General features: G+C 50.9%; 1 protein-coding gene across 1 annotated transcript; it reads left to right on the top strand.

Annotated features, from left to right (window-relative positions):
* Positions 1-8012: 8012 nt before the first annotated feature.
* On the top strand, positions 8013-39431 carry KIAA1755 (KIAA1755 ortholog). The gene is made up of 15 exons (XM_021689299.1): positions 8013-8021; positions 8813-8908; positions 10769-10966; positions 14523-15846; positions 16601-16789; positions 22173-22296; positions 24768-24861; positions 25717-25803; positions 27077-27193; positions 28939-29037; positions 29974-30122; positions 32183-32321; positions 33743-33865; positions 34528-34737; positions 38730-39431. The coding sequence occupies exons 1-15, from the start codon at positions 8013-8015 to the stop codon at positions 39429-39431; spliced, it is 3660 nt and encodes a 1219-aa protein (XP_021544974.1).
* Positions 39432-67650: the final 28219 nt, after the last annotated feature.

The following is a 67650-nucleotide window of genomic DNA, read 5'->3' as shown; positions in this document are numbered from 1 at the left end:
CCCGCCACAAAGGGGCCGCCGTCGCGCCGCCCCGTCCCGCGCGGGGAGCAGCGCTCCGACCCGCCCCTGCGGCCGCCCGCGGCCCCCCGCTCGCCTCGCCCTGCCTCCAGTCTCGTCTCGCCGGCTCTGTAGGGCTCTCTGCCTGTGTCGCCGGCCTCCCCTCCCCAGCCAGCCCGCTCTGCTCGCTCCAGTGCTTGGAGGGGGCCGCGCCCCACAGACCGACCTGCGGACAGACTGATCCCGAGCCCCGGAGAGGAGCAGCCCGTCACCATGGTAATGCCTGCCAAGGCCTGGACCACCTGGCTCTGTCCCCTTTTGGTGGGGGTGTCCAGGGCGGACACCGACCTTTTATGCTATGACCCTCAGTACCTCACCACGGGTCTGTGTTAAGTGCCTCCCACCAGGATGGGGTGGGTATGCGGGTCCGGGTGCCTGGATCCCCCTCTGGCCATGTCCTTTCTCCTCTCTGGGCGTGAAGTGGATGGATAAGATTGGATGACTTGTGAACTTTGATGTCGCCCCATCCCGGGCACAGATCAGAGCTGGAACCCTAGCCCTTGGGCCTTAGACAAAACGCGGGGTGGTGTTGCATTTTGGACTCGGGGCTGAGGGTCAGGTATGTCCACTGGCCCCACGCAGGGTGTGGATGGAGATGGGGGGGTTCAAGGCCCCTCCCAGTGCCCAGTGGAGAGGAGGGAGTTGCTCACCAAAACTTGGGGTGTTTTTGCCACTTTAGACTCAGGGCAGAAAAGTCAGATGTGCACCTAGTCCTGACATGAGGTGGTCTCGTGGAAACGGGGTAGGGGGAGGTAGGCCTAGGAGAGGGGGAAGAAGGAGGGTGATACCTCCACACTGTGGCTTCCTTGGCTGGCCCCTTGATAAGGTTGAGATGCTCTGGGAGAGGTGTGTGTGTGTACATGCCAGTATCTGGGAACAGGGAATGAAAGGAAAGTCTGTTTTCAGTGAATCGCAGCCCAGCTCCCAACAGGCCCAGGAGACCCAGGCAGATTCCCGGGAGCAGTGGGGATTTGGAAAAGTGCTGTGAAGACAGGCCAAGGCTTTCACCCTTGACTGATGGGCCATGTTGAATTTGTGTGGGTTTTCACTCGGTGCAGAAGAATTCTATTTAGATGGGTATACACCCCTGCAGAGCACACCAAAGCGTGTTCCCATTGACTCACACGGCTGAACACACGTGCCCTCTGACACACACACGGCTTACCCACCTGCTGTCCCTACTGCTAAAATGTGGGCATCCACACCACAGACATACTGCAAAACCAGGCTGCTAGATCCATACACCAGCAGGACACGTATACAGCACACATTGCTGTCCAAGCTGTTTGACAGAAATCTTCGTAAGGTCGTGGTTCTTCAGCTCTCAGTCACAGGCAAGGCTCTGTGCCCGGCCATTTACATGCAGGAGCTCGTGTAACTCACACCAGCCCTAAAAACAGACCTGCTGGTATCTCCACCCCACAGATGGGGACCTGAGGCTCTGGGAGCTTCAGTGGCTGCCCAAGGTCACCCGACCAGGAAGTGGGAAATAGGACAGCCTGAATTCTGAATAGCTTTCAGCTGTCCTGGCCACCCCAGAACCACACCTGCACCAAGTAGTGTTTGCTAAACCTTCACCAGTTTTGGACCTAACTCAGTTATTACTTTCAGAATCCAGAAACTCCTTGCTGAACGCCAGACCCTCAGATCAAGAGTCAGGCCCTGAGTGGCTCCCGAAAAGGTTGAGCAACTCTTTCCTAAATAGGCATGATGGACAGGTTTTCTCCCACTTTTGTCACCTGCCCACCTCTCTGGCCCCACCTCGGTACTTGAGCCACTCTGACCTTGGTTCAGAACGTCTTATCTTTCACGTTCCCTCCTGCCACAGGGCCTTTGCATATGCTGTTCCTGCTGGGTGGTACCCCTTCACCTGAAGAATTCCTATCCATCCTGTAAATCTCCACCCAAGTATCACGTCCTCAGGAAAGCCTTTCCCAGTTTCCCTGGCTCCCACTCTAGCCATGTATCTTTCCTTCATGGCTCCATCACAGTTGTTCTTTTCCCGGGATGATTTGATTTAAGGCTACCTCGTGCTCTGGGACAGCCCAGTGTCAGAGCGTCTTATGACAAAGGGGCTTTGGGCTTATCCGGTTTCACATTCCCGAACTTTTAGTTCTATCATAACAATCTTTGCATATTCACTTACTGGATAAGGCATTATGAAGAAAGAACAAAATCAAAATTACTATTTGCTTAATATTTTTCTTTTAATCAACTTACCTTATACACTTAAACATACATTTAAATAAGACAGTTTATATCACCACCATGAAAAATCAGTATCCATTGTCGTAAACACAAGGTAACTGTAAAAATGTATACAATGAAGGCAAATTTGTGTTAGTAAATTCTGGCTCCATGAGGTTGGCTCTGGATGATTCCAAGACGGAGGACTGCTTTCTTTTTGTTAAAAGGAGTAATCACTGAGTGTCTGAGAGGTGTTTTAAGATATCCTGGCACTGAACTGAGACTTTCTCTTTGGTGTTCTCAGGAGGACCAAATGAGTTGGGGTAACTTTCTGTGATCTCACATCGAGTTCATGTCCTCCCCAACTCATCTTGTGGGTCATCCAAGCTTTGAGAAAAGCTGGTTGAATCCAATTTATTCAACATTGCCAAAGTACCTACTTTGTGGTACTCCCCCAAGGCACCCACTATGTGCCCGGCCCCGTGTAAGGACCTGAGTGTGAGAAGAGTAAGCCCTGGTCCCTGTGCTGGGGGCTTCCAGTGCCTACTCGCTGCATTTCCAGGCTGGGTGATGGGCAATGGGAGTCCCTCTTTCTGCCTGGAAGCATATGTGTTGTGAAAAGCGAAGAGATGTGGGTTGAGCGGGGCTCTGAAGGGTGGAAAGGAGCTCGCCAGTCCAGGGAGGGGGCACAACATGAGCTCAGGCAGTGCTTCTCAAAGTGGGGCACCCGCCGTGGATCCTGGGTAAGGAGACTTTAGATGAATATTTTTATTTACAGTTTTTCATCTTAATGAGCGGTAGGAAGTGATTTAGGCAGCACAAGCACATGATGATAAATAAAAATCCATGGATTTAAGTTGGAAATGAATTGACAAATGAATTGACAAGAAGACAAATGTGAAGTAAATAATAATCAATATCGAGTAAAATAAATTAGGAGGTATGAACAGCAAGAAAAACTCATGCGTGTGGCACATGGGTGATCGGGAAGTCCTGGGCTAAAGTGTCAAGTGTGTTAGAGGATGCAGGACAGGTACGCTGCTGTGGACTGATGGCCACTAGGGGCAGGCTGAGGTGCTAAGGCAGTGGAGAGCCACTCAAGGTTGTTGAGCAGTGGAGGGTCACAGTCGCGTCTGCGTGTTAAAAGGCCATTGTAGTGGCCAGAGGAGAGCCAGGCCTGGGGAAAGGGGCAGAAGAGCTGGTGGTGATGGGCCATGTTCATACCACAGCCCTACCATTTACTGGTGATAGATCCTTGGGCTCAGTTTCTTAACCTGTAAAATGGGAATAAAAATACCCATCCCATAGAATTGTTGGGAAGACGAAATAAAATAACGTTAATAAAATAATGAAAAGCACTTAAGATAAAGCCTGATACAGAAGCTTGCTCAATAAGAAGCTCTAGTTACAATTGCTATTATTATCATTATGTGTTTTGGGTGGGTGATGGTGAGCCCCAGGGCAAAAGAGGCAGGGAGAGGAAAGAACAAACACAAAACTAAGCCCCAGACAGGTGAAGTGACTTGCTCAATGTCACACAGATGACACATGACTGAGCTGGACTTGAATGTGGGTCTTCTAACACCCACTTGCTTTTCAATTCACTGCATCTGGGCTGTTTTTCCAGTTTCGGAAAGGTTCTTTTTTCTTTCTCTCTTTTTTTTTATAAGGAGCCAATTCTCACTCATGCTTCCACCCACACAAAAATAAAAAGGATTTAAAGCAGAAGAAGTTTTAGTTGGACACGAGCAACAACTTCCTGGCAGCCAGGGCAACAGAATACTGCTTTTAGAATTTCCAGCCTGGAGAAGTTCAAGAGGAAGTTCCCAGGTAGCTGAACCTGGCGGTCCCAAGCTGATATCCACTGGGCTATATCTGGCTCTCAGATGTGTTTGGTTTGGCTAACCTTTAGAACATGGGGAGGCTTTACTAAAATATCAGCAAATCCAGCAATGTTGGGCGAAGGCAACACTGGGCTGGAGCTGATGAGGTGGGACATGTGCCCCAGGCCCCACTACTCCCTATTGCTTCCCCGACACTGAGGCTGATTGTTAGGGGCCACTCACCAAGGGGCTAGAGGGGTTATTTTCTCACACTTCTGTATTCCATGTCACCTTTCAGTCCCCTGTGGGCACTTGTGTCTGTGGCTGGTGGTGTAGATTTTTCCTGGGCTGAGTTTCAGCGTGGATGAAACAGATCTTTTTAAACTTTCCCTTCAATTGAGGATTAACTGATCCCATTTAGAAACCATGTCCCAGCTCCACACCTTCCTGCACCTGATTATACCTTGAATTCTAGAATGGCCCTGCTGGAAGGACCCTTAGAGATAGATCGATAAGCCCAACACCCCCATTTTACAGATGGGGAAATTGAGGCCACGGTCACCCTGTGAGTCAAGGGTGGAATCTCACCTTCCCTAAGCGTCCCTACCACGGAGGAGAGCAGGGGATGACGGCAGCCCCGGGACACTGCCTACCTCAGTTTCTCGCAGCCCTCTCTCTTCCCAAGCTAGGAGGCACTGATGCTAAGTGATGCTCAAAGCTTTGTCTGGTGGAGCAAATGGATAAATCTGGGCCTTTAAGAAGAGTTCGGCACACATCTCAGAAAGCCCAGCTAACAACATCTGGTGAGCCCATTTAAAAAAGGGAACAGGCCTTAAAAACACACACAATCGCACTTTATTTTCCCCCTTGATTATAAAAGCTACACAGGCTGGTTACAGAATGGTCGGAAAATCCAGCAAACTATGAAGAAAAGGAAAACGGTGACTTATGAGTCCCCTGCCCCTCACGGCGCTCGGGGGGTGAGGGCAGTTAACACTTTCTTCCAAGACCTCTTAGCTTACGCACATTTTTGCACAGTGGAGATCACACTGTCTGGGAGTTTTTTCTTTTAGAAACTTCCAATAGTCAGAAGAGTTGTTCCCTTTGGGGTGAGGGAGTTGCCTGGCGGGGAGCCTCTTTCCGGGGTGGTGGAAATCTTGTATGTTGATCTGGGCAGTGGTCACGGGGGTAGGCACATAGGTAAAAACCCATCAACCTTGTGTATTTCACTTCATAAAATAATAATGGAAGCTCAGTGCAAAACGTTGACACAGAAGTGCAGAAACCTCCCGCCCCCACCCCTTCCCACTCCCGTGCCCAGAGGGAACTGCTGGGGACAGACACTTTTCTGTCAGCACCATAGCAGTTTCCTCGGGTCCATCCAGAAGGCCCATGAGCATCGTCCAGGCTCCAGCCCGGCAGTGGGGTCTGCGGGGGTCCCCCCTGGGGGCTCCTTCTCTGCTGCTGGAGAGGAGCTGGAGGGCTGCAGACCGGCTTTGGCTGGTCTTGCCTTCTCCCTTTGCAGCTTCACGCTGGCTCTTGCAAGGAACGGTTAAAGACCCAGCCTGGCTGTGCTCACTGGGGAGGAATGGAAACACGTCGATTAAGTTTCACGGAAATCATTTTGAGGGGCCCGTGTCTGGCCAGCGGTGTTTGGGTTCCTGAGGGCCCAGGCTGGGCTGCCCGATTGGTTTTGAGTGGAGAGGGGCCAGCTTTCCTTCCTGCAGGCTCCTGGGCTCCCACACTGTGTGCTAACCCCCATACTTGGACAGCTTATGAACCCCTGGGGTTCAGGCTCGTAGCAGGTAATGCTCCGGCTAAGAGCTTGGAGTCCCATTAACTTGGAACATTCTTGTTTTTTACTGGCTGCCCCTTAAATCGTTATAGTGTGCAGCCAGTGAGCCCATTTGTGAAAGCCAAAGGCATCCCATCTGTGAGCTTTAGTCTGCGAGAAGTAAACAGCTTGAAACGCTACAGGCCAGGCGGCTGGGAAGGCCACCCTGAAGGCTGGTGGCTGCTGCTGGCCCCAAGGCGGGCAAGGCACCAGGGGGCAGGGGAAGACGGCGGGCCTGACTGGCCAAGACTGGGTTGGATCGTGGCTCCGTCTTTCTCCTCCTCTCAGCAATCTTGGACAAGATGAGCTTCAGCTTCTTTATCTGTAGGGCGGGATGTTTCTTCTCTGCCCCAGGACCATTGTGTGGCTAAGCAAGAGAATGTGAGTGAGCACAGGGCCTGGTGCACAGCAGGTGCCTGGAAGCTGTTGTTATTCTTGGGGTGACAGCAGTGGGTTCAGGAAGGGGGGTCAGGAGGGGCACATGGCTTCACACAGAGGTGCGGACTCTAGCTTTGTCGGACAGGAGGAGTAAAAACAGAAACAAAAAAATCATAAAAAAGGCAGCAGAAACTTACCCTTTTCTCAGGACCCCCGCATGCATCATCTCCCTGCATCTGCAGAAGAATCATCTGAGCAAGATAGGATAGGCTCTAGATTCCCCGTTTACAGATGGGTAAACTGAGGCACATCAAGGCAGAGATGCCCCGAGGTTGGCATGCAGACCACAGTCAGGACACAGGCTGTCACAGGCTAGAGCTAAATAACACAGAGTCGTGTGGTGGGCGACTCAGGCCCTTTGCACTTCCCTCTGATATTCTGGGGACCCCCAGAGAAAACCCCCCTCTCACGATAAGATGTCTTCACCACCTTTCTAATGCATGGCAAGCTTGCTTTGGAAGACAGAAAGAGAAACTTGATGAGCCTTTAGGAGGTGACCAGATGTCCTAGAACTTATGTGTTTGTTCTCATTGCTTACTTACAGAACTAAAACAGTAAGAATGAAATATATTTTATATAATAAGTGTGTATTTAACATATAGTTATATATTGCATTATTTATAGAAATATGTACTAATGTAAGGTCTATCCTATAGCTATAATAATAAATGTATATGATAAATATAAATATATTTATATAAATAAAATAATACAAAAACCGCCCAATGCATCATTGGTTTATCTTTGAAGTTCCATTCCATTTGTGCCAGTTGATGCTGATTTTCCCCATAAAGTGATGACATAATAATAACCATAGTAATGGCCACGAGCATAGCAGTGATAGCTGTTGCTGAATTGAGCACCTACTAAGTGCTAGTCCTGTGCAGAGACCCTCCGTGTCTTATCTCATTCCGTCTCGCTCAACTGTTTAAGGCACGTGCAACCACAAATTCCAGTTTTCCCAGTAAGGAAATTGAAGCAGAGAGAGCTAAGCAACTTGCCAGGTCACATAAGCACTTACCATTTGGTAAGAGCAGGGATTTGAACTCAGGCAGTCTGGCTGCATTCTCATAACCAGTATGGTGGCATAGTCTCCGTTTAAAATGCAATTATATAAGTATTTTTGGTGAGTGATTTGGGGGGGGGGAAGCAGTACAAATGGTATTGGATATGCTAAAATTCATGAAGATGCCAGCGAATGATTAAATTTCCAAAAAACAGGGCGCCTGGGTGGCTCAGTTGGTTAAGCGACTGCCTTCGGCTCAGGTCATGATCCTGGAGTCCCGGGATCGAGTCCCGCATCGGGCTCCCTGCTCGGCGGGGAGTCTGCTTCTCCCTCTGACCCTCCTCCCTCTCATGCTCTCTGTCTCTCATTCTCTCTGTCTCAAATAAATAAACAAAATCTTTAAAAAAAAAAATTTCCAAAAAACAAAACGAAACAAACCTAGCCCAACTCAACGTGCACACAAGGAAAGGCCCAGAGAGGGAAGGCACCTACTCGAGGTGGCACAGTGATGTGGAACCCGGGAAAGCAAGCATCCCAGGAGAGGCTGGGTGGAGTGGGGAAGGCTGGGAAGGGGTGCTGGCTTCATTGATTTAGTGTGTCTGCGTGTTCACAGGTGTCAGTCAGGGTCCTCTAACTCTGGGTTTCCATTCCCACTGCTGTCCTCACGATGGCGTGGGTAGGGGAAAACTCTCAGGGTTTGGCCTTGTTTTGGAGGGGAAGAGCATTAGAAGAGGCGGCCAGGCCAGATGAGCCTTTCCCTGTTCTGCCAACTTGAAGACGCCCCTCTCCCTGTCCCTGACCTTGCCTGGCACCTCAATGTGAAAGTAGCCCTTCCTGGGCATGCACACTTTTGACATCAAGAACTTGCGGTACATCATCCCTACCACGTTTACGTTATGACAGTGGTGGGACCCTCCTTCCTTCAGAATGGGGGTTGTAGACATACATTCCTTCCACGACTAGTGATGGGGGCCCTCCCCTGTGCCCAGGGCTGTGTGGGTGCGGGGGCAGAGTGGTGACCCTGACATTGGTCCAGTGACCATTGGTCACAAGTCCCCTGTGTTACAGCTTCCTGGCACTGGAGTCTTGCTGGGATGGAGAAGTACCATATCCCTCCTCCTCAAAGCCCGTGTTTTATCTCCCTGTCTGAAGGGACCTCATTTGTAAAAATGATTTTTCTGCCCCAAATAAGCTCCGTTTACTCTGGATTCTAGTTTATTCTCATCTTGCTTTACATCCCTCAGTGACAGATGGACCCAGAGCTTGCAAGCAGTCTGGGCCAACCAGAATGGCTTCCATTAGGCATTTTAAGAGTTGAAAATCATAACCCATGGGTTCTATTACTACACCAGACTGGAAACCTCTGGTCTTGTCCAAAATGTTTTACAGATGGAAAAACCTGTGGTTCAGAGAGGGACGTTTTGTTCATCCTTCCTCGGCATTTACTGAACACCTGTTTTGGCCCAGGCCCCGTGCCAGGAACAGGAGACCCCGGAGGAAGAGGAGCTGATGCCCCCCGCTGTGGCAGTTCCCGTGCTGCTGAAACACATGGTCCCAGGCTTCGTAGCTTAATGCAGCATCCAGTTACTATCTTGCAGTTCTATAGATTGGAAGTCCAACACGGGTCTCACTGGGCTCAAACCAAGGTGTTGGCAGGCTGCACTCTTTTCGGGAGACTCTAGGGGAGAATCTGCTTGCCTTTTCTAGCAGCTAGGAGCAGCCCGCGTTCCTGGGCTCTTCCTCCATTTTCACAGCCAGCAACATGGCATCTCTCTGATCCTTCTTCCAACGTCACATTTCCCGCCCCCAATTCTCGCCTCTTCAGCACCCTCTTGAACTTTGGAGACCCCTTGTGATTGCCTGGGGCCCACTGGATAATCCAGGATACTCTCCCTATCTTAAGGCCGGCTGATTCTCCATGCTTATTCCATCTTTGCCTTGTGGGGAAACAGACTGACAGGTTCCGGAGATTAGGACACGGGCATCTTTGGGGGCCACTATTCTGCTTACCAGCCCTGTCCTCAAGGAGCCCAGAGTCTTCAAGGGAGACGGCAATCAGCATGGGAACCTCTATGATGGGGCCCAGGAGAGGGGACACCTGGCCTGGGAGTGTGGGGGAGGGAAGTCAGGGGAAATCCCATGGAACAAATGAGGGCTGACTCAACTCTTGAAGAATGAGAAGGAGTTAGCCAGGTGAAGAGGGAGTGGAAGTGGAAGGTATCCTGGGAGGAAGGAACGGCATGTGCAGAGGCCTGGAGGTAAGCAATAGAATGCAGGTGGCCCTGTGGCTGATGCATTAGAGAGGCAGACGGGCTTGGGGGTGGGGGGGGGAAGTGAGGCCAATGCCAAAGTCACAGGGGACCTGAATACCCAGAGCCTGTTACTTTCCTGAAGGCAGTGGGGATACTTCCGTGGTCAGGTTTGCATTTGAGAAAGATCACTGTGGGTGCCTGGTCCAGAATAGTTGGAAGTGAGGCTGCCTAAAGTTGCGTGGCAATGGGGAGGGGAGTCAGTGGAAGAGACAGGGGTCAGGCCTGGGTCAGCGCAGGGACAGGGGAGCAGAGCAGAACTGGTGGGTGAGCTGCTGGCTGTGGGAAGAGTAGAGGACGTGGCTGAGGGTTGTGTGTGAGCAGAGGAGGCAAGAGGAAGGGCAGGATGATGAGCAGATTTCTGGCCTGGGAGTCTGACTGGACTGTGGGGCCATCACTGAGGTAGGGACATGGGGGAGGGGTGGGTTTAGGGACATATTGAGTTGGGTTTGACGTGTTGATGATCTGTGCCTGGTGGACATCTAGGGAAGGTCTCCAAGAGGCAGCTCGTTATGTGAGTCTGGATCTGTGAGCTCATGTATCAATTATATTAATTTATATCAATCAGTTATTGCTGTGTAACCACTCCAAAACTTGGTGTTAAAAAACAGCAATTATTTATTATCGTTCACGCACCTGCATGTTGATGCACCTGCACGTTGACTACAGGTTGGGCTTCACTGATGGCTCAGCTTCAACCTGCAGGTCCGCAGGTCTGTCAGATGGTGGGATTTGGGGATGCTGACCTCCCCGTTCCCTCTGGCCCTGACCTGAATGCCCCCATCATCCCTCCACTCCACCTTGGACCAGTGGATGACACTGAGCAAAGACTGCCAGAGGTGAGGGAATGAGGATGTCTTGAGGAAGCGTATTCTAGACAGAGGGAAATGCCAGTGCAAAGGCCCTGAGGTGGGATGGTGCCCAGTGTGTTTGAGGAACAGGAAAGAAGTCCACTATGGCTGGAGGGGCTGAAGGAGGGGTAGGGGTAGCAGAGGAGGTCAGCAAGTTAGCAGTAGCCTCAGTCATATGGGGCCTGGGAAGTCATGGGAAGTGGCCACTACCCTTATTATTACTCCTACGATCACTTTTCCTACTCTTCTCCTATCCCCCACAGGACCCCCCATCCCTGGACGCAGCCATCCAGCATGCCCTGGCAGGCCTCTACCCCCCTTTTGAGGCGACGGCGCCCACCATCCTGGGGCAGGTGTTCCGTCTCCTGGATTCTGACTTCCAGGGGGATGGGCTGAGCTTCCTCCTGGATTTCCTAATTCCTGCCAAGCGCCTGTGTGAGCAAGTGCGTGAAGCAGCCTGTGTAAGTTGGAAGGGACGGCGGGGCCGGGGAACAAGCACTCCCAGAACCAGGGGGCTGGAGGTGAGCAGAGAAGGAAGCGGGCTTGTGCATGTCTTGTCTCAGAGCAAGTACTGAGGACGTGGGATGGTTCTCCCGGTACCGTTGCTTTGCCCAAATGGAGATGTCAGCCCCCCAGTGGAGCAGGAAGCTCGCTTGGCCCTTTGCGCTCTGGTATCTAGGAGTCAATCACGTTTATCCTTTCACTAGCAGGGAGTAAATCCTGGATAAAAGGCATCCTTGTGGGGTGGCCCCTGGGAGCCTGCCCTGGGGCTGGCACTGTAGGCATCACCAGGCTGCCTTGGCTGAAGTAGGTCAGCTACAGTGGAAATAGCAGAGAACGTTCCAGATCTTTCCTGGAGCCCTTGAGGCCTCAGGACTCACTTTTGTCCCAGGAGACCTCTTTGAAGCCAGATCTCAGGGAGACCTCTCTAAGGCAAAGGGGAAAGAAAAGTGTTTTAGGTAGGTCTCAGTGGCTGCAAATGACAGATCTTTACTCAAGGTTGATCTGGCCTCAGCCCCGAGTTGATACACCAATCAAACCCCTAGGGATTTCTGTCTGTTGTCTCTGCTTCCCGTTGCTTGCCAACGTCATTCTTACAGGCTAGATGTCCCCCCAAGACTGGGATCAACTCCCATCCTGGAGAGGAGAAAGAACTCTTCCCCATCAGCTGCAGATAGTAAAGTTGCCAGGAAGGATCCTGATTGGCCAGGCTTGGGTTGGATGTCCGCCCCTGGACCAATCACTGCAGCCAGAGAAATGGGATAGCGGGGTTGGCCAGGCTTGCATCATACGCCTACGTCTCTGGTCAGAGGTGATGACTGTTTTAAGGGTGGGGACAGGCCTTTGGAGACCAAACCCTCAGACGCCCGTTGCAGGAACTTGCCCACACCCTTCACGGGGTTGCCAGCTGTGCCCTGCTCTGCTGTTAATGCCCATCCCCCCGCTGCCCCAGCCTCGAGCATCACTAATAGGTTCATCGGTCCCGCTGGCTCCCGTGTATCAGGGACATGATACACCAGGGGCAAAAAATAAGAGTGGGGACTATGCACATCATTTCAGTGGTAGCAAGGAATTGAATATGGCAGCTAGAAGCTCAGGTTTGGGAGCCGGAACTAGAGATGGTTGGAACTGGAAGGAGACTGAGATGCTCCATTTCCTGTGCTCGGGGCGGTTCCTGGCACACAGAAACAGTGGCATGCACAGTCATTGTTATTGCAAGAGAAGGAAGATTCTCACTGAACACCTGCTGCCAACCCCCACTTATCCACCCTGACACTATTTTATGCATATCCTGCGCCTCCCCACTCGTTCCCCGTGACAAGCTCTACAACTCCGCACTTCCCTTTTCTGGCCGTTAAAACTGCATTTGCATGGTCTCCTTCCCCATTTCTTCCAGGAACGAGGGTCACAACCTTTTAATTTCTCTATTTTTAATTATGGGCGATTTTAATTATAATTATAGGTGAATTCATATCACCTCCAAGCCGGGGGCGGGATTACTAATATGGCAGCAGGAGTAAGGTGCCCCAGGTTCAAAACCAGTCTCTGTCACTGTGGAGCTGGAGAATCACCCTCTGAGCTTCAGTTTCCTTAATGGGAAAGTGGGAATGTTGATAACACGGTACCTACGTCCCAGAGATGATACACAGCCTGGCACAGAGCCTGGCATGCAGTAGGTGCTTAGTAGCCGTTGACTGTCACTGTCCCACTTCCTCCTTTCTCCCCTGGAAATAAGAATGTGCCAGCCTCAAAGTCGGCCCTGGTAAAGGCCAGCACCCGGGGGCAGCCAGCACCCTCAGATGGAGTCCAGTGGGGGATCAGGGACAGACAAAGATGACTCCTAATGTGAAGGCCTAGGCACAAGTCCTGTTTATGCTGCTCTCAGCTGTGTGACCATGAGCCGGTTCTTTCACCCCCCTGAGCCTCAGTTGTCCTCATCTGTACAGTGGGGACAACGAAGCCTAAACACCCTGCCCCACCGAGTGACTGTGAGGTTCAAATAAGTGGATCATAACCACCACCTCTAGGGTGCGTTGCTGTTTCTCAATACTGCTGGGTTGTTCAATACTGCCTTGTTCAATGAGAAGGTGAGGGAAAGCAGGTTGTAAACCGCAGAGAGCTCCGTGGAAGTAGTGGAGAAACTCGCAGACTCGAGGGGTTTATGGATAGGAAGGTTCCCTGCGGCAGCCAAATCTACAGTGTCACTGACGGGAGGGAACTGGTTTACCCACTCGGGGTACAAGGGTGGTCAGTTCTTGCCCCAGTTAATCAACCCAGGAAGCACCTGCTTCATTAATGGGAACTGCGGTGTCATTCTCTGGAGCTCTCCCACATACACATCCAAATTATGTAAGATTATCCCGGTGTTACTCAATCCACAGGACTCTTTTCCGAAAGCCAGGTAGAGAGAGAGAGACCTGTTTGTCAGACCAGTGAGGCTGTTGCTTGCTGAGGCTGTTGTTGCCACATGGTGTCGCTGTGGGGCGCAGGTCCCACACAGCCCGGCGGAGCGGCTCCATCAAGAGAGATCAGTGTCCAACCCGCTCCAGGATGCCCTGCTGTGTCCACCTACATGGAGAATTGCTGGCACCTCCTGTTTAAAAAAAATTTTTTAAGTTTTGCCTCACCTGCCATGTCGTTACTCAGTAAAGGAAAATAAATAAATAAATAAGTCATAAACAAATAAATAATAAACATTCAAGCCCAGAATAGTGGAATGATTTTTTTTTTTCAAGGTCATCCAGCAAGGTAGTGGTGGGGTCATATTTCCTGGCTTTTCACTCAGTATTGTTTCGACTTCATTCTGTAATCTCTCTGCTTAAAAATTATAGAATGGTGTAAATGCAGTAACTGACCCTCTTATTTTTTAATGGAAAATTCCATTTTTTCAAAGGGTAAATGTCAAAGGGAGAGGAAATTATTATTTATTGAACACCCACTTAGTGTATGCCAGGCATTGTTTTGTGGGGTTTTTTTTACACATATATAAAATCTCACTTAATCCGCGTACCAACCCAATCGGATTATAAATATGGTCATTCCTATTTGCAGATAGGAAAATTGAGGCTTAGAGCGGTTATGTAATCTGCACAAATCAGTGATTCAGACCTTGGGATCCACCTCTTCCTGGCTCTAAAATGAAGGGCTCAGACTTGATCTGGGTTGAGAGAAGTTTCGGATGGATGGGGAGAAGGGACCGTGACCCGAGCAATACGATCCTCGTGGGAAAGGCTCCTGTTAATTAGCATCTGCCACTCAGAGCTTTTCTCCCTTGCCAGTAGGCTAGCAAGCATTTTTAAGGTCAGGTTCAGGACTAGGGTGAGGCAGGAGAGGCATTTGCTCTAGGGGTCGTGCGTCCCCCCTGAGATGGGGGGTCCCTATTGCTGCATCTTAGGCACCTCTCTTGCCTCCCTGCCCCGCTCCTGATTCCATCTGGGAGAGGGAAGGAAGCAGACCGATGGGCAGGGCCTTTCAGGGCAGGATTCTCTGACGTCACCCTCACCCTTCTGTCCCCAGGCCCCGTACTCACACTGCCTCTTCCTGCATGAGGGCTGGCCTCTGTGTCTGCGGGGTGAGGTCGTGGTGCACCTGGCCCCCCTCAACCCCCTCTTACTGCGCCAAGGGGACTTCTATCTCCAAGTCGAGCCCCAGGAGGAACAGTCTGTCTGCATCATGATCAAGTGCCTCTCCTTGGACCTCCGCACAGTGGACACAAAACCTGTTCCCGTGTCATCCTACCCTATACTTTTCACCCAGACGTGGCTGGAGGCCATCAACAGTGACTTTGAGGGAAGTCCCCTACACAACTGCCTGGTCGCTTCAGAAGATGGAGTTGCCCCTGTGCCCTGGACCAAGATAACCAGCCCGGAGTTTGTGGATGACAGACCCCAAGCAGTGAATGTCGTCTCCCCAGCCTGGGGGTCCCTTCAGTTAGAGGCCCTCGATTTGAGCAGCCCTCTGGAGCTGCACCAGCCCAGGTCCCCAGGCAGCCAGGTGTTGCTTGCCCAGAGCTTGGCCAAGGGCAAGGGCGGGACATATGGAAACAAGTACCCAGGACTCATCAAGGTGGAGCCAGCCAGGCCTGGGGAGGTGGCCTTTAGGATGGACCATGTGGCCAGCCAGGAGTTGGAGGGAGACTATGTGGTCCTCCTGGAGAGCAGAGGAGGGTCTCCCAGTAGGGAAGTGGAGACATCCAGTGAATGTCCTTTGGGGGCACTGGAGGAACTCTCCAAAACTAAGGAAATCCCTTTCTCTCAAAGAATGCCATCTCTCTCAGGGACCAATGGGGGACCTTCCTTGAAAAAATGGGCTTGTGAGAAGCCAGCAAGCTCAGGAAAGGAGCCCTGCATTTTGGGCTTGAGGAGAAAGGTCAACCATAAAGTTGACTTACCCACCCACGACTCAGAACACCAGCCCCAGGAGCCCTACCTCAACGTCCTTGAGAAGCCACTGCCCTGTGCCTCTGGCCTCGAGGCAGGTAGTTCATCTTCCTCCAAGATGCAGGGACCTCTGGGAAACCCAGAAGATACAGTGCAGCCCATGCCTGAACCAAAGCAAGCATCCTCCCTGCACGTGTGCCCAGCTTCCCCTCCTGCTGAAGCCAAGAAGGAAGAGAGGGCCAAACAGGGCCATGGGAGACCTCCCAAACCTGGCACTGGCCCCAGTCAGAATACCTCCTCTTCCAGATCCCCCACTCCTGGGCTCAGATTCTCCTTCTTGAAAGGGCAAAGGCAAGCCCCGGGGCCTCCAGAGAAAGCCTCACTCCAGCAGGACGGGCCCTGGAAAGCCTTGTGTTCACTCTACTCTCCCAAACCCCACCGAGCCAAGTGCTTGGGGAAAGGTAAGTCGCCCACTCGCTCAGCTGGACAGGGGACTGTTCTCTGGACATGACCAGGTGACAAGGAGGCGCGGGTTGCCAGGGACAGAGACACCCTCCCCCCCGAACTGGCTCAGTGCACAGATGGCATTCAAGAGGCTGGAAGTCTCGGGGATCTGGAACGGAGCTGTAATGAGCCGGCCCGAGTCCACACCCAGCTCGGCCCCACACCGCCTGGCAGACCTTGGTCAAGGACTCCTTCTCGGTGCGTGTAGGTCCCACCTGCCTCACACAGTTGTTTTGAGGTTCAAAGACACACCAGAGGACGCCGGGGTGGCTCAGACGGTTAAGCGTCTGCCTTCGGCTCAGGTCATGATCTCAGGGTCCTGGGATCGAGTCCCGCATCGGGCTCCCTGCTCCTTGGGAGCCTGCTTCTCCCTCTGCCTCTCTCTCATGAATAAATAAATAAAAAATCTTAAAAAAAAAAAAAAGACACACCAGAAGTAAAGAGCTTAGGGGCGCCTGGCTGGCTCAGTTGGAAGAGCGTGTGACTCTTGATCTCAGGGTTGTGAGTTTGAGCCCCACGTTGGGTGTAGAGATTACCAAACAAATAAACTTAAAAAAAAAAAAAGTAAGGAGCTTAGCAAAACACCTGCCACATGGTAGGAGATCAATAGCTGTAAACTGTTCTTATCAGTCAGAAGGTGCCAGAGAATGCATTTCCTCTGGGGAAACCCATATTCTCCTTAATACCCTTTTCTTTGTTGCTCTTCCCCAGCTGGAACAACTCAGACCAAAACATCTGGCCCAGCCGCTGACTCAGGCCCACTGACCAGGGAAAAGCCTGGCTTCCCAGAAGGCCTTCCAGAAAGAAGCCCCACTCTGGATGAGGAGTCCCCAGGGCCTGAGCCCAGGATTGGGGCTCTGAATGTGGAGATCTTCCAGTCAAGGATAGCATGCCTGCCAGGTCCTCGGGGATCACAGGGCAGCTGGAGGTGGAGGGGAGGGTGTTGGGGTGGGGGCGGGGGTGGGGGGAGGGTCTCTGAGCATCCTGATGCTGGTGGGTGTGGAGACAGGGAAGGTCCTGGAGGCTTGTATTCTGGACCAAGCCTCACTGGGACTCAGGCTCTTCATCTTTCCAGTGAAGAAGTTGGATAATATGAAAGCAATTTCTAGATAGCCATCCATCCATCCATCCATCCATCCATGCATCCATCCATCCTACTTTCAGTGAGGATCCAAGGTGGGTGTTTTAGGTGAGTCCCCTAGAAGCAGCGCCCAAGACAGGGATCCTTGGGGAAGTGATTTGTTGAAGGTTGCTCTCAGGAGAAGGGGAGCGAGGGAAGCAGGACAGGGCGGGGGAGGAGTTGAGCAAGGACATGGCCTGACCCCATGAGGGTCTGGAGCATGAATTACACCACAGAGCTCGTTCCATTTTAAGGTGTAAGGGGCTGGTCTTTTGTATGCTTGGGTCTGTTGGTCATCAACCTAAGGATGGGAATCCTGGGACGGGGATGCAGGGTGAGCCCGTGATCTGGTTCAGTTGAGGGCAATTCTCCAGAGAAAGGGACATCTGGGAGCCAATACAGCCAACAGTCAATGGCCTCCGGGGGATGGGTATTCTAGCCCAAAGCGATCTGAGTGGGGTGTTACCAGCATCCGATAGAGAGGGTGTTACGTCTTCTGTTGAGTATTTATTCATCTTTGCAATAAATATTTCTTTAATACCGGCTTCGTACAGCCAGCCCTTGGGCTTAGCACTGAGGATTCAGGGGGGAACAAGTCTGATGTGTGCTCTGCTCTCAAAAAGTCTATATTCTCGTGGAAGAGAAAATTCAACAGGTTATTACAATCCAGTGTAAGCAAATTGCAGCCATGGAGGACAGGCGAGCACCCTGGCCCAGGCTTGGGCTGGAGGACAGGTCACGGAGGAAGGAGGAAGCAATAGAAAGCTCAGTCCTAGAGCATGACTAAGGTGTTATCCAGGTGAAGGGGGTGGGGAACAGTGTTCCAGACAGAGGGAACAGGATGTGCAAATGTCTAGAGGCAAGAGAGACCACAGGGCTTTCTGCGACCTACTGTCTTGAAATTCTATTTTACTTCACAGACTTTGGCATCTCTGCAGGGCCCTGGACAGTGCTCTGTCTTTTTGAAACTCCAAGGGGGCATTGTCCGTCCTCTTCTGGGTCATCTTTGTTCAAACTCATGCTGTTTTTGCCCATATTAATTGTACACAAAGGGCTTCACAATCCTTTCAGGGCTGTCATGTTCCAAGAGCTCAGATTTTGTCCATCAAAGGGCCCTGTTCTGGGAGGCAGGAGATCATTCTAATTTCAGTTTTGTTGGCTTCCTCTGTGACCTCAGGGGAGTCACTTGCCCTCTCTGAGCCCTGTGTAAGAGGAAAGGAAGCAGGTAGGACTTGGCTCACTGTCACTCTTTCCACAATACTCTTGTTGTGATTTTTGGACTTGCAACATACGCTGGTGGGTCCCGGGTGCCTGGAGCAGTGTGTCTGGTGCATAGTGGGTGCTCAAAAAGCATTTTTTGAATGAATGAATATTCTCCACGTAGAGGTTCCTTCCATTTCCTCCCTTGACCGCCTCGTCTTCAGTGATCTCGTCCTCATCTCCCACAGCTTCTCTCACCACAGCCACCCCCAGGATTATATTACCCTGCCCCTCTTCCCTGCTCACCCACCAGCCCAATCTTAATAATCTTTCGGTCCCCCAAGCCCTGAACCTATTGGTCCAACCACCTTCTCTTCATCCCTCCCCACCCTTCATCATGTCCTCACTTCTTCCCAGCTCCGCTCCTGCTCACCTATTCAGAGACATCCCTCCAGCAAGATTCTCCTCTCTCTTGGACCATTCCCACCAGCCTAAGACATGCTGGCATCTTGCCCATCTGTCTTCACACCTTTTTCTGACTGCCTGAACCTAGGAAAGGTGTTCGGCTTTTAAGGATCACACGATTAGATTAGATTAGATTAGGCCACCTGCATAATCCAGGCTAATCTTCCAACTAGAGGTCCTGCTTTAATCACATGGGCAAAGTCCCTTTGCCAAGTAAGCCAGCATCTGCAAAGGCTCTCAATTAGGATGTGGGCATCTTTGGAGCCATAACTCTGCTTACTGCAGGCGCCAAGCCTTCAGAGAGGGCTTCGCAGGCTTTGCATGGAGAAATCCCAAACTCAGAAGAAAATGAACAGGGCCCCAGGGGTTGAGACCTCACCCCGAGCTCTCGGTTGCTCTGCACATATCTTTGAAATGCTTTTTGTCTTTAAAATTTCTATCCATTTTGTATTCTCCCTAAGAATACATTCATATTTGTTTCAATATAAAAAAGAATGCTCTCAATGCCTTGCCAGTTACATCACTTACCTCCCCCCCCCCCCCCATACTGGGAGTGAATAATGCTGCAGAAAGGTGCGACAGGTTTTTGGTGGTTTTCGGTACTCACGACCTCCTGACTCGCTCTCCCTATTTCCACCGGAGACTCAGAACCCAGTGCGCACAGCGCAGCTCTGAGCCAGGGCTCTGAGGCACTAACGTATTTCTGGCTCCAGCTGTCAGACGAGGGGGGCAGAAGGGCCTCCCAGCTGAAGGCACATCAGGTGGACAGCTGCCCATCGCTCCAGTGGATTCAGCCAGGTAGCTCTGGTTGTGTGCAAGCCCTGTTCCAGGCGGTGCTGGGTGGGGAACCAGACACACGAACCCATAGCCATGTTCCACCATGGAATGTTCTGAGTACCGGGACCCTCTGCTACTCAGAGTGTGGTCTGGGGACCAACTCTCCTGGTATCACCTTGGAGCTATGGAGAGATGCAGATTCTCAGGCCTGATTAGCATCAGAATCTGCATTCCAGCAGGATCCTCAGGAGCATGGAAGTTTGAGAGGCACGACTGTAATAATCCATGCATTCATCAGTCAAGACATTGATTACCTGTTCCAATTCTGCGCTGAGAGCTGGGATACAATGAGTTTGAGCCTGTGTACCCTCAGTCTTGCAGGATCGAACAAAGGCCTACATTTGCTGTAGGGGGCTGGGGTGGGAGAAGGGCTTCTAAGGAGGGCAGGGAAGAGGTCTTCTTGGAGGAGGTGGCATCCAAACTGGGCTTGGAAAGATGAGGAGGGTTTCACCAGACAAAGACAGGAGGGGAGGGAATCCCTGGCAGGAGAAGCAGCGTGAACAAAGGTGGGAAGGTGAGGAAGGATCAGGCTAGTTTAGGCAACGACAGATGACCCATTCTGGCTGGGCCATAGGTGACAAAGGGTGACATAGTATATTAGTTGTAGATGGTCATCTGATCTTCACGTGGTCTTCTCTCTGTGTGTGTCCACATTTCCTTTTCTCACAGGGACACACGTCGTATTGGATTAGGGTCCACCTGAGTGACCTCATTTTAATCAAATCACCTCTTTGAAGACCCTATCTCTAAATACAGTTACAATCTGAGTTCCCGGGGATTAGGACTTCAACAAATGGAAGGGGGGTGGAAGGTGTGGAGGGGACAAAATATAGCTCATGGCACAAAGTGAATGAAATGAGCCCGGAAGAGTGTGCAGCCTCTGGGGAGACCTGAGTGCCAAGTCGAGAAGCTTGCACTTTTTCCTGGAGGCCACGGGGAGCCATGGAGTATTTAGAGTAGGGGAGTAGCGCCCCCAGAGCCTCTGCTGAGCTCCAGTCATGGGTCTACAGGGACGGGAGCTCATCTTTCCCTATGTCAAGGGCCAGATCAAGCACTGCCCCCTCCGTGGCTGGCAAGTTAGGGACCTGGCGCTGTGCAAGACTGGGAAGCCGCTTCCCCTCGCTGGGCCTCAGTTTCCTTATCAATAAAATGGGCCCGGGGACATGATGCAGCATTGCCCAACCTGATGGCCCCAGTGGCTGTGAGAGGATTTCAGGGGGACATGGACAGACATCTCCGACTTTGCAGGTTATGTCATTTTCTCACGTTTAATCATTTCACGTTTTTTGACTTTCTCTTATAAAAAAATTCTAACATACAAAAAAGCAGGGACTGTAGTATAGTGAACACTCACATACCCATTATTCAGATTTAATAAGTCTTAACATTCTGGCATAAATGAAGGATCTTCATATTTTGCCCTTAAATACTTCAGCATGCCTCTCTCAGCTGTAAGGATATTTTCCCTAATAACTGCAATACCATTAGCCCATCTAACAAAACTAAATATAATTTCTAATACCATTCAACACCCAGTTCATATTCAAGTTTTCCCATATTGTCCCCAACAAAATGCTTTTCCTTTTGAAATTTATAAATGAGTATCAAGGAAAAAAATCAAACCCATGATATCAAGAGGATATAGAGTTAGATACACACATACACGGATGGACATCTTTTTAAATTTTTAAATTATGTCAAATTTGCAAAGCTGTGTGAAAGAAAGAATGGTCCAGAGGTCTGCACCCCTGTGTAAGACAGCCCCTGCGAAGGTAGTTAAGTTTGTCTCCAAGACTTCCTGAGCCATAAAGGGTCTTCCGCACTTACACACTGTAGAGGGTCATGCCCCACCTAGAGTGGGCAGTGACCACTGCAGGATGGTAACTCTGGAGGGCAGGGCTCTGAGCCCAGGGTGTGAGACAGGCCCAGTTTCCAGAGGCCTGAGCCTCTTTCCCCCGTGCTGTCCTCTCCCCTCGACACAGTGCAGCCGGGCTGTGCTGAATCCCTGGGCCTCGGATTCTCAACCTCTGTGGGGACAGTGGGCCACACCGCCCTGATTCCTGGAACAGGAAACAGTTTGTGGAGAACCCACGGGTAAAAGTCGGCAAGAATTAAGCGTGAGTTGGCGGCCCTGGGCCGAGGGCAGAACCAAGGACAGAGCCGAGGACAGAGGTGATGATCCGTGTTAACAATGGCTGTCACCGAGCCCGTGGCTCAGTGTGTTTCTCAGGAGCTTCTCATTTAGTCCTCGAAATGACCTAAGAAGCTCTGCATTTTATTCTCCCCGTTTAACAGATGAGGAAGCAGGCTCAGAGGCACGCTGACTAGCCCAAGGACACACAGTGAGTCGGTGACGAGCCGACACCTGAACCCATCTCCGTGCCTGGGAGTCTAGTCCCTGAGCTGTGCCTCCCAGAGTGTCCTGTGCAGAGGGGAGTCCGGAGGGAGGTGAGGATGCCTCTCCATGGAGGACGGATTCACGGACGGCTTTCTGGGGAAGTGGCTTTTGAGCTGGGTCTTCAGGGCTGACTCAGTTCAGAGTTCACGGGGAAGGAGAGAAAAGGCATCGGAGGTGGAGGGACCTGGAGGCCACAGAGGAGGTTCCCGGAGAGAGGGCTCCACCGAAGTTCTCACTGCTCACATGTGTCCTCTCTCCTCCAGGGGGTCGGGACAGGGCAGGGAGGCCCCTGCTCCTGGTGTCAACCACCGAGGGGGCCTGGGAGGCACTGTGGTGCACAGCGTCAGAGGTCACCAAGCTGCTGTCCTACCTGTGCACTGTCCCCAGGTAAGGGGCTGAGCCAGCTGGCCACTCTGTCCCCCTTTGACTTCTTGGCCCGGAGCCCAGGTCCAGGCGCTGAATGGAGAGACACCGCGTCCTTCCACCCAGTCATCTGTTCCCAGAGCCAGTCCGAAGCCAGATGCTGGGGGGAAAGCAGGACAGACTTAGTCCCTGCCATCAGGGGGTTCCCAGATTGGGGGGGGTGATGGATGGTGTGTAAGGAGCAAAGCACGCACAAGCAACTCTCAGGAGCATCAGTGTGGTGAAGAAAACAGGGGGATGATGTAGATCAGTGGTTCGCAACTCGAGCGTACATCAGAATCACCTGGAGAGCTGTTAAAGCAGATCGCTGGGCCCCACTGCAAGTTTCTCATTCGGTAGATCTTGGGCCTAAGAATTTACATTTCTCACAAGTGTTCTGGTGACACTGATGCTGCTGGGCTAGGGACACATTATGAGAACCACTGTTGTGGAGTGGGAAGGGTGGGGGACTGATTTCAATTGGGAAATCTGGGAAGGCATCCCAGAGGAGGTGATAATTGAGCTGGCATTTGAATTATAAATATTTGTTGAACAAATGAAGGGCGAATGAGTGAATGAATGAATGAATGCATGAGTAAGAGAGTGAAAGAAAGAATTAGTATGTGAGTAATGGGTGATCCAGGATGATTTCTAACACCTCCACTCCCCCACCTGTGTGACATCATGTTGGGCTGGCTGGGGAAAGGTACCTTTCCTCAGAGTTCTGGCCCCCAGCCAGGAGGGTCTCAGAGATGGTATCTGCTCAGGACTGTGCCTATAGACCCCAGCCCATCCTAGAGGTTGTGTGGCTAGGGGTAGGGAGTGGAGGAACTGATGGAACCCTTTGGAACCTTCCCCATGTGCTCTGCCCCGTGGGAGCCATCACTGCCACTTGGGGCCATTGAGATTTTTCTTCCTCTTCTCCAAGGTGGTGTGGCTTTTCTGGCCTGAGGGGGAGATGGGACCCCCTTTTCTGTGCTGAGAAGTGGCCAGTGTGGTAGACTGAGTCCTGGAATCCCACCAACTTGCTGTGTGATGTCAGGGCAGTAACCTCCCCCTCTGAGTCTCACTTGACAAAAAGGGACGACCAAGTGGACTCTGATGACCACTGTAAACTGTGGAGTCCTGGCCCCAGCTTCACACTAGGCCACGTTAGAGACTCAGATGCTCCTCACATCGGGGCCTGCCCTCCAGGGGCCTCCAGGCTGGCGGCCAGGCCGGTGTGGAAGCAAACCGCTGTCCCAGCATGAAGAGCCAGAGGCTGGTGAGGTGCAGGTCATGAAGTCTGAGACATGGCATCACCTCCAAGAGCCTCTTCTCACTGTCTGCCATGTCGGGGCCCTGTGCCTCAGTTTCCCCTTCTAGGGTCATTACAAAAGCAGACATTTACATTCCTCTTACCCTGCAGTCACTGAGTGCCTTACACTAATGACTTCATCAGTCCTCACCACAGCCAGTCCCGTGGGGCCAGCACTGTTATTATCCCCATTTACAGATGCAAGAGGAAACAACTTGCCCAGGTACCCAGATACTGTAATACCACAACTCCACCTCCACACTGGCCGCCTCCGTTTTCTCTATGAACTGGCTGGGCTTAAGGCTTGAAGGCCTGGTGGGGGGGCGGGGGCGGCGGCTATTTTCCCAACCTGCCCGATCATCAGGATGGCCAAGGGCACTTGGAACCTCACAGACTCCCTGCCCGACCCTGTACCCGCTCAGGGGATGGGGCAGGGCTGGGGGTGAGGAACCGATTATTTTAGCAAGTCCTGACAATTGGGCCAGTTTGGGAAATCCTAAGGTAATCATTGAAAAGTACAGTACGAACCAGTGAGGGTGTTCCGGCTGCGGGTAACAAATTCCAGTTCAAAATGTCTTAACTGATAAGGAAATTCATCTTTCTTGGTCTCTGCTTTCCAGCTCTGAGGAAGAACCTCGTACAGGAGAGCCTGTCTTACCCAGAAGTCCCCCAGCACACGCCCCCTCACTTCTCATTGGACAGAAATATGTCACGTGACCCCACTTAAAGCAACCATTGGCCAGAGGAATTGGCTCGCTGCTGTTGGCCTCAGCCAATCAGAAACCAGCCCCTGGGGGCCTGTTACACGGAGGGCGTGGGATTCCTGAAAACACGAGAGCGTTCTGCCCACAGGGAAGGGATGGGTTGAATGCTGGACGACTCACCCACTGCAGCTGGGACAGTGGCTTTTAGGGTGTGAGAGAGGGCTGTGTGAGGTACCGTGGGAACACCAAAGAGGAAGCAATGGACTCTGCCTGGAGAGAGATCATGGAGGGCTTCCTGGAGTGGGGTGGGCATTGGCAGTTGGTCTTGTAGGATGAAGAGTTCACCAATAAATCAAGGCTTCTGGCAGCCAGTTTCCCTCCCCTTTCCCTAGGTCCTTCCTCCTAGAAAGCCTGGTCCATCCAGCAAGACTGCCAACTCTGTTTACAACCCACAGGCCTGAAGATAAAACCAAGGGACTGGCGGTTGTGATTGATGCCAGGAAACAGCCCCCACACCCTGGTCTGGTCAGTGCCCTGCAGGCCACCCAGGTGAGTGGGAGGTGGACAGCCTCAGCCTAGCAAGTCTTGGAGCTCCCAGGGGACTTGTGATGTTCATGGAGCCCTGGGGGGCTCAGAGCTGGGACCAGGAACCCCAGGCAGGCACACTGTTAATTACAGGTACAGAAATCCCAGCCCAAAGAGACCTGAAGAGAGAGGGAGTTCATTGGTTCATTTGACTTGACAATTTGGAAATTAAATCCAACTTCAAGTACGGCTTGATTCAGGGCTCAAATATTATCACCAAGACCTGGTTCCTGTCTCTCCATTTCTGGCCGGGTTCTCCTGGGAGGGTGCTATTTTCAGCCAGGCTCCCTGCCTTGGTGGCTGTCTGGCTCCCAACAGCTCTCACTTCCCATGATCTTTCATTTAAGTCCAGTAGGAAAGAGTGAGAGATTCTCTTCCCAGAGATCCCAGCGAGTCTCCTTTTGTCTCCTTAGCTCAGGTGTCCATCCCCCAACCAATTCTGTGGCCAGGGGAATGCGGCACACTGATCGGCTTAGACTTGGATCCCCTGAACCTCATGAGCCCAGAATGTCAGAGGAAGAGGTGCCTAAGTAGCTGGGTTAGGCAGCACAGGAAGTGGAAAGTTGGCGTATGCTTACTTATGGTCTGATCTCCTCCTCCTCCTCCTCCTCCTCACTTTATAATGGGGAAACTGAGGCCCAGTGGGGACGGGTCATCTAGGAAGTTTGGACCTGCTGCTCTATTGACTCTCGATTCACCCTCCAAACATACCACCTACGTGTCCCCAGCCGTGCCCCCCCCCCCCCAGTTTGCCTGAATCTTTCAGGGGGCTCGGTGAAGGTCTAGGCAGAGCACCTCTGAAGTGGTTCTCTCTGACAGGCTCTGGCCCCAGCCTCCATCCGTGCTGTGCTCTACCTGGGGGACAAGGAGGCCGCTCTCCAGCTGGAGACACTACCTGACATCCAGGTGAGGGGGAGGCTGAGCTGAGCTGAGAATCCAGCAGCTAGGGGCCACCCTGAAATAACGTAGTGGAGGTCAACAAGTTCAAGGCTGGGTGTTGCAACTCCACGGCCCTGCCTCTGTGGCAGGTGCTCCCAAACAGTACAGTTCTCTATCTCTGGTGATGCTCCTGGCACATGACTGAGAGTTGCAATGGCCTGAAACCTATTTTAAAAGCTTCATCTCCCTCCCTCTTTTAGATGGGGAAACTGAGGCCCAAGGCCACATGGCAAGCTAGAGACATACTGTGGCCTCGATCTTCCTGCCTTCCCCTCCCTTGGGTCTCTCAGCATCTTGGGCTCAGATACCCAGATGACTTGGGGTTTTGCAGGAAAGAGCCCTGCCGTTTTCTTTAATTCGTGCCATGTATTACAATCAGGAGCATGGGCACCCTGCCCTCTGCCCTGCTTCAGGAAGTGATTTTAAAGGACTCCTTCCTCCTCCTCCTCGTTGGTAAAGGGGCACATTGTGAGCCAGAGATGTGCATTTCATGCTTTTATGTACCAGTGAATCCCTTGAGGACCTTGTCAAAGTGCGGGTTCTAATGAAGCAGTTCTGGATGGGGCCTGGGATTTGGCATCTCTAAAAAGCTCCTAGGTGGTGCTGAGGCTGCTGGTCCATGGACCACACTTTGAGTACCAAGGAGAACAGATACATCCAAAAAAATTGAATCCACCCCGATCCCAAGCTTAGGTATCTGGAGCTGGGCCTGGCATAAACTTCCAACTTCACCACCCAGGAGAAGCAGCCACTTCATCCCTCCTCCATGTCTTAGAAGATACTGTCAGGATTGGGTGACTTTTTTCATCAGCCCCAAGAAGGAGACAGCACCTTGGGGGGTCCTCAGAGGACAGTACAAAGATTACAAAGAAGTTACAGGAAAAGGGTGGGCTTCACTCAGTTTGTGTGATTGCCTGGAGAGTTGTGCCGGGAAAGAGCCTGGCTTAGAGGGAGCCAGTGCTGGGATTGATTAGTGATGTCTGCCTTGGGCAAAGGCTAAAACAGGGGCATGATGAGTGCTGTTATTTGCCATTCCTTAGCCAGGGTCTCATTCTGAATGTTGATTTGTCAGACTTTCCAGAGAAGATCCTCGGCCCAGAAAGCAACTCTTAAAGCCAGGGCCAGCCTTCCGTGCGGTGGATGGAGTGGTGGTGGGGCAGGGATCTGGCAAGGCCCTTCTCAAACATGTGTCCCCACCCCGAGTCCCCTGGTCCTCCTGACTGGCTTCTTTCTTCTGCAGGTAGAGGTGGTGACCTCATTGAAGGCTCTCAGCCACCACGTGGACCCCGGCCAGCTGCCCCCGGCCCTGGAAGGCCCCCTCCCCTACTGCCACAGCGAGTGGGTGCAATTCTTTCAGGTGCCCACCGTCACAGCCTCTACCCCCCACCCCGACTCCTTCTCTTCCTCCCTTCACGCTCCTGCCTCAGGGATCCAGCGACCCTGTCATGTTCAAAAGCAGACACTCAACAAGCATTTATAATGAGGGTGCAGGGTACGGTTATTAAGAGCTCAGGCTGTGGGCCCAGACTGCCTGGGTTCCACTCCCCGCTCTGCTGTGTGACCTTGGGTAAGTTACCTATCTTCTCTGAGCCCTTTTCCTTGAATACAAAATGGAGGGGGGGGTAATGATAGTACTTCCCGAGGGGACAGTTGTGAGGATTAATTGAGTTAATGTGGGCGAAGAGCTTAGAAGAGTGGCTGGCGCATGCCAAGAGCTGTGTCTGGGTTAACTGAAAAGAAATGGACCGACATTTGTTCTGTGGGCCTGCACAACTCAGGAGCTCGGGGGCTGGCGGGGCAGGCAGACACGCTCCCTCCTGAGAGAGGGAGGAGATCAGGAAACAGCCCTTGCTGGGCTCCTTCCCCGCGTGATCTCAGCCTCTCCTCAGCACGACCCCAGAGGGGGCATTTCATGCCCAGTTTAACATATGAGGACACAGGACGGCGGGGGCCGGGGGTACTTGCACAACAGCACACAGAAGATTCCAGATTAAATGGCACAGAAACCAGTGCCCATAAATGCTGCCCTCGACTTTCCCTAGACCAGGGCTGCTCATCCTCGGCACTGTTCACCTTTGGGACTGGATAATTCTTTTGGGGTGGGGGGGCCTCTCTTGTACATTGTAGCATGATTAGCACCATCCCCGGCCACTACCCACTCTGACAGGAGCACCTCACCAATTATAACAACCGAAAACATCTCCAGACATTGCTTAATGTCCTCTGGGGGACGGAATCACCCCTCAGTGAGTACCACTGGTCTCCACCAACAGTCTAATGCAGTGGGTGGTTTGCTTATTTGTTTGGTGACTGGGTGCTCTCCTATTGAACCTGTGCCTGTTTTTGAAGAGGCAGTGTGTTAAAAAATTAAAAGGCTACTAAAGGGTATATATATATTGAGCGATCTCCTTTCCTATTCATCCCACAGGCCCCCAATTCCTCTCTGATGAATCCTGTGGCCTTTGAACTGTATTTTCACTTTAAAACCATCCCTTGAAATGAAATCTAACCTATAGACCCAGAATATAAAACTAATGATGATGGTGGCTAATACACTAAGTGCCTCGTGCACGTGAACCCATTTCATCCTCCTGCAAGCCTATAAGGTAGGAACTACTGTGATCCCATTTTATGGAGGAGGAAGCAGAGGCACAGAGAGGTTAGGCAACTTGCCCAAGGTCTCACAGCTAGTCAGTGGTGGAGTTAGGCTGAAGTGGGACCCAGCAGAGGATGTCCCCTAGCTCTGGCCTCCCACATCTGCTCCTTCCCCTTCCCCAGGGGATATCTTGGGTCTTCTTTTCTCTCCTTGTCTCATTCCCAGCATCAGTGGTTCTCAAAGTGTGGTGCCTGGACCAGCAGCATCAGCAACACCTGGGAACTTGTTAGAGACGCACATTCTCAGGCCCCACCCCAAAAGAATTAAATCAGGAATTCAGGAGTGGGGCTCAGCAGTCTGGGTTTTAACCAGCCCTCTAGGTGATTCTGATGCAGCTCAAGTTTGAGAACCACTGCCTGCTGCCCGCCCTGGGTCCTCTTGGCGTGGGCAGGCACCCTCCTCGCTGGCCCAGGCTGACACCCCCACTCTGGTCTTCCATCATGCAGAAGTTGGACCCTTTCCTTGCTGACCTCCGCCGGGCCTCCTCCTTTCTAAAGGCTTCCATCAGGCAGTTTGAGAAGAGCGACCCCCCTGGAGGGGTGCAGGTGAGCCAGATGCATGGGGTGGGGAAGCCTACTGCACCCCAGATTCCATGGACCAAGGGCTCAGTGAAGGGGACAGCCAGGGTGGGTCTTCGTTCATTAGACTAATATCTATAGGCCACTCACTATGTGTCACACCCTGGAGACCCCAGCCTGGGCCAAACCGACTCGTCCCCACCCTCGGAGGTTTTAGTGGGTTCAGTGGTAGAGGCAATCCTTTAAAAAGTAAACAAAGAAATGGATATGTAGCTACAAATTGTGCCAAATGCCATGAAAGTCAGATCAAGAACAATAGGAAAAGAGGGAGGGCCTCCCTAAAGAGATGAGTATTTAAGTTGATGCCTGAGGATGACGATGGGAAGGAGCCGACGATGGGAATAAGAGGGGGACTGCTCTGGGTGGAGGGCAAATACGCGCCAAGGTGCTGAGGTGGGATTGCTCTGGTATGTTCAAGAAGAGCACGGAGGCCGATGTAGAACAGAGTGGTGCGAGTGGGATAGGAGAAGAAGAGAACAACTGGAGGATCTTCTAATCCCGCGGAGGCTGGATCAAGGAGTTGGGCTGGGATTGGACTCTAAACTGGCAGGGAAGCCCTGGGAGAGTTTTGAGCCGCGGGATGAACACCTTGGCACGTTGAGACCCTTCCAGCTGCCATGCAGACAACCGACTGCAGGGGGAGCCAGAGAGCAGCAGGGAGAGCCGTGAAGAGGCTGGGCTGAGGGTCCTGGAGAAATGAGGGCGCTTGGACCAGTGAGGTTGCCATGGCGACAAGAGGAGGCGTGGCTTGAGGAGATGCTTGAGAGATAGAAAGGAGAGACTTTCTGCAGGACCTTGAATGCCAAACTGGGGGAATCAGGCATGATCTGGGTGTGGGGAGCCCTGGAAGGCTGTAGACCCAGAGTGGGGATTGAGCCTCAGGCCACCTCCCTGCACTGACAGGAGGCCTCCAGGTGTCTGAGCAAGTCCAAGGAGCTGATGGAGGCCGTGCTGAGGGACCCAGGCCTGCTGGGCCTCCAGCGGGAAGGGGGAGCCACTCTGGCCAGGCTGCGGCAGGAAGCTCGTAGGCTGGACTTCAACCCCGACGTCAGGTAGGAATGGCCAGGCTTTTCCTTCCTCACCTTTGTTCCCTGGCCCTGAGGGCTTGGAGCTGGGGACCCACAAGGTGGGTCTAGGATGGGGGCATTTGCAGGGCCCCTATCCTGGGCTGAGGCTTTGGTAAGGTCCCCATCCCTTCTCTGCTGCCCCTCCTTCAGCCCTGGCCATCTTCAGCCCAAGGTAGGTATCTGAGAACAGCCCCTGCTCGTTTCTGGTCACCCTCAAGCACTTTCTCTGACTTTCTAAGACACTGGGCTGAGTCTCTTCAAGGGCGCACCTCGTTTATTCCTCAAAAGAACCTTGTGAGGGCCACATCGTCCTCATTTGGCCGATGGGTGACGGAAGCACAGGGAAATGCTCTAAAGGCCAGAACATCTAAGCAGCAAGCCCTGCACCACCCCGCCTTCCCTGGGGGGGGGGCTCCTTAGCCTGGTGGAGGGAACCTTATGCTGGGTCAGTGGTCTCAGAGCCACAAAACAACAAATATGTATTCCTGGAAAGGACCGGTTTGCTTAAATTTAGGGGTGGGGGGTACAAATCAGTAATTAAATCAGTGATTGGAGATATTTTATCTCCATTAGAACAAACACAATTAACAAAGTTTACACAAGCTTCCAAGAATAATTTGTTTATTTAACCAACACCTAAATAGCACTTAGTACGAGCACAGCCTAGTTCTAAGGACTTTGCAAATATTAATTTGTTTAATTCCCACAAGGTGGAGTCTAGCACTATCCTCATTTTACAACAGAGGGGCCTGAGGCCCAGGGAGGTTGAGTGACTTTCCCAGGATCACACAGCTGAGCTGCGGTGGGGTCAAGACTTGAACCGAGGCAGCCTGGCCCAGAATCTTGAACACGTCCCCCTGAGCTGCAGCACAGAGAGATTCACGCTGATGCGGGGCCTGGTGCTGGGCGTGGAGCCGTCTCCCTGCCCCTCACGGGGCCTGGTGGCGTTGGCACTGTCTTTCCCAGCCTGACCCCGCCTCGCTGGCTGGCCGCCCGGCTCCTCTGTCCACCTTGGGCCTCTCCAGACTGTTGCCCCCAGCAGCTCCACCAGGGGGCGCTGTGGTCCCGCATGAGCTGCTGTGCCTGCTGGTTCTGCCGGTAGGACCCCGCAGCTGCCGCCTGCCGGCCCCTTCCTCCCTCTGTCCCCCCAGGCAGGCTGGCATTTTCCATCCCGAGCACCACCGACCCTGGGCCCTCACCCCTTCCTGGAAGGGCAGTGATCTGTGGGAAGCTGCAGTCAGATGAGGAGGCCCAGAACAAGGAAAGCAGGCTTTCCTTCCATCGCGTTTTTTCCCTTTTCCTTCCGAAGTTAAGACCCCGTAGGGCAGAGGACGGTGGGGTGGGATTTGAGGGGTGTTCCTCCCTCCGCCACAGTGTTACCATGCCTGAATCCCATCTGCATCCCTTCACTTATGTCTTACTGGCTTTGACAATTTTAAAAAATTATATGCAAACAGCTGTACACCAGGTTTCAATTCGGAATGCCATGCGTGAGAGTCAGTTCCTCTCTCTGGACCTCAGTTTTCCTATCTATAAAATGGAGGCTTGGGGTACAAGGTTGTGTTACAGCCACTCACCATCATTACAATAGAAATAATAAGCGCTAACAAACACTGTGCTGGGCACTGCGTTAAGAGTTTTGAGTGTGTGAGGGCTGGTGCTCAGTCCTTGCTGCCCCCTGGAACTAAGAAGCTTTAGAAAGCACTGATGTCCAGGCTGCACTCTGAGTCTGATTCATTTGGCTTAGGGTGGGCGTGGAGATTTGAACCCAGATCCGTCCAGCTCACTTCATACCCTTCCAGGGAAGGGGAGGGTCATTTGGTTTCCTGCTGTGTCCTCTGGTCTTCCCAGTCCCCTGGAGGGCCAGTCTGAGGTCCAGAGAAGTATAGGGACCTGCCCAAGGTCACACAGCAAGTCAGCAGCTGGAATCCCCAGGCCGGACAGAATTGGGGGGGGTTGTGGGGGGGGCAGTGTGACTATGATTGGCAGGAGTACTGGAGGCGGGGAACATCTGGGGCCCTCTTTCCCCCTCTTCCACCTCCCAGGAGCCATCTGGCCGAAGCTGTTGCCTTGTACGGCCTCGTGGATGAGCAGCTGCATGTCCTGGTCACTGCATCTAACCACCTCCTGGGGAGGCTAGAGCTCCGCATCCGCCTGGGCCGCCTGGAAGCTGCCATCCACCAGGTGATGGGGGAGGCTGGCCTCTCTGCAGGGAAGGCCCCGCTCCAGGCCCAGCCACAGCTAGGCACTCCGCTCTGGTGTAAGGACACAAGGCTGGCCGTTCTCCAAGGGCCAGGCAGGCATCCCGGGACATGGCACGTGACATGGCATTCCATAGGTGCTGAACGGGTGAAGCCCCGCTCACCCCGCCAAGCCCTGGGCCAGAGCCTCTGCATCTACCATGATTTTGCAACTTGTCACTTGCCAGTGATGTGGGAAGATGCCGGGATTTCTCCCACTCATCGATGAGGACACTGAGGCGGGGGACATGACATCACCTGCCTGTGGTCACGCACCTGGGGATCCTGGAGCCCCCACCTGGCATCGTTCCTTGGACTGCCGGTGCCTCGAGCGGCGTGTCCCTCCAGGCTGGGGCCGTGGAGCGCACAACAGCGTGGGCTCTAATCCTGGCTCCAGCACTGACTGTGCCTCTACGCAGGTTATTTCACTGTTCACTGCCTCAGTTTCCCCATCTGTTCAGTGGGGAATAGTATTAGTGCCTGCCACGCTAGGCTCTTTGAAGATAAAGTGAGTGGATACATAATCTTGAAGGCATCCCAGAATAAGGGGACTTCTGTTCATGGGTTCGAGAGCCGTTGTAACCCCTCTGTCCCTTGCGGATTCCTCATGTCTACCCCCATTTTGCCCCTGAATAAGTTGAGGCCCAGAAAGGGGAAGTGACTTGCCCAATTGACACAGTGAGTTCATAGCACTTTACTTCATAGCACCCATGCACCTTACTCTACAGAAGATAGCTTTTCCTCCAGCACAGTTTGCACACCCCTGGGGATGGGGAGCTCATTACTCTCAAGGCTGCCTCTTTTATGATTGGTGGCGGCAAGTGGTTAGAGTAAGCTGAAATTTGCCACCCTGTTCAGACAAGTGTGCACAGAAGGCCTACTTCGTGCATGGTACTGGCCAGGCCAGATGCCCCCTGGGGTCCCTCTTGGGGAGTCCTCTCCCCTTCAGGTATTTGTTTTTATTTAATTTAATTTATTTGAGAGAGAGAGTGAGAGAGAGAAAGAGAAGGAGGGGGAGGGGCAGAAGAAGAGGGAGAAGCAGGTTCCCCACTGAGCAGAGAGCCCGATGTGGGGCTCGATCCCGGGACTCCGGGGTCATGACCTGAGCCGAAGGTAGACGCTTAACGACTGAGCCACCCAAGCCCCTCCCCTTCAGGTATTTGAAGAACATGACAATGCGCCCACCCTCCCCAAGCTGTCCCTCCTCCCCAGAACTGGGAAGGTCTCAGTCTAGGCCAATGGGCAGAGCCCAGCCACTAAATAACTGAGGAGGAGAAGATCCCCACCTCCCGGGGAGTTGGGGAACCGGCTAAGAGAAATCCCCCCGGGCACCCCTCATGTCCGCACCTCCCTCCCCTGCCCTAGGTCAGCAACTGGATGGAGCAGGAGGGGAGCTTGTGCCTGCAGGTGCTGAGCCCCACAGACAGAAGCTTGGAGACTGTGGAGAAGGCCCATGCAGAGTTTGAGGACTTCTTCCTTCAGGCTGCAGTGCGTTCCTAAGACTGAGGAGCAGGACCGGGGCACATGGAGAAGGCAGTGGAGGAGGGGGGCACGGCTGGGGCAAAGGTGTGGAGGTAGGAGAGTGCAAGGAAACTTCCAGAGACAGTGAGAAGACCAGCTGAGATCACGAAGGGTTCAGCTTAGATGCTGTCTCCTCCAGGAAGCCTTCCTGGACCACCATGTCCAAAAAAGACCTATCTCAGAATCCCTGGAAAATTTCATAAAATGCAGATTCCAGGGTCCCACCCGAGACCATTCAGTCAGCCTCAGAGGTCAGAGGCAAAGAATTTGTATCCTTGATGTACTGGACCCTAGAACATGGGTGATTCAGCCCCTTTCAGTCCTCAGGGAGCTCCCAGGCCAGTGGGGGCTGGGGGTGGCAGACAAACAGGGAGACAAACAGAAAAGGAGACGTGGGGGCACACAGCAGGAGCCCCTAACCCAGACCCCGGGTCAGGGTGACCCTAAGCAGAGTCCCAGCGAGGCAAGTGAGCTGCTGAGGCAGAGGCCTGGCCCCCATTCTGTAGATGAGGCAACAGAGGTCTGGCAAGTCTCACAACTCAGCAGTGGGGCAGCGGAGGTTCCTGACCTCTGGACGAGGCCTCGGCTAGGATGGGAGCTGAGCGGCGCCCCCTGCTCTCCCTGCTCAGGCCCAGTACCGCCGCGGCCTGGAGCTGTCCAAGCAGGCCGCTCAGCTGGGAGGGACCAGCGAGGCAGGAGGAGCAGAGTCCCGGGAACTGGCAGCCTTCGCCTCCACCCAGCGGGCCTTCCAGGCTAAGCTGACCCACTTCTACATGGCGGCTGAGCGACAGCGCACAGACCTGGAGACGCTACTCCACCTGCACCACTTCTGCCAGAAGGTGAGCCCTGGGGCCCCCCTGCACAGACCCCTCCCCGCCCGCTCCAGTCGGGAGGTGGGGGGGGGGGGGCAGGAAGCAGCCCACACACAGCACTAGGCTCCTTGCATGATTCATTCTATAGTCCTGCGGGGTGGGAAGAAGGCATTACCTGCGTTTTCTAGGAGAGAAGCAAGGTTTGAGAGGATAGGTTACCCCCCTAAATCAGTCCTGGCTGATCTCTGACCCGGGCTTGTCCCACTACACCCGGCAGCCCCCCAGCGACCTGATCATCAGCTCTCAAAGGACACTCAGAAATCACCTGCTTCTTAAACGTTGGGATTAGGGGAAGGGGGCCAGGTAGTTCCAAGAATCCAATCGAAGCCACTCTGTCTCCGCGGGTAGCTCACTGCAGACAAATTTAGGTAGTCAGACCAGGCTAAGAACATTGATCTTGTCCCACCCCTCTGTTGCAGAGCTGGGAAAACAAGATCAGAGAAGGGCTGCCATTTAGCCAGCGTCACACAGCAAGCCCATGGCACCATTCTAGTGCTCTTTCCCATGCCTCACCTTATCCTGCACAGACGGCGGGAGCTAGGAAAGGGGGGGTAGTTGGAGAAGGTGGGCCCAGAGGCTTCTCTGAGCACCCTCAGAGCAGAGGCCTTGGTCCTTGCCAGGAACCCAGAGTTTGGCCAGGAGCAGGGAGGAGAGGGTAGGGCTCCCCTAGGGCATGGGAATGGGGCAGTACTGGGGTAGGAGGCAAGACGAACTCCTTTGCTTTGTATCCATTATCTCTTGGCAATCCAGCATAGCAAGGTTGAGTGGTCCCACTTGCCAGATGAGCAAACTGAGGCCCTAAGAGGGAAAGGGCCTTGCCCAAGGCCACACAGCTGCAGAAAAGAAGAGCTGGAATTTGAACACAGATGCATTCATGATGCTCTCTGTTCTTCTCCAAACCTGGGAGAGCAGGGGGTAACAGATTCCCCTGTTCAATCAGGTGTGGTGATGATGATGATGATGATATGATTATTATGAGATGAGCCCACATTAGTGATTGTGGACTCCATGCCAGACGCTCCTATAAGTGCTTCACAAACCTTGCTTGACTTGATCTCATCATCTCTGTTTTATTTATTTATTATTATTATTTTTTAAAGTAGGCTCTATGCCCAATGTGGGGTTCAAACTCACAACCCGGAGATCAGGCCACGCGCTCTACTGACTGAGCCAGCGAGGTGCCCCTAATCTCACCATATCTTTATGAGAGAGGGGTGCCAGCACTGTTTCCATTCAGTGGATGAGTAAACGGAGGCCCAAAGAGGGAAGGGTCTCGCTCATGGTTCCCCAGAGGGCCGGTGGCCAAGCAGGATTTGACTTAAGACCCCCCTCCCCCAAATCCATTTAGTCAAATCTCTCATTTTTCTGATAGGGACTGAGGCTTAGGAGGACAAGGAGCTGCCCGGGAGAGCTGTACCCCAGATGGGACAAGAACCCCAGCTCTGGCCCAGGCCCAGCGCCCTCAGACTCACCCCCTCGCACTCGCCGCCAAGGACAGAGTGTGGGAAGGGCCTGACCCCAGCCTCCCAGCTGTCAGGCTGGCCCAGCACACAGGAAAGGGAGAACACAGGATGCTTTGGAGGGCAGCAAGAGGGACCCTGGTCAAGGCCCGCCTGGGGTGCCGGGAGGACAGGCCGCTCTCTGTCTCTGTGGGGCAGCTGGCAAGGGATGTGGACAGTGGCAGTGGAGGGACCCCCACTCCCAGCTGACAGTAGAGAGCTGGGCAGTGGCAGAATCTGAGGCTTAGAGCCAGGGGCAGCTCCTGTCTGCTCAGGCCGTGTGACCTCAGTGACGGTCTTCACTGCTCCAGGCCTCAGCTCCTCGTCAGTAATAACGATCATAATAGTCATCATAACCAGTGTTTCTGTAGTTCTTACTATGTGGCAGGCCCTGTTCATCATTCACATGTCATTTTATTGACACACCAAGCCTCTGAGGCAGGTGCTATTATTATGCCCATTTTATGTACGAGGAAACACAGAGAGGTCAAGTAACTCATCCAGGGTCACACAGCAGGGAAGCGGCGGAGCTGAGATTCAAACCCAGGTCCTCTGGCTCTGGGGCCAGCCCTGCTGGGTAGTGAGAGTAGGAAATGAAATGTAAGTAACCCCCCACCCAACCCCGGGGCTTTACTCAAAGTTGGTGTTATTATTATCGACACCAATATGATCATCATTAGGAGCGGTAGGGGCGGTGGTAATGCCTCATGGGTTAAGGGCATCTGGCAGCTTCTCTCCCCTGCTTACTAATTTTAGCCCATTTTGGCCCTGTAAAGCAAACTCACTGCGGCTTTGCACCTTCGCACATGCTGGTCCCTCAGTTGGGAAGGCTTTTCCTCGAGACCGGCTGGTTTCTTGTCTTCAGTGCTCAGCTCACGTGTCCCCGCCTGGCCGCCTGGCCCCCCAACCCTCTGGTCACCCTGTTTGTCTCACTTCACGGTGCTCATTGTGATCTGAAATTATCCTGTGGCTTCATCACCTGCTGTCAGTCACCCGGGAGGCGAGCCCCGGGACTATGTCCTCATCCCTCCCCGGTGCCGGGTGCAGGGTCGGCCCCCACAGAGACCAAGTAGCCAGAGGGAGAGTGAGGAGTGAGGTGGAGGAAGGAAGACTGGGCGGGGGGCGGGGGGGTGCGGCATGTGGGAAAATAGAGCTCGCCCTGTCCCCCAGGCCTGGAGGTCCTACAGGAGGAGGTGGGAGGAGGTGGGAGCCTCACCTGGAATCCCACTAGGGTCATCTCGCTATTTGACCTGGGCAGGCCCCCCCGCTCCTCTCTGGCCCTGAATCTTAATCCACACAACCTAGGGTTGGGTAAGATGATTGTTGAGGTGCTACCCATCCCTATCCAGCTCAGCCCAGAAGATGGAGTCCCAAACAGACGGACAGACAGACAGGACAGCCCTGGGCTGGGCTCAGCCCCAGGCCCGAGAGCGTGCGTCCGGCAGCTTTGGCACTAAATAATAATAAAACAATTGTGCCACTAACAGAGATTTATGGAGCCCTTTCCCAGCCATGAGCTCTGTGTGCTTCCGCGAATATGAAGCCATTTATCTAAAGACAAGTTCCCTTAATCCGCGGAAAGATGGTTTCCTTGGAGAAAACGGTTCTCCAATCCCCACAGCTAACAGCTCGCTGTCGGCTTCTAAATTAATGGAGAGAAAGATTATGTTTTTCATGAGCTGCTGGGAACGAGTTGGCTCCTTTGCAGCCTGCAGATATTTTGTGGGTGAGGTAGGGACAGGCAGAATCCCAAAATGGGGCAGAGGCCCAGCTGAGTGAGGGGGCCCCCGGGCCTGGGTCTCGCTGGGGACTGTGTGTGCACCGTCCCGGCTGGACCAGTTTCTCTCGTGCGAGGCGGTGCTTAGAAGATACTCGCTCGAAGGCTAGACACACCTGAGTTCAAATCCGAGCTCCCCCCTGACTTGCCACGTGACCTGGGGTAAGTGATTTCATGTGAATGAGCCTTGGTTTCCTCCTCTGTAAAATGGGCTGCTGGTACCGTTCAGTATGATCATACATGAGATGCACAGAGCCTGCCAAACAGCCGGTGCTCAATAAACGTCTGTTAGATGCCTCCCTCCGTGCCACTCCTAAGGGGTGAAGACAACTGTCACCACAATCCAAGAACCCGAATGATCATCTAGTACAACCTTACCTTCTTGAGAAGGAAAAACAGCCCCAGCGAAGGGTTAAGTCTTTGTTGGCCCCCAGGTCTAGGCGACCAAGCCTGAGGATCCGAAGGGTGCTGGGGACCGTTGCTGATGGCAGGTGGGTTTACCTGAGGGAAGAGAGGGGACCATTGTCCTTCACTGGAGGAGGCCAGGACATCGACTGGGCGCTTCTTATGAATTCAACCCAGCAATGCTTACTCTCTGCTTGGAGAGGCGCATCCCTGTTCTCACGGAGCGGCACAGTCCTGCTCCTAGCCTGAGCCCCACCTCCCTGTCTTGTCACCCCCAGATGACCTGGTTTCACATGGACTGTCAGGACCTGATGAAGCAGCTCAGGCTGGGCAAGGCCCAGAGGGCCAGCCCTGGGGACCAGCGCCGCCTCCACCGCTACCTGCAGCGACTGGCGTCTGAGTTCCCTGCAGAGAAGCTCACGGCCATGGGGCTGCAGGTGGCCTCGCTGAGCCAGGAAGGCCTGGGCCAGGAGCTGTGGGAGGAGGCCCAGCTGAGACACGAGGAGATCCAGACCTTCCTGAAGAAGGCCCTGGCCCACTGCCCATGCCCAGCGGGGCTCACGGCCCGCTCAGCAGCCCCGGAGCTAAAAAGGGTAGCTGCCAGGGGCCAGGGTCTGAATGGAGATGTCACTTCCAAGGGAAGGCGGGGCCTGCCCCTCCAGGACTCACAGGGCCTGGATCGTTCGCCAAATCCTTGTTGGCCTCGTGCCTCCAGAGAGGGGCAGAACAGAAATTTGCAGGCAGGCCTTCTGCCCCTGGAAGGTGGCCAGGCTGTAGAGGCTGATGAAGGCAAAGGCCCCCATGAGCCATTTCCCTTTCCAGCCCCTGAGCGCTTCCTTGACCCCCTCTTCTCCTGGCAGGGACTCCTCAGGCAGAGTCAGACCCCCCATCCCACTGGGGGCAGCTTCTCCTCAGAGGGGACAGACTCACAGATGTCTCTGGAGGACTCACCCCAGATAAGTCCCCCTGCATCCCTCTAGCTAGGACTCCCACCAATGGCAGCGGGCTCCAGGGGTGGCTGAGGAGGGGCCCAGTGACAGGAGGGAGCTGGGGAGCCCTGGCTGATCTCATCTGGACGTGGCTCCTGAGCACTCACTGTATGTTTGGCCCATGTAGGAGAAAGCAAGAACCTGAACCTGTTCCCAGGTCCCGAAAACTCTAGGAAGACCTGACTCACAAACAGAAGAGTGAGTGTGGAGGGCAAGGCAGGATACGGTAGAGCCTGGGACTGACTCCATAGCCCCCGTGTCCCATCGTGGAGAGAGCTGTTGGGACAGACCCTTCCAGAGGACTCAGTCTTAGGCAAGCCAGACACCTACCTGGAGTCCAGGGGTGCATAAGCTTACCCTTGGGGACCATGGCGCATAGTTGCCATGAGTGGGGGGATTCGGGAGCGGCTTCTTATCTGAGACAAGGGTTCCGGTTCCTGTTTATTTGGCCATGATTTCAGGAACCACTGGTGGAGGAGCAGGGAGGTGAGTGTGGGAAGGGAATAAAGGGTGTGTTGTCAAGTAAATCAGCGCATGCTGTTTATTCTCTGGGCCTGCCTCGGGCAAAGAGAGTCATCTGCTGGAAGGCAGTTGGAGCACCCTGAAGGAGTAAGGGCAAGGAATGCACTCTCTCTCAACGGCTCCTCCCACTGACAAAGCAATCAGTCTCATACTCCAGGAACCCCATGGGGTCCTGTCCCCTCCGGGCACTCCAGAGAGAACCCTCTCCCCCTCTGCTATTCTGTCTTCTTCTCTCCCTGCCCATCTCAGACTCTGTGAACTTCCTCCCTCCACCCCAGGTCCCCATCTCTCTTTAGGCAAAGCTTCTGGTGCCCAGCGTCGTAGGGTTCTGCTGGTGGTTGGGGTGGGTGGGAGTGGGGAGCCACATCCCCATCCAGCAGGCGGACGGGCTGGGAAGGCCTTGATACCCCTGATCTCAGAGTGAAGCGGGAGAGTGAGGTTCTTGTCTCATGGAGCCGAAGAATGAATCTTGTGGACAAAGGGGAATGAGGAAAACGATAGAGTTTTATGAAGCAAGGGTACAGAAAAAGCTCTCAGGAGTGAGAGGGGTCCCAACAGGGTTGCCAACGTGGGCCTCCACCGACAGTCTTTTATTTAGGACTGATCAGGGAGCCTGCGGCCTTATCATTCTTGTGATGTCTTGGTTTGAGTAAGGACTGGTGATAACATCTTCAATGGCTTACTTCTTCTTTGGGGTCGGGTTATTCTTTGTTGGTCACAATGTGACTGTCATAAAAAGATTCCCCACTCCTGACGCCCGGGGCAGGGTAGTCTGGTTTGTTCCCTTATTTCTGGTTTTGTTAGGCCTCAGCACTTCTGGGATTTCTGTGAGCCTGATCACGTAGCTCCCTGCCTATCTCTTTCTACCTAGCCCCACCTGTCCCTTCTAGGGTATCTAGAGATAGCCAGCCTTTCCCATCGCCCAGAGTGACCCCGGCTAGGACCTCCCCTGATGGTTGTTATGCTGGGAAAGTGTGAGGCCCTATCTCCACCTAGGATGCACTAACCAGGTGGCCTCTGGCAGCCTGGCCCTGGAATTTTCCTGGCTCCAGGCAGAGGGTGGGGCACTCAGCTCAACTCTGGAAAGAGAGGGAGGTGGGACTGGAGAGTGCCTAGGAGGATGAGGCAAGGTTTTCGGGAGACCGCTCAGTAGAGAAAGCGACACAAACCTCAATGCCCAAGATGGCTTCAAGAATCTTCTGGGACTCAAGATTTCTTCAAGTGTGGTCTGTGGCCTGCCTGCCTCAGAGCCCTGAGCAGAGCTGATCAAAGGCAGCTTCTTAGGGGTTCCCACCCAGACAATTAAAATCAGGCCCTGGAAGCCAGGGCATGGCTGGAATCTGCCTTTGTAATCAACTACTCAGGTGTTTCTCCTGTGACACGGCGAGGTGGGCTGTCGTCATGAGCCCCCCAGCCCAGGCCAGCTCTCATTCTCGCGTTCCACCCTCCTGCCTTCCGTCCAGACTGGCCTGCGGATGCAGGAGGCGGTTGATAAGCCCACCTCCATCCATGCCTGTCGCCTCAGAGGGGGGCCGAAGGCTCTTAAAATGCTGTTGTCATAGCAACAGCATCCAACCAGTGGGGACCACAGGCAGAGAGCCAGGGCACCTGGGGTGCAAGGATGGAAACTAACTTGAGAGAGAGAGTACAGACACTGCGAGGGAGGAGGGGGGGCTGTAGAGGGGGGTGGATGGTTCCGGAATCCTTGGAAGGGAGGGCTCCCCAAAGCCATCTTGTGCATCCCTCTGTCTCTAAAAAGAGCCAAACCCCAACGCTGTCTACTCACAGCAGCCCCTGGGGGAAGGGGATGCAGGTATGAAATCTAATGACAAAGAATAATATAAAAAAATAATACATAATATTAATAGCTAACATTTAGTCTGCATTTTCTTTGTGCCTAGCTCGGTGCTAAGCACTTTAGAAGCTTTCCGGGGCTCACTGGATCTTTCACAACAATCCTATGAGGCCAATACCAAGTTTACTCCATCTTACTGAGGAGGAAACCGAGACTCGAAGTGCCATGCAGCGAGGGGCAGAGTCAGGACTTGGTACGACGCTGACACTTTGGACTCATCTCGGGACAATCTGGGCTGATTGCTGCTTCTGCGTTGGCCACAGGCTTTGTCCCCTCAGAAATCCTGCTAGGCCTGGCCACTGCTGTACCCCAGGGGCCTTGGCTGGGCCGGTCTTCGTCCTCTAGGCACGGCGCCTCCTGTCCCCTGTAGCCCACAAGCCAGTGTGGCAATGTGGTCAGTCACGTGGCTCCGGAGCTGGGCAGACCAGATTTCTGCCCGGGCTCCGTGGCTCACAAGCTGTGTGTCCTTGACCAAGTTGCGCTACCTTTCTGTGCCTTGGTTTCCTTATCCATAAAATGAGGATAATCAGATCTCAAAGCCTTGCTGTCAGTATTAAATGAATTCCTACGTGGAAAGCCCTTAGAAAGGTGCCTGGAGCATAGTAAGTGCCCGTGAAATGGTATCTGGTATCATACTCTGGCTCCAGCCGGGCCACAGCCCCCGCTTTCATTACCCAGCAGATCAAGGAAGAAATTTCTCCAAGGCCACCAATAGATTCCAAGAGAATTTTTTGCTCTTTGAATCATGTGGATTTCTTAATTAGTTTTCTGATTAATTGACTTCTGCCCTAACCTGCCCATGGTGGGGGCGTGGCGTGTGGTCTTCCCAGGGAGATGTCCCATGACTGACGACAGAGCTTCGTTTCAGCAAAGCCTCAGCCCCTAAGAGGCAGCTCTGAGGAGTTGGAGGTGCAGCGTCCCTCTGTACTGGTGGAGGATGGGCTGTCAAGGAACCCCAAGTTCCTTCCCCAAGTCTGCCAATGACATGACTATGTCTAGCTCACCACGGTGGGGGCCCTTTCCTCTTGCTTGAGGTGTTGGTGGGCAAGGGGTGGTAAGAGGGGCATGGCCTGGGAGGCGGGGACCGCAGGTGGCATTTACACGCTGTTGCTGACTGCCCGCATGACCCCAGGCAGGTTGTTTCTTCTGGCCTGTCTGTCCAGTCGGGTCACGAAATGGATAAGGATTTTTCTCATCTTTAGAATCAGAGAGCCCTGCCTTTGAATCTAAGCTTAATGGCCTGACGACTCTGAGCAGACAGCCTCTCAGTTTTCTCCACCTGTCCAGTGGGTTTATCAAGCCTCCCGGGCCAGGGTGATAAGATCTCTGGATCCCTGAGCTCCATACCAGGCCTTTTTCCTCTCCAGAGGGGTGATTGTCTTGTCAGGGAGCAAAGCCTTAGAAATCCACCTGGCAGTGGCTTAGGGCAGAGGTAAGACTGAGCCCAAATAGAAGTTGAGGCACTTTCCAGTTTACAAAGTATATTTTTATCCATTCTTTTTCTCATCTGATAGTCACTACAACCCTGAGGGCACAAAAGTCATACTCTGGGATGTCCCCATGTTACAGATGAGAAGACTGAATGAAGACTGGAGAGGGGGAGGTGCCCTGCCCAAGGTCAAATGCCAAGGAAAGGGGTCACAGGGCAAAGAGGGGAAAGGTCAGAATCTGGAGCCTGGTCTGATCAATGGCAAATCTGGGAACGCAGATAAGCCTCCAATTTGTTGGCCACTCTGACGTGGGTGCCCCACACCCTCACGCCCTCAAGTTACCCCCGCCAGACCCGGACAGGGCAGCTGGTCTGAGTCAGGGCACAGGCCGCCCTCATAAAACAGAGATATTCTGTTCTCTGGGGGCTGTGAACTGGCCTCCAGCCCAGGACAAACCCATGGGCCTCAAAACCCCACCCTCTCCCAGCTAAAACCTGGCTTTCTGAGGCTGGAGCTAATGGGCCCCCTGGAGAGTAAATTCTCTGGCTGGGCAACAGGACTCCTGAAGTCCCATCCCCTTCTGTTTGGAGCATGTTTGGGGACCCCAGGTAAGCCCCTGCACTCCTCCGGCCTCACTTGCTCCATCTGTGAAATGGGATGGGGCCAGCAGCTGTTGGTAAACTGGTGTCGTCTTGCATGTGGAACCCCCACTCTGCCCTCCCAGGCCCGCCGCCCTCCCTGTGCACTGAACATCTCTCCAGGTGCTCAGGCTGGAAACCCGCCAGGAGTCCTTGAACTTCCCCATAGCCCTGAAATCCACCTGCCCATCTCTCTCTAACCTGCCATTTCTCTCTCCCTCCACACTCCCCATCCTCATCCCAGCTTCCATCCTCTCTTCCCTGGACAGCTGTCACAGTGTCTCCTCCATGGGCTCCCTGCAGCCGCTTGGGGCCCTTTCACGTGTCTTGCACACAGAACCTAGAGGAACCATTACAAAATGCCAAATGAAGTTGGGCTCCACTTAACACCGCCCAGTGGCACCCCATGGCTCTCCAGATAATCACTGTGATGCACAAAGCTCTGTGTGGTCAGGCCTCTGCCTATCGCACTAACCTCACCATATCCCCCAGTCTCCATATTCTCTCTGAATTCTGGCAACACTGACTTCCTTTTAGTTCCTCAGCCATTCCGAGCTCTGTCTGAGCTCAAGTTCCCCTAAAAGCAGACCTGGAGATGAGGCTCAGGTGCAGGTGAGTTGTTGAAAAGGCAATCAGGACAGAAAGGGAAGGAAGCCAAGGTACAATTGCAGACCAAGTGTCAGCCTCTACCTGGTGACATGGGGACCCTGCAGGGCATTTTACACCTCCCAGGCACATGCGGCTCTCTGCAAAAGCGTGCTGCTCTAAGCAGGGTCCAGGAGCCCGAGGGCAGTTTTTGGAAATCTTTGCAGGTGCAGACCCATAGAGGATAATATTCAGTATAAAGAATACGTAGGAAGCTCTCACAACTAAATAATAATAATAATAATAATAATAAACATAAACAATTTAAAAATGGGCAATGGATCTGAATAAGCATTTTTCCAAAGAAGATACACAAAAATGCCAATAAACAGATGAAAAGATGCTCAACATCATTAGCTATCAGGGAAATGCAAATCCAAACAACAGTGAGGTACCACTTCACACTCACTAGGAGGGATGGAATCAAAATTCAAATAATAGCAAATGTTGGCGAGGATGTAGAGAAATTAGAAGCCTCATACACTGCTGGTGGGAATGTAAAATGGTGCAGCTACCTTGGAAAACAGTTTGCCAGGTCCTCAAATGGTTAAACATCAAGATACCATATGACCCAGCAATTCCGTTGTGAGGAATATACCCAAGAGAAATGAAAACATGTGCCCATGCAAAAATTGGCACATGAATATTTATAGCATAATTATTAATAATAACCAAAAGGTAGAAGCAACCCAAATATTGATCAACTAATGAATGGATAAACAAAATGTGGTATATTCAAACAATGGGACATTAGTTAGCCATAAAAAGGAATGAAGTCACTTCCTAACTTATCCTATGAAGTCAACATTGTCCTAATACCAGAGCCAGATAAAGACATCCCAAGAAAAGAAAATTACAGACCAATATACCTTATGAATATACATACAAAAATCCTCAACAAAATACTAGCAAACCAAACAACATATTAAAAAGATTATACAGTATGACCAATTGAGATTTTATCTCAGGAATGCCAGGGTAGTTGAGCATAAGAAAATAAATCAATGTAATATATCATATTAATAGAATGAAAAGTTAAAAACCCACATGACCATCTTGATGCAGAAAGACATTTGACAAAATCCAATACCTTTTCATGATAAAAGATAGTCATAAAACTAGGCATAGAGAGGAACTAACTCAACACGCTAAATGGCATTTATGAAAAACCCACAACGAACATCAAACTCAATGGTGCGAAACTGATCCCCCTAAGATCAGGAAAAAGACAAGGATGCCTGCTTTCACCATTACTATTCAACATTGTAAGGGACGTTCTTGCCAGAGCAATTAGACAAGAAAAAGAAATAAAGGCGCCCATATTGGAAAGAAAGTAAAATGGTCTCTATTCACAGATGACATAACCCTGTATATAGAAAATCCCAAGTAATCCACAAGAAAGCTACTAGAGCTAATAGTTGCAGGATGTAAGATCAACACACAAAAATCAGTTGTGTTTTTATACATCAGCAATGGATAATCTGAAAAGAAAATTAAGAAATCAATTCTATTTACAGGGCACTTGGGTGACTTAGTTGGTTAAGCAGCCGACTCTTGATTTTGGCTCAGGTCATGATCTCAGGGTCCTGAGACTGAGCCCCATATCAGACTCCGCACTCATTGGGAAGTCTGCTTGAGGATTCTCTCTCCCTGCCCTTTGCCCCTTCCCCACTCTCTCTCTCTCAAATAAGTAAATAAATCTTAAAAAAAAAAAAAATCAATTCCATTTACAATAGCATCTGAAGGGATAAAACCTAGGAATAAATTTAACCGAGGAGGTGAAAGACCTATACACTGCAAACTTTAAAACATTGCTGAAAAAATTAAAGAAGACCTAAAAACATGGAAAGACATCTCAGGTACATGATAGGAAGACTTAACATTGTTAAAATGTAAATGCTACCCAAAGCAATCTGCAGAATTCAATGTAATCTGTATCAAAATCCCAACAGCCTTTTTTTGCAGAAATGGAAAAACCAATCCTCAAATTCACATAGAATTCCAAGAGGCCCCAAACAGCCAAAACACCATGAAAAAAAGGGACAAAGATGGAGGACTCACAGTTCCCAATTTCAAAACAAACCTACGGTAATCAAAACAGTGTGATAAAGACAGACATCCAGACAATTGCAATAAAATTGAGAGTCCAGAAATAAACCGATATCTACAGCCAATTGCTTTTCAACAAGGGTGCCAAGTCCAATCAACAAACAGTGTTGGGACAGCTAGATTTCCACATGTCAAAGAAGGAAGATGGACCTCTACTTCACGCCATATAAAAATTAACTTGAAGTGGATCAACAACCTAGATGTAAGAGTCAAAACTATAAAACTCTTAGAAGAAAACTTAGGAGTAAATCTTTATGAGCTTGGATTTGGCCATGGATTCTTAGATATGATACCAAAAACATGAGCAACAAAAGTAAAAATTGCTAAATTTGACTTTATCAAAATGAAAACTTTTGTGCATCAAAGGACATTATTAGGAAAGTGAAAAAGACAACCTACAGAATGGGAGAAAATATTTGCCAATCATATATATATTAAGGGTTTAGTATCTAACATATGTAAAAGACTACAGGGGTGCCTGGGTGGCTCAGTTGGTTAGCGACCAACTCTTGATTTCAGCTCCGGTCATGATCTCAGGGTTGTGAGATCAAGCCCCTCAACGGGCTTCATGCCGGGCTTGGAACCTGCTTGAGATTCTCTCTCCCACTCCCTCTGCCCCCCACCCCCTGGCTTATGCACACACACTCTCTCTAAAAATAATAATAATGATAATAATAATTAAAAAATATATAAAGAACTACAAGTCAACAATAAAAAGACACACAACCCAATTTAAAAATGGGTAAAGAAATTGAACAGACATTTCTCCGAAGATATACAAATGGCCAGCAAGCATGTGGAAAGATGCTCAATATAATTAGTCATTAGGGAAATGCAAATCAAAAATAGTAAAATACCACCTCATACCTACTAGGATGGCTATCATCAAAAAAGCAGAAAATCACAAATGTTGATAAAGGCATAGTGAATTGAAGCCCTTATATTGCTGATGGGAATGTAAAATGATGCAGGTACTGTGGAAAAGTTTGAGGGTTCCTCTAAAAGGTCAACGTAAAATGACCCAGCAATTCCATCCCTAGGTGTACACCCTGAAGAATTTAAAAGAGGGACTTAAACAGATACTTGCTGGGCGCCTGGGTGGCTCAGTTGGTTAAGCGACTGCCTTCGGCTCAGGTCATGATCCTGGAGTCCCTGGATCGAGTCCCGCGTCGGGCTCCCTCCTCGGCGGGGAGTCTGCTTCTCCCTCTGACCCTCTCATGTGCTCTCTCTCATTCTATCTCTCTCAAATAAATAAATAAAATCTTTAAAAAAAAAAAAAACAACAGATACTTGCATGCCAATGCTCATGGCAGCATCATCCACAGTAGCTAAAATGTGGAAATAACCAAAGTGTCCACCAACAGATAAATGGATAAACAAAATGTGGTATGTACATAAAATGGAAAATTATCCATCCATAAAAGGAATGAAGTTCTGACGCCAGCTACAATATGGATGATTCTTGAAAACAATATGCTAAGTGAAATAAGCCAGACAAAAAGGACCAATGTTGTATGATTCTGTTATATGAAATATCTAGCATAAGGAAATTCATAGAAACATAAGGTAAGTTAGAAGTTACCAGGGCCTGGGGCACGTGGGTGGCTCAGTCGGTTGAGCATCTGACTCTTGATAACAGCTCAGCTCTTGACCTCAGGGTCCTGAGTTCAAGCCCCGTATTGGGCTCTGCACTGGGCATGGAGCCCACTTAAAAAAAAGAGAGAAAAAGTTCCCAGGGCCTGGGAGGAGGAGGGAATGGGGAATTATTGTTTAATGGGTACAGAGTTCCTGTTTGGGGTGATGCAAACGGAAATAGTGGTGATGATAGCACATTGTGAATGTAAATGCCACTGAACTGTACACTTAAAAATAGTTAAAATGGCAAATTTTATGTTATATATATTTTATCACAATAAAAAATTTTTAAAGGAAAAACTACTGATGCATGCTACAATAAGGATGAACCTCGTAAACTTCAGGTTAAGTAAAAGAAGCCAGTCATAACAGATTATATGTTACATGACTCCATTTATATGAAATGTCCAGAACAGGCAAATCTGTAGAGACAAAAAGTAATTTAGTGGTTGCTTAGGGCCGGGGGTGTGGGGTGGGAGGGTATGAATCCTTAAAGGGTAAAGGATTTCTTTTGGAGGTCATGAAGATGTTCCAAAATTGATTGTGGTGGTAATATATACCTGTGAATACACTAAAATATTTGAATTGTACACTTTGGGTGAATTGTATGGTATGTGAATTATACCTCAATAAAGCTTTTTTTTTTTAAGCCACAGAAGGGATGCAAAGAAACAAAACACGATCATAGGGAATGTAGGTGTAGTGTTGAAACTGTCTGCTTAAAAGCTCTTCTTTGTCTCAGGGCCTGGAATGTTCTTCCCCTACTTTTTCAATTAGTTAAGCCCTTCATATGCTTCAGATATCAGCAAGACGGTGGGCCTTTCCTGGCCACTGAGGACAAGTCAATACCTTCCTGTACTGAAACTAGGTATCAAGGCACTATCCCAATTGCCATTTTGTAATATTTTATTAATGCTCATATCCCTTTCTAAACTGTGAGTTTCACAAGAGCAGGAACGGAAAGTCTTTGTTCAATATATCCTTGGCACAGGGAAAAAACTCGACAAGATTTGTTGGATGAATGAATGAATGAATGAATGCCAACTTTGATCTATTAGTAGAGACTGCCTAGAGCACACGGCTCGCTCAGTAAGAAGAATTCTATGATTGATTAATGATTTCTGCCATGGATGCCAGCATCGATAAAAGTAATAGATGTGCCCCAAATTTGCCATCCCGGTACTAGATAGGGCCATGCCTCAGGGTCTCCCCGTCAGAGGGCGCTCTAGAAACAGTCTCATCTCTCCCCCAGCTCCCAAGAGGGGAGTGCAGTTGTCATCCCAGCTGGCCTTGATAATCAATCACATAGCCATGCAGTGCCTGTTAGGATTTGTCGCCGAGCCACATCCAGGTGCACCAGGCAAGAACAGGCAGGCTCATTTGCATCTCATCTGCATGGAAATTTGCCTACGCCTCCGCAGCCCTGTCTCCTTGCAATTTTCAAGTTAAAATGTCATTATCGCTCCTGTGAAGCCTGTTATTTCTTGATTTCATTCTCCCTGCTCCTCTACCCCCATCCCCCCCCTTCACCCCAGACCCTCAAGCCTGGGCTGGGAGAAGGAAAGAGCTTTGAGCTCTGGTTCTGTTGCTGATTCACTGGCGACTTCCCTTTCTGGGCCGTGTCTGGGCCACTGGGCTACAGCAGCCACCCTGGGTAAGGAGTAGACATGTGACCCAAGATCGCCAGTAAGAGTCTTTCCCCGGGATTTGGATTTGGAATCAGTGATGCTGGGCAGTTTCCGAACCCAGCATGTTGTGTCAAGTCAAGGGCAGAGGGCTGCTGAGTTGCAACGTGTCCCTAGAACGTAGGAAAGTAGTCCTCGGTGGGGGTGGACTAAAACTGACGGGCCCAGAGCCAGACTCAAGAGGCCCAGAGGCAGCAAGGGCCCTGATTCCGGGGTCAGCCGCCAGCCCTGCTCTGGGGCCAAGCGCCCGCTCACCTGCTTCCCCTGTTCACCACCCTGCACGCCCCAGCTCCTCCTATCAGGCTTCAGTCCAGTTAGTTCGAGGGCCTTGTGCTCCTTGCAACCGGGGCAAAATATCAGGCAGATGAAATGTGAGCCCAAGGACCGCAAAAGGAACTTTTGAGGGAAAAGAGTTTGATATTTGACATCTCAAATACCACATGGAAGTTGTCATGAAGATAAAAAGCAGAACTTCAGGGAACTTTCTTTTTGGGTACTCATATGGAGAAAAAGGGACATCAGACGCTCTTTAGAAACAGGAACTATGGCCTTAATCTTCCAAAGAGTGTGGACTACGACCCTGCCCAGGGTCCACCTCCTCCAGGAAGCCTACCCCGATGCCCCCATCCAAGTCAGAAAGTCTCTGACTCTCTGACCCCTCCTACGTCTCTGAATTCCACAGCCCTGGGTCTGTCCTTTCAAGCCTCCATTCCCACAGGACTGTGTACCTGAGGGCAGGGCCCTATCTGAGACCTTGAGGTCTGCCCCCTTCAGTGCCTGGCATCATTAATTAATAACAATCAAATTAATACAAAATAACAATGGCCTCTTATTTTCTGAGCATTTAATCTGTGCCAAAATTGTTGTGGATGATTTACCTGTGTTATCTGAGTTCATCTTTACAATGGTCCTTTGGGGGTAGATTGGTCTTATGGATGAGAAAACTGAGGGTCAGAGAGTTTAGGTAACAGACCTGAGCTCACACAGCCCTCAAGAAGTAGAACCAGGATGTGAACCCAGACAGTCTCCTTTCAGAGGGTGTGCTCTGAAGCTCTGCACATAGTTTTGAGCCCCCCCGGCCCCGCCTGCCCAGGCATGCCATATGACTTGAGGCGTTCTCAAAAATATATCTTCCTAGGAACTCTTTTGCCCCAGTTTGTGGCCAGTGCTCTGTGTTGGACATTTGTGCTCTTAATACTTTGAGCTAAACAATAGCCCAGCTGCAGAGTGATCAGACTTCCCTGTTTGCCTTAGACAGTCTCGGTTAATGTTTCCTGTCCCCACATAATTATTAATAGCTCCCCAAAGTGTTCCGGTTTGAGCAGTAAATTATATGGTCACCCTACCCATCTGGTGCCTTTCGTTGGAAGACAATGCTTCCCCAGGAGCAGGGGACGGGAGGGGCAGGCCTGGTCCTCACTGCTGAGGAACAAGGCTGTGGTAGGAAGGCTGAAACCAGAGCAGCCTCAGGGCCATGGGGATATGGGGATGAGTCACGGGGACCGTCTGATTAGTTGAAGTCTGCAGGGAAGGAGCTCCTGACTCCTCTGCTCTTCCATCATTCCTAGGCATCCTACTCACCCTGGGGAAGGAGCCACGTGGGCAGGATGTCAGCGAGCACCCAGCTGCAGCTTCTTGCCCCCCCCACCCTCAACTATCCAGAAGAGGGGTGACGTGATTGTCTCTCTGGGCCTCAGTTTGCCTGTCTGTTAAAATGGGGACAATTATCCTGGCTCGGATTGCCGGGAAGCAGGGATAGGATGGCCGGGAGTGGGATGCCTAGAGGAGCCACCTGCTTCCCACACCCCCCAGGAACTCCTGTTAACATAGCCACATCTGGCTGGGGTTGCAAGCAGTTCAAGTTGCCAATGACCCCGGGGCAGAAAACGCCAAACACTTCAGCAAGGGCTGGGAATTGCCAGCATGCCCAGCATGGTCTGAGCGGGCCACTTCCTCTTTCTGAGGGCATGGGTGCCGCGCTCAGGGGCTCACCTCTCTCAACCATCTCTTTCCTGTGTCAGTCCCATTGCTTCCTCTGGAAGATGGGAGTGTCAATAACAGCCCCCAACCCTCCCGCACTGTTGTTGGACTGGGTGAGGAGGGGCATGTAATGCTCAGCCTGGGAGTTCCACGAATGGGAGGTCACCTTATTATTAATAATTGGACCCATTTATAAGAGATTCTGAACCCTAAGAGGCCTTGGTTGGGCCAGCTCAGTGGAAAGAGGTGGGTTCAAGTCTCAGCTCCACCACCGATTTACTGCGAGCCTTTCCCCTTCTCTGAGCCCCGAGTTCTTCTCCCATTGCTGGGGGGAGGGTCAAACCCCAGAAGAGGTAGAGGATGGGAATCCACTGGATCTAATTCCAAGGAGCTGTTGTTAATCTAACTGGGGGCTGGCCTGGCTCTCACGACTCCCCCGCCAGAATCTCAGCAACCCAGATTTCAATGATTCTTTCCCCTCTGAAAGCTGCTCACAACCACGTGACCCTGCTGTGCTCCGGGCTCTATTTAGAGGCCCTATTTTGACCACCAGCTGTCTGAGAATCTCTGCTCTTTGGGCCAGGCCAGGACCCCAGCTCCACCTTCCAACCCTCAACACAGAATTGTGTCCTCTGGCTTGAGGAGGCATTTCCCAGCTTGTTTTGTCTCAACATTTCCCCATCTGTTTGGCCAACCCTCCTGCAAATGCCAGGGTCATAGGGCTGATGTGTGGGGGTGTGTGTGTGTGGGGGGGGGGGTGTTTGCTTTTGTTTCCTTCATTGTTTGTAAGAAAAAAGCTTAACCACTTTTCCCTCTGCAGGAAGGGCCCCAGGATCAGCTCTGGAAGGAGATCCAGGATTGAGCACAGGCTGAGTTTGACCGGAGAGGTCTTAGCTGTGTCCGAGTGAGGGGTCTGAGCAGAATGGGCTCCCGGTGACAGCACGGCTGCTACCTGGAACCAGCAAAGGGGATTCTGGGCCCAGAGGCCTCTCAAGGGCTCTCATACCACGTGTACAGGGCAGACTGTGTTTCCCAAAGATGACCATGACATCGCCCATGGGGATATCACCCTGACTCTCCTCCCTGGAGTGGGGGGGTGGGGGGTTGTCTATATTCTCTCCCCTGTGTGACTGTTTTGACCAACAGAGCATGGCCAAAGGGATGCTCTGTGGCTTCCAAAGCTAAGTTATAAAAATGAACCTCAACCTCCACTTCGCTCTCTTGGAACCCAGCCACCATGCTGTAAGGAAACCCCAGCTAGTCCATACAGAGAGACCACTGGGAAGGGCCACATGTAGGTGTTCTGGCCAGAATCTCACTGAGCGCCCCCCTACCCCGCCACCACTGACAGCCAGCCTTGATTGCCAGATCTGCAAGTGAGGATGCTTCTGGATAATTCCAGATTCCAGCCATTGACTCACCATTCAGGTGTTCCCAGCTGACATCACGGATCAGGACAACCTGTCCCTAATGGAGCTAGGTCTGAATTCCTGACCCACAGAATCTAGGAGCATCACGAAATGGTCATTTTGCGCCATGGAGCATTGAGTGGTTTGTGATGCAGGGATAGAGCTAGAACAGTGTGCCTTGCAGAGGGCTGCCCACCGTGACCACTCTCACCCCCCTCTCGTTACCGAACCTCCCCCAGAACGTCCCCTCATTGCTCAGGTGAAGAAGCAGATTCAGAGGGACCAGGGACTGGCTCAGGGTCACACAGCCTCTAGAGGCCCCCTGCTCTGCTACAGGGGGAGCTCCGATTGACCCAGATGCCTTAGAGCAATCAGCACAGGACAGCCTTTACGTGGGGCCACTGCCTGTTTTGTAAGTGGGCTTTATTGTAACACAGCCACACCTGATCGTGCCCGCTTACACCACAAGGGCACAATCCAGCATCGTCCACAAAGCCTAGAACATGAATCTCTTGGCCCTTTCCAGAAAGTTTGCCTTCCTTAAAGGCCTGGAGGATCTGCAGCCCCTCCTTGAAGCTCAAACCTCCTGAGGGACAAATTGGAACATTTTCAGCAAAAAACTCTTAAGTTTACCCCCAGGAGGCCTGGGGCCTAATCTCCTTCGCCCTATGACTTAATTTCCTCCTCTGAGAAATAGGGCATTAACTGTCACTGCTTCTGACAGATACCAGTTGCCTGGAGGAAGTAATGCAGGTAAAGTCCCACCGTGCACACGCCCAGACCCAGGGCAGGCCCTCGCTTCTCTTCCCTTCTCCCAGAGAAGTTTCTGGCAGGCAGGGAGGGGCAAGAATGGAGCCAGAGCCCCCAGAGAAATTAGTTCCCTGGCCTTGGTGGCTTCACCTCATTTGTGATGTTAATTGCATAGATTTGCATAATGTGCTCACTGAGGTGTTATTTTATTTGCACATTTAAATCATTTAATCATCTGTGTTTTTCCCCTCTTAATCTTGATGATGCCAAGATGGGGCAGGGGAGGTAAAAGAAAGAAAGGAGACAGTCTCTAGGTTTCTCTCTCTCTCTCCTCTCTCTCTGTCTCTGTCTCGCTCTCGCTCTCTCTCTCTCACACACACACACACACACATACACACATGCACGCGCGCGCACACACACACTGGCAAAATGCACTCCTGAATGCAACCCCCATGTTCAACACACGCTCCCTCTCTATCACTGGACTCCAGCCACACTGGCCTTTTGCCATTCCCCACACATTAAGCACATTGTTGCCTCAGGACCTTTGCACTTGCTTTTCTTCTGTTTGGCATATATTTTCTCCAGATATCCATGTCATTCCCTCTCTTATTTCCTTCAGGTCTTTATTCAAACATCACTTCTTCAGAGAATAATACTTTCTCCACCTCCCTGTCTTGTGTACTAGCTTCTATCCTTCTCTATTTTTCTGCAAAGCTCTTGTCACCACCAGCATTGTAGCACGTTTGTCTATTTGTCCTTTGTAAACATCCTTAGTAGAATGTAAACTCTACAAGGGCAGGAGTTTTGTTTTTGTGGTTTTTTCACTTTTTTTGTTTGTTTACTACTGTCTCTCTAGTGTCTAGAACAGTAGCCAGCACATAGTAGAAACTCAGTACGCAGTTGTCAAGTTAAGGAACACCCACTGAAGGCTCAAAGGCCCCAAAAGGATAAGCTGTGGTCACTGTACCGTCAGAGATTGCCCAAGAACAGACACGACGCAGTCAGCTCCAAGCCCAGGACCCAGGTTTGCCACCACCAAAGACAGTCTTTTTTCAGAAATGGAGCTGTTTCTGGAAGCCTTCCAAACACTGACCGCAGGTCGGGTTCCCCTGGGGACTGGCATTTCCCAGGCAGGCCAGAGCAGCCGTCTGGGCCATGGGAGTCTGAACGGGCAGTCTTCTGGGGAACTAGGCAGCTGTTCTGCAACCATATGTGGCATTGGATGTGGGGGCAATCGGAAGGCAGCTGATAAGCCCAGAGGTCACTAACTATCTGACCACGGAGGACGCAAGGAGGCAGCTCCAGATCACAGGGACAGAGATCACGGAGAGGCCTGAGAAACCTGCTGTTTCCCCTTCTTGGTGGATGTTTTGAGGCAACAGTCAGCCGGAAGTCCCAGCCTCATTCGCGCACCATTGTACACACGAAGAAACTGAGGCTCAGCCCAGAGGATCTGCTGGTTCAGGTGTCCTGAAGAGGACCCGCCTCACCCAGGAGATCTGGGCTGAGAGGCCCCGGTTAGCGAAGCATCGGGCAGCGGCTCCCACTGCCTGTGTTGTGTCTCTCCCTCCTCCAGGTCTCAACTCAGATGTCACCTCCTCAGGGAAGCCCTCCCTGATACCCTTGGTTTAGGTCAAGTTTCTTTGTTCTCAGGGAATCACATCCTTTCCCTTCAGAGCCCACATCTCTTGGCAGCGACCCCTTGGCAATCTGGCACCTGTGTCCCCAGCCAGGTTCAAAGCTCCAGGAAGGCAGGCACCACGCAGGGCCATTGCAGTGACCTCCCTGTCCCTGGGGTGTGTGGGTCTCGGGTCTTGCTGGCTAAGGTTGTGCTGCTCACACGTGGAGGTGGGACAATGCAGAAGCATTTTGCAGACGACAAGGCAGCCACAGGTACTGCCGGGGGGGGGACAGGGGTGGTTGCTCGGTTCCCCGCGGCACGGGGAGCAGAAGCTCTTGGGCCTCGGGCCGTGCTCTGCCCCGGCCCTTGGATCTCTTTCCTATTGTCCACACGCCAGCTTCGGGTGTGCGTGCATTTCCAGCAGCCGGCCCCCGTCTCTGTTGTGGCTGCCTCAGGCCACCTGAAGCCCCTTTGCCTGTGCCCAGGGGGAGCTAGAAGTACCTGCGAACTGATGTCTCCTGCCCACTCCAGTGGGGGGCAGCCCCCCCCCCCCCCGCCAAGGCCTGCCTGTAGGTGATAATAGAGACCCCAGCTCTTTGCACCATGAGCCCAGCAGGGGCACTTACCTGGCACACACCTTCACTCGGCCTGCCGTGCCCTGTCCCACTCCCCACTTCGGCTTCTGGTGCTCCTGGAGACCCCCCCTAATCAACCACATTCACACAAATCCCGTCTCAGGGTCTGCTTCAGAGGCTGCCCCTAGACTGTCCCTCCGGCTCAGACACACCTAGGTCCAACCCCCACTCTGCTTCTGAGCCGCTGTGCAGCCCTGGGCGACTTCGTGGACCTCTCTGGCCGCCTCTGTAACACGGTGTGGCAAAAATCAGAACCGGTATTTAGGAGGTAGCCTGCTCCAGGCCTGCTGCCCGGGGTGGGGAAGGGGGGTGGGCTCCGTGAAGGATAAGTGTTCATCACTGTCACTAGCATCGTCTAACTCTAAACATCCTACCGCTTGTTGAAGCCCCAAATGGGAAATCCACGTTCAGAAAAGCGGCCACCCTGCCCTTAAACTATGCATGTGCCTGGAGGTCAGGGGTCTGTTCTAGGAAGTTCCAGAGAAATTGCCTGGCCTTCAGTTTCCCCATCTTTGCTGAGTGTCCTTGGCCCAGTCCCCAGCACCCCTGCAGCATCTCCTGACCCTAGTCTGGGTGAGAACAGATGGTGGGGGAACTCAGAAACATGAACATCAGGGCTGAGTGGCCAGTGGAAGATTTTATTACGTTGGCAGTTGCCTCATCTTTCCCCCACCCTTTCTTCATGATGACTGGCCTCCTAGCAGCTCCCTACAGAAAGTGCACTCTCCTGTTTTCTCAGGGCTTTGTCCCTGCTGTTCTCTTTGGCCTGCCTGGCTAACTCCTACACACCCTTCAAAGCACAGCTCTGGCATCACCTCCTCCTGGAAGCCTTCCCCAGTCATGTCCCCTCCCAGGTTGAGTTTAGCACCTTTTATGGGCACGCACATCTCCTCTGGGCCTCTGGGCCCAACACAGAGCCGGCCATATTTGCACATTTCTGTAACTGCCTCTTGATTTATCTGTCTCCAGGAGAATTGGGACTGGTGTATTTGTAACTGAATCCTAAACACCCAGCACAGGGCCTGGAATACAGTAGGTGGTCAAATGTTTGGTGCATGGATGAGGACACCAAGCCATCTCCAGATTTCCCATATAAGCTTAGAGCTCATAGTCGGGTGCGGGGTGGATACAACTTATCGTGGGTTTGTCTGGTTTTTGGTTTCATTTCATTGTTTGTTTTCTTTTTCCAAGGAAATGGTTTCAGTCTTGAGAGGCCCTGCCTTAGCCCTCTCTTTAGCAAGAAAGGGTGGGCTCTGGGCTCATAGGAGCAATCGGCAGGGGCTGGGAGAGCGGCTGACACCCCCACCGCCCCCCGCGCACCCTGCACCCTCCCAGCCTGTCCCGCCTTCTCCTGAGCCCCTGCAACATCACGCCATCTGGGTTCGGCCTGCCATCTCACTAGCTCACTGACCTTGGGTAAATCGCTTCCCTGCTCACTGCCTCAGTTTCCCCAGTTGTGAAGTGAACAGCTCAAAAGTCCCTGCAGGCATTCTGAGGTTCCTCTCCCTGTTGTCTTGCTCCGGGGAGGAAAGAAAGGGCCAAAATATCTGTTCAGGGACAGAAGAGGGGTGTCTTCTCAGGGGAGAGGGCTGGAGCTTGGGGGCAGGCTGGGGGGCCCTCACCCCGACAAGCCCAGCCTCAGCTCTGGGGCGGGCAGCTGTGCTGCTGAGGCCTCTGGCAGGGCCGGGCAGGCTGAGCTGGCAGAGGGAGGAGGCTTGTTTTGCAGCGCCTGGCCTCCCCTGGGGGAAGGCCTGCAGGGCTTGGCCTAGCCCCTGGCCCGGCCTGGCCTCAGCTGGGAGTGTGAGAGACTAGAGGGTGACCGTGGCCTGGTCCCAGTCTCCAGCCCCGACTCTGATCTGGCCCCACTTTGGCCTTCCCTGATTTTTCAGCCTGGGCGTATCTTCCCTGGAGACCGCCCTCAGAGGTCTGGCTCTCCTGGATGAGTAGGAGATGAGCAGGGATGAGCAGGAGTTAGGGAAGAGGGCTGCCTCTAGCAGTGACCATAGACCTTGATCAGGGTGAAAACTTTGGATAGCATGGTGTGGTGATTAAGAGCCTAATGACTGCTGTTTTTGAATCCCAGCTCTGTCCTTTAACTTTTCTGGGCCTCAGTTTACTCATCTGTGAAATGGAACCAGGAATGGTATCTGTTTACCTCCTGGGGTTGCTAGGAGGATAGGCTAAGTGGTTATTGGCAGGTAGCAGTGCACGGCACACAGTCGATGCTCTGTAATAAGTCTGTACTCAGCTCCGTGGACCTGTGGGACACCAGATGTCCAGATCCTTCTCTGAAAGTCTAGTCCTTGGAGGCCTGAGTAATACCAAGCAGATGGGCAGAGTGTGTCCAGGGAGTGAGGAAGGAGGAGAGAAGGAGACTCTCAGGGCACGGTAGAGCATGGAGTGGGTAGAAGGCATTTTTCTTTGACTGGGAAGATGGACTGCTTTATGTCCAGAGACCCCCAGAGCATGATGGCTGGCCTGGGGGTAGTCATCACACATCATATGAGAGTCATCATAGATCAGATGACTGATGGAGGTAGATCGGGGGTGAGCGCAGTGCCCGACACTGGGCTCAGGAGGGCCTGGGTTCCAGCTTCAGGGCAGGCCTGCGTTGCTATGTGACACAGAAGAGACGCTGTCCATTTCTAGGCCCTTGGTTTCCTGGAGGGCAGAACCATCCGGTCTCAAGGGGTTGTTTCTAGCACAACCGATGGTTGGATCTAGCACATCAAACTCTGAACCACCGGCAGGAAGACATGGCTCTGAAACTCACTCTGATTATCCTTTCCCTCTGGCTCAGGCAAGGACCTGATGCCCATTTTACAGATGAGGAAACAGGCTCGTGGACTGAGAAACTCACTAACAGTTCCTCACCTTTCAGTGGCAGGAACTGGTTCAGGAGCCCTTCCGTGTGTATAATAATCCACTTAAATAAACCGTGGCCTTCCCTATCACACAAAAACAATGGAGTGGATGTTTACACACTCTGGAGGCCATGTTTGGGGTGACCTGAGTTCCAATATCGGCCGCCTCCGGCATAGTGCTCACGTTGGTGTTTCCGGGTCTAGCCAGAGCGTCTCAGGGAGAAAGCAGCCACCATCCGGCAGGACTGAAAGTGAAGGACAAGGGGAGGCAGGTGGGCGATGAGGCAAGTGTCCTACGGAGCCAGAGAGAGAACACACAGTGGTGGAGGGGCGGGTGCTCTGGATGTACACACTGATTTTTGGCCAAGCTGCCATCAGAAAGTCAAGTCCATGTTGTTGAAGTAATGTGCTCCTTGGCAAAAGGCAACAGGGCTTATTTATTTAATGATGATCAACATTCCCTCTTGGCTGTTTGAGGCGACTCGAACCTCACATGTCCCAGACTGAGTTCCAGTTCTCGCCCACCAAACCAGCCGTCTCTCCCAGACACTGGCAACTCCCTCCTTCCTTGGAATCATCTTCGATGTCTGTCTCTCACGATCACACGCAATCTGTTAGCAGGTCCTGCCGGCCGCACCACCACCTCCCCCACTGCCACCACCATCTCTTGTCTGGATGATCGCAGTAACCCCTCACTTGACCTTCGGCTTCAAACATCTGCCCGGTACGATCCAGTCCCCACACGGCATCTGGTTAACATCCTATTAGAACCTGAATCGGAGGGCTTGTCTCCTCTGCTCAAACTCCTTCAATGGCCCCCACCTCACCTAGACTAAAAAATAATGTCTTTGGAATGTTCTAGAAGACCTAAACAGTCTAGTTCTCTTTATTGGCTCCTTCCAGTACTTCTGGGAGGTGAGCAAGGGAGGAGGGATGTGCCTGGGCCTAGAGCATGAGTCACCCGTTTGGGGGCTCTGTCCACCATTCTGTCCCAGATGCCTGAGCAGCAGCGGCTGGTGTCTCTAATCTGAGGGGCTGCTCACCCCACCCTCTCCACAGAGCACTGGCTCCCCGCCCATTCTCCAGAGGGGTTTCTGCCAGATGTTGAAATAAGCTTGTAGATACTAGGTGCTTGGCTGGGACAGGCCCCTGGATTCCACCCCTTTTTAGGCCAGATCAGAACAGGGCATGATCCACTCTGGGCGGCTGAGTAGCCATCAGAGGAATTTAAATCCCCCAGGGCCCGAAGTGGGTCAGCCCTGGGGCAGCCCGCTGGACCCTGGTTTTTACTCTTATTGCCAAGTGACCTTGGGCAAGTCACTTCTCTGTTCTGAAATGTGCTCTTTCCACCCCATGGAGGTCTAATATTTAAGCACTCTAACAACAAGTGGATGAAGTGTGGGCTGCATTCTATGAAGTTGAAAAATAACCGGAAGCCAGGAGATGCCAAATATAAGCTCACTACTGATCCGAGGAAGGGTCTAGGGTGAAATGGCACTGGATTTGATCCCTGACCCCATTTGTTCAACATGTCCATCAGTCACGGTAAGATGGGAAGATGGCCCATTACAGTGTGGTTGGGGCAGGCAATAAGACAGTGGATGTTGGAACCAGGATGTCCAAGGACTTTGACCTACAAGACCAATAGGCTGATTATAAGAACACGAAATATAGGGGCGCCTGGGTGGCTCAGTCTGTTAAGCTCAGGTTATGATCCCAGGTACTGGAATTGAGCCCCATGTTGGGCTCCCTGCTCAGCAGGGGAGTCTGCTTCTCCCTCTCTCTCTCAAATAAATAAATAAAATCTTAAAAAAAAAAAAAGAACACAAAATATAATGCGAGTGAATGTCTACCCCTGGACTTGGACCCAACCCCAACAACACAGTCTGGAATGAAGAGGTCAGAATGGTAGCGAAGCAGGTCTAAATCAGTAGTTCTCAGGGGACGTTTGACTTCATGGGTCATTTTTGGCTATTTCTACAGTTGGGGGGCTCTAATGACATTTAGGGGGTAAGGTCCATCCCACATCACACAGAGCAGCCTCACACTGTTGAAAATTGCCCTATATCCTTCCCACCTTACAGATGTCTATAGGATGAAAACACAACAAATAAAAATAGGTCAGGCTTTCGTGTATCCCAGTACTGGAGGGTTCATACAAGAAGTGATGTGGAAAGCTCAGTAACTTAGGAGAAGGTTGTTACGGACAGGGAAGTACATAGAATAAGGACAGTAACTCAATTATTGAATCTGTTCCTTTCTACAGTCTGTGTAGTCAATGCATGAGACCATCACCAGCTACATATTTCGAGGAAAGGGGTTCCAGAGCATGAATGCAGTAACCGCAAAAACAGTGAGGCCAACTGTAAATATTTAATAGGGATGTGTAACTCCTTTTTTTATGGGCTTAGAGCCAAATATTAGTAAGTTAGAGATGAAAGAAATCTCACGGAATTTTTTTTAAGGATAGTTGTTTTGAATCTATGTTATGAAAATTAAACGTTGAGATAAAAAACGTATTGTTTTTCAATCTTACTCAGATGCACCCTGAGGTTTCTCCACATTGTCGGATGGAAAGCTTCCTTTTGTGATCCATGCATTCATCGCCTCTGCCTAATGAGGGATGTGATCGCAAAGTGCATTTTTTTAAAAGATCTGAAGACAGAATGCACCCCTGTTGAAGAATGGGCTCCTTCCTTCCTTCCTTCCTACTTTCCTTCCTTCCTCCCTTTCTTTTCTTTTTCTTTCTTTCTTCCAAAGATTTTATTTATTTGACAGAGAGAGAGAGAGAGAGGCAGGCAGAGGGAGAGGGAGAAACAGGCTCCCCACTAAGCAGATAACCCTGGGATCATGACCTGAGCCGAAGGCAGAAGCTTAACCATCTGAGCCACCTAGGTGCCCCTCTTTCTTTTTTTTTAAGATTTTATTTATTTATTTGAGAGTGAGAGAGAGAGAGAGAGAGCATGAGCAGGGGGGGAGGGTCAGAAGGAGAGGGAGAAAGGAGACTCCCAGCTGAGCAGGGAGCCCGAAGTGGGGCTCCATCCCAGGACCCTGGGATCATGACCTGAGCCAAAGGCAGACACTTAACCCACTGAGCCACCCAGACACCCCAAGAAATGGGTTTCTAAGGAAGATCTGTTTTCTGTGGGACCCCACCACTACCCTGTCCTGTGTCATAAAATGGGAATTACTTGTCACTGCACTCTGAGGCTCACCTTCCTTATCTCTCCATTTGACAGGCTGCAGTGTGTCTTGGCATGTTCTTACTTCAATTAAGTTTATTTCTCTCTCTCTCTCATCACACACAAATAAGTCAGGGCTGTTGCTTCTTGTCCTACAACAGTTTTTAGTTTAATTTCCACCTGTGCCTCCTGCCCTGTCATTTTCCTGCACTGCTTGTATGTAATGCTGTCTAGCCTGCCTACGTCTCTGGAATCCAAAGTTATTCATTATGAGTAGATACGGGTTATTATGTCTTGCTGGGTAGTTGTGTCCAAGAACACACTGCAATACACATGATTTTAGTATAAATTACTTCCCTTTTATACCACCTTTATATTATAGACTGGGCATAGTGTTGACACATAAGTGTGTTAGGAGATTATTGTCCATGAATTTCGTTTCAGAAAATTAAAATGAAAGGAAGCATAAAACTGCTATAAAAAGGGAAGTTCAGCAATTCCACTTTGGGGTTTCTACCCAACTAGAATGTTATAACACGTTCACCAAAAGACACATGCAAGAATGTTGTCAGCAACACCATTTGTAAGAATCCCAAGCTAAGAACGATGGAATATCCATCAAAGCTGAATGAATACCTAAACTGAGGTGAGCCGGACAACAGAATACTCCACCGTGAGAAGAATGGATGATTTACCACTACACACGGCAATGCAGATGAATCTCAGGTGAATGTATAGGTGTGTGGAAGAAGCCAGGCACAAAAGAGTATGTACTGAATGATGCCATTTATATAATGTTCTAAAACCAGCACAACTAATCTATCTATTAGAAAGGACAGCAGTTACACTTGAGTGGTTCAAGATTGGATGAAAGCACAAGGGAACTTCTGAGTGATGGTCATATCCTCTTTCTTGATCTGCTGTATTCATTTTGTGAAAAATCCATCAAGCTGTACACTTATGTGCACTTTCTGTGTATGTGTGTATATATATATTCATAGAGAGAAAGAGATATCTTTATCATTATCTATATCTATCTATATATAGTGTGGTGGGGTTTTTTTGTTTTGTTTTTGTTCTTGTTTTTGCTTGTTTTTAAGTATTTGGCTTACACAATTGTGGACCCTGGGAAGTCCAAAATCTGCAGGGTAGACCAGCAGGCTGGATACCCAAGGAAGAGTCAATATCGCAGTTTGAATCTAAAGGCAGTCTGCTGGTAGAATTCTCCTTTCCTGGGGGATGGGGGGAGGCAAGAAAGTCAGTCATTTTCTATCAAGGCCTTTAACTGATTAAATGAGGCCCACCTACATTATGAGGGTAATTTGCTTTATTCAAAATCTACTGATTTAAATGTTAATCTCATCTTTAAAATATGCTCACAGAAACACTTAGAATAATGTTTGACCAAATATCTGAGTACTGTGGCTCAGCCAAATTGACACATAACAATGCTTTACCTCAATAAAGTTACTAAAGGGAGGGGACCTTTGGATTGACAGGGTTTAGAACCACTAATTTAGTTGAAGCTCATCAAGGAATCCACATTATGATTACAGTCACCAAAAAGCCAGTTCTACTTAAATTGTGTGAGTAGAAGTATTGTAACTTGATCAAGGGAGGTGATTCTCTCTCTTTCTCTCTCTCTTTCTTTTTCTCTCTCTCTGCTGGTTAGTCATCACTTGGAGAGTTTTGGTAATTTCTGGAGACTACACCTTCATAGTCACTGAGGTCATCATTGGAATGATGTGGAAAATGTAGTGGCCAAAGAGAATGAGTGGCATGTCAAAGGGGCATGATTCATATAACAAAACAAAGCCTTCAAAAAATGGATGATCTGAACCTGATAAAGGGCATCTATGAACAACCCACAGCTAACATCATACTCACTGGCAAAAAGCTAGATGTTTTCGCCCTAAGGTCAGGAACAAGACAGCCAATGATGTCTACTCTTGCCACTTTTATTCAACATTGTAATAGGGGTTCAAATCAGAGCAATTAGTTAAAAAAATAAAATAAAAGGCATCCGGATTGGAAAGAAGTGAAACTATCTCTACTTGTAGATGACATCATCTTATATACAGAAAATCCTAAGGAACCAAGTAGGAAGTTACTAGAACTAATGAACAAGTTCAGCAAGGTTGTAGAATACAAGTTCAGCATACAAAAATCAATTCTGTTTTTATACAATAACAATGAATAATCTGAAATGAAATTAAGAAAAAGTTCAATGTGTAATGGTATCAAAAAGAATAAAATTTTTAGGAGTAAATTTAACAAAAGATGTGCAAGATGTATACTGAAAATTATAGAACATTGCTGAAAGAAGTAAAAAATCTAAATAAATGGAGAGACATTCCATGTTTATGGATCAAAAGACTTGATTTTGTTAAGATGGCAATTCTCTCCAAATTGATCTACAGATTCAAGGCAATCTCCATCAAAATTCCAGTTGGCTTTTTTTTTTTTGCAGATATTGACAAAATGATCCTAAAATTCATATGGAATTACAAGGGACTCCAAATAGTGAAAACAATCTTGAAAAAGAAGAACTAAGTTGGAGGATTCACACTTTTCAATTTCAAAACTAAATACAAAACCAGTCATCAAGCCAGTGTGTGCTGGCATTAAGGATAAGATAGCTCAAGAGAATAGAATTGGGAATCCAGAAACAAACCCTTGCATTTATGGTCGGATGATTTTCAACAAGGATGCCAAGACCATTCAATGGGGGAAAGAAGTCTTTCAACAAATGATGACAGGACAACTGGATGTATAGATACACACCAACACAAAGATCAACTAAAAATAGATCATAGATCTAAATGTAAGAGCTAAAACTATAAAACTCTTAGAGGAAAACATAGGAGTAAATCTTCATGACCTTGAGTTAGGCAAGCCTTCTTAGATATGACACCAAGAGCAAAAGTGGCAGACAAAAAAATAGATTTCGTCACAATTAAAAACTTTTGTGCTACAAACAGCATCATCAAGAGAGTGAAAAGACACCCAAGAATGGGAGAAAATATTTGCAAATCACATAAAGGATTTGTATCCAGAGTATATAAAGAATGCTCATAATTCATACACATAGTAAAAGACAAACAACTCAGTTTAAAAATGGGTTAAGGATCTGAATAGACATTCACCGAAGAAGATACAACAAGCACATAAAAAGATGTTTAGCATTATTCATTTTTAGGGAAATGTAAGTCAAAACTATCAGATACCACTTCATACCCACTAGAATGGCTGTAATTTTTAGAAAGAGACAGTATTAAATGTTGGAAAGCATGTGGAGAAAATGGAAATCTGGCCATTGCTTGTGGGCATGTAAAATGGTGCAACAACTTTGGGAAAACAGTCTGGCAGTCTCTCAAAAAGTTTAAGATAGAGTTACCATATAATCCAGCGATTCCACTTCTAGGTATATACCCAAGAGAAATTAAAACCTACATCCACACAAAAACATGTACACAAATGCACACAGCTGCATTATTCACAAGAGCTTAAAAGTAGGAACAACCCAGATGTCTATCAACCGATGAATGGGTGAATAAAATGTGGGGAATCCCTATAATGGAATAGTGTCTGGCATGGAGCAGAAATGAAGTCCTGGTGCATGCCACCACATGGAGGAGCCTTGAAAGCATGATGCCAGGTGAAAGAAATCTGTCACAAAAGACCACCTACTGTATGATTCCATTTATATGACATTTCCTGAATAGGTAAATCCATAGAGACAGAAAGTAGATGAGTGGTTGTGTCGTCTGTTAGGGGAACAGTGTGGAGTGAATGGGTATGGAATTTCCTTTTGGGGTGAAGAAAATGTCCTGAAAGTAGATTGTGGTGAGGATGAACAACTTTAAATACACTAAAATACATTAAAAGCTATTAAAATCTTTAAATGGATGAATTTTATGACATGTTAATCATATCCCAATAAAACTATTTAAACAAAAAAAACAAAGGCTGAATCCTTGATTCCATGGTTAGAAATTTACTCCGAGGCCATAATTGTCAACAGGCTCAAAGATGTAGTTTATATCACTTGGAATTCAGTTGCAGGAAGCAGAAATTACATTTACCACTTTATTAATTTTACTATTTTTACATTTACTGCTTTAAATGGAGAAACATTTAAGTCAGGAAGTTGGGTTCTTGCAAAATTATGGAAAGATCTAGAGAGTGGGCTGGGCCTCCAGGAATGACTCAGAATGTCCCCGTCATCCTGCCCACCCACGGAAGCTGCTGCCTCCACCACAACCCCGAAGCTTGGGACTGCTGTCTTCAGGAATTTTGTCACATTAGCTTTAATGTAGGGATCAGGCGGCGATGATGTTCTCATCACCATCCCCTGGACATCCACAAGCTGGTGACTAGACACTGAGACCATGGCTGCAGAAAATCCTAACGACTTTACAACCAGCCCAAAGCAGCCCAAGCAGGAAGAAAAGATGACCTGTGCCTCACGTTTGTCTTCCACGTCTCACACGTGGGCATTTAATGGGCATAACCTAACTGGTCTCCAGACCTTAGCTGCAAGGGAGTCTAAGAAATGTAGTCTTCACCCTTCCAGCCCCTGCAGTACAGGAAGGCATCTGGAAAGAGGTTGAAATGGATGTGGAATGAGCCAACCTACCATAACCAATGGCTGCAGGGATGACCGCTGTTGACAGAGTGAAAAATGGGAAACAACCTAAATGTGCCACCAAATGGGTTAGATAAATTAGGCTTCGTCTATTGGGTCACATTCTATTTTTTTTTTTTAAGATTTTATTTATTTATTTGTGTGAGAGAGAATGAGAGAGAGCACATGAGAGGGGGGAGGGTCAGAGGGAGAAGCAGACTCCCTGCCAAGCAGGGAGCCCGATGTGGGACTTGATCCAGGGACTCCGGGATCATGACCTGAGCCGAAGGCAGTCGCTTAACCAACTGAGCCACCCAGGCGCCCTATTGGGTCACATTCTAGACAACCAATACATGCACTGTAGAAATACACGTGTGACTTGAAAACTGTTAGACACACACTGAAAAATAACAGGCGACAAGATAGTCATTACAGGCAACTTTCGAGAGAGCAGGAACCACAGCTGTCCTGTCCACCTGTGCATCCCGTGTGCATGCCACGCGTGCTTGGCACAGAGCAGGTGCTCAGTAAACATTTGTTGGATGAGTGAAAGAGATTCTATTGTTAGTGACTAATAAGTGGAAATTTATTTATATGTACATAAATTTACAAATACACAT

This window comes from Neomonachus schauinslandi, chromosome 10, assembly GCF_002201575.2.
Source record: "Neomonachus schauinslandi chromosome 10, ASM220157v2, whole genome shotgun sequence".
Classification (NCBI taxonomy): domain Eukaryota; kingdom Metazoa; phylum Chordata; class Mammalia; order Carnivora; family Phocidae; genus Neomonachus; species Neomonachus schauinslandi.
This window is presented reverse-complemented; position numbering and strand designations above follow the sequence as displayed.

Coding starts and splice junctions, on each gene's coding strand:
- KIAA1755 (XM_021689299.1), top strand. Junction 16,790..22,172: donor AAGGATAGCATGCCTGCCAG/GTCCTCGGGGAT, acceptor TCTCTCCTCCAG/GGGGTCGGGACAGGGCAGGG. Junction 25,804..27,076: donor AGACACTACCTGACATCCAG/GTGAGGGGGAGG, acceptor TTTCTTCTGCAG/GTAGAGGTGGTGACCTCATT.